Source organism: Parambassis ranga, chromosome 18 (genome assembly GCF_900634625.1).
Source record: "Parambassis ranga chromosome 18, fParRan2.1, whole genome shotgun sequence".
In the NCBI taxonomy this organism is placed as follows: Eukaryota; Metazoa; Chordata; class Actinopteri; family Ambassidae; genus Parambassis; species Parambassis ranga.
This window is the reverse complement of record NC_041038.1, coordinates 3,981,509-4,051,288: the sequence shown is the minus strand read 5'-3', so window position 1 is coordinate 4,051,288 and position 69,780 is coordinate 3,981,509. Positions and strand designations below refer to the sequence as shown.

At 41.5% G+C, this 69,780-nt stretch overlaps 7 protein-coding genes and 2 long non-coding RNA genes across 11 annotated transcripts in view; 1 reads left to right on the top strand and 8 right to left on the bottom strand.

Moving 5' to 3' along the window:
• LOC114450675 (protein S100-P-like) overlaps positions 1–2,352 on the bottom strand; it is a 2,402-nt gene extending 50 nt beyond the window's left edge. The window contains exons 1-3 of the mRNA XM_028428946.1: positions 2,189–2,352; positions 389–709; positions 1–198 (exon numbers count right to left, since the gene is read on the bottom strand). The exon at positions 1–198 is cut by the window's left edge and continues 50 nt beyond it. Coding sequence (XP_028284747.1) covers positions 64–198; positions 389–520 — 267 coding nt within the window. The 5' untranslated portion in view covers positions 521–709; positions 2,189–2,352 and the 3' untranslated portion in view covers positions 1–63. The remainder of the gene's footprint in view (positions 199–388; positions 710–2,188) is intronic.
• Positions 2,353–13,500: 11,148 nt separating this feature from the next.
• LOC114450942 (uncharacterized) lies at positions 13,501–26,995 on the bottom strand. Its single transcript, XR_003672147.1, has 3 exons — positions 26,978–26,995; positions 20,552–20,556; positions 13,501–13,563 (listed from the first exon to the last, which is right to left on the bottom strand). It is a non-coding gene; the product is annotated as an uncharacterized LOC114450942 (long non-coding RNA).
• LOC114450941 (protein S100-P-like) lies at positions 15,904–18,272 on the bottom strand. Its single transcript, XM_028429401.1, has 3 exons — positions 18,149–18,272; positions 16,349–16,669; positions 15,904–16,158 (listed from the first exon to the last, which is right to left on the bottom strand). The coding sequence occupies exons 2-3, from the start codon at positions 16,478–16,480 to the stop codon at positions 16,021–16,023; spliced, it is 270 nt and encodes an 89-aa protein (XP_028285202.1). The 5' UTR covers positions 16,481–16,669; positions 18,149–18,272; the 3' UTR covers positions 15,904–16,020.
• Positions 26,996–28,209: 1,214 nt separating the features above from the next.
• Positions 28,210–28,924, bottom strand: LOC114450938 (protein S100-P-like). The gene is made up of 2 exons (XM_028429399.1): positions 28,656–28,924; positions 28,210–28,465 (listed from the first exon to the last, which is right to left on the bottom strand). The coding sequence occupies exons 1-2, from the start codon at positions 28,791–28,793 to the stop codon at positions 28,328–28,330; spliced, it is 276 nt and encodes a 91-aa protein (XP_028285200.1). The 5' UTR covers positions 28,794–28,924; the 3' UTR covers positions 28,210–28,327.
• Positions 28,925–33,070: 4,146 nt separating this feature from the next.
• LOC114450940 (protein S100-P-like) lies at positions 33,071–33,707 on the bottom strand. Its single transcript, XM_028429400.1, has 2 exons — positions 33,481–33,707; positions 33,071–33,328 (listed from the first exon to the last, which is right to left on the bottom strand). Exons 1-2 carry the CDS (start codon positions 33,616–33,618, stop codon positions 33,191–33,193), a joined length of 276 nt encoding a protein of 91 aa, XP_028285201.1. The 5' UTR covers positions 33,619–33,707; the 3' UTR covers positions 33,071–33,190.
• Positions 33,708–39,898: 6,191 nt separating this feature from the next.
• Positions 39,899–49,296, bottom strand: LOC114450659 (basement membrane-specific heparan sulfate proteoglycan core protein-like). Its single transcript, XM_028428922.1, has 9 exons — positions 49,287–49,296; positions 49,065–49,150; positions 47,907–48,272; positions 45,728–46,096; positions 45,017–45,385; positions 42,146–42,499; positions 41,850–41,954; positions 40,237–40,337; positions 39,899–40,132 (listed from the first exon to the last, which is right to left on the bottom strand). Exons 2-9 carry the CDS (start codon positions 49,123–49,125, stop codon positions 40,067–40,069), a joined length of 1,791 nt encoding a protein of 596 aa, XP_028284723.1. The 5' UTR covers positions 49,126–49,150; positions 49,287–49,296; the 3' UTR covers positions 39,899–40,066.
• Positions 49,297–52,766: 3,470 nt separating this feature from the next.
• LOC114450661 (uncharacterized) lies at positions 52,767–54,418 on the bottom strand. Its single transcript, XR_003672112.1, has 3 exons — positions 54,288–54,418; positions 54,069–54,171; positions 52,767–53,247 (listed from the first exon to the last, which is right to left on the bottom strand). It is a non-coding gene; the product is annotated as an uncharacterized LOC114450661 (long non-coding RNA).
• A 2,619-nt stretch (positions 54,419–57,037) lies between these two features.
• Positions 57,038–68,509, top strand: LOC114450660 (equilibrative nucleoside transporter 2-like). 3 transcript variants are annotated; one of them, XM_028428925.1, is made up of 13 exons: positions 57,038–57,388; positions 60,944–61,000; positions 61,174–61,255; positions 62,160–62,305; positions 62,400–62,539; positions 62,621–62,755; positions 62,967–63,064; positions 63,312–63,381; positions 63,940–64,112; positions 64,207–64,309; positions 64,396–64,481; positions 65,618–65,817; positions 66,261–68,509. In XM_028428925.1, the coding sequence occupies exons 2-13, from the start codon at positions 60,969–60,971 to the stop codon at positions 66,376–66,378; spliced, it is 1,383 nt and encodes a 460-aa protein (XP_028284726.1). In that variant the 5' UTR covers positions 57,038–57,388; positions 60,944–60,968; the 3' UTR covers positions 66,379–68,509. The 3 variants fall into 3 exon arrangements, with proteins under 3 accessions (XP_028284726.1, XP_028284724.1, XP_028284725.1); XM_028428923.1 differs by having other exon boundaries at positions 63,940–64,124; XM_028428924.1 differs by having other exon boundaries at positions 57,039–57,388; positions 63,940–64,124; positions 66,256–68,509.
• A 696-nt stretch (positions 68,510–69,205) lies between these two features.
• The window catches only part of LOC114450694 (serine/threonine-protein phosphatase PP1-beta catalytic subunit), a 13,734-nt gene continuing 13,159 nt past the window's right edge, over positions 69,206–69,780 (bottom strand). The window contains exon 8 of the mRNA XM_028428982.1: positions 69,206–69,753. Coding sequence (XP_028284783.1) covers positions 69,649–69,753 — 105 coding nt within the window. The 3' untranslated portion in view covers positions 69,206–69,648. The remainder of the gene's footprint in view (positions 69,754–69,780) is intronic.

Below are 69,780 nucleotides of genomic sequence, written 5' to 3'. Positions count from 1 at the left end.
GAATTTTGATGTTTTATTTCTTGGTGCCGATGGAACCCACACCCGGAGACGGTCGTTCTCTGCTCAAATCGTAGAGAAATGGATGAAACAGGCCAGACAACCCACCAGCGTCATAAACTCATTGAAGTTCACCTCGGAGTCACCGTCCAGATCCAGTTTTTTCATGAGCTTGTCCACCTCACCTGGGTTCTTTGCTTCCTATAGAGACAGAAGAAAGTGCACATAATAAGTTTGAGTTCATGATGAGTTGAGACTTGATAAGGTTTTCTCAGAATTCATTAATACATGAAAAAGTCTTAGTGTCCAAAAATCAAATGCTATGAAAATATGTATGGTGTGGAAGATAAAGTTAAAAATGGAATGTGTAATATAAGCACAGTGTCAGTACCTGCAGCAGCAGCTCCTTCTCCAACAGAGTCTTGACTTCTCTTTTGGTCAGCGTGTCCTTCTTTCCTTCTTTGCCTGCGTAGTCATCAAAAGTCTGCAACAGGATGGCTATGGCATTCTCAAGCTGCGACATGGTTGCTGCTTTTGTTGAAAGTTGCTGCGACAAAGAAGAAAATGAACCAGCACGAGGTTGATGTGTTGGGTGGAGTGGATGAGGAAAGAGCTCTTTTTATACCTTGTGAACGACGGCTTCAGGACCAATGATGGGACAGACTCGGGTATTGTGGGTGTTGGTTTCTGATGTGTCTACACGCCCTCTCTGCTGCAACACAGAGTGTACACATTAAGTAAAAAGCTATATGCAGCTTAAGTTGTCATGTTATTGAGGTTAAGAGGAGGCCTTTCTTTTATCAGACCACAGAGGCAGCTGGTGTGGTGATTTGTGAACTTTGAGATGAGGAATGACTTTTTGTAGGGGGAGACACACAAACACATAAAAGTCACAGTGGTGTACTGTGGTCACTGTGTGTCTTTGCTTCTACACAGAGGTGGACATGAACCACAGGAGGAAAAGTCTGAAATGTCTCCGAGGGGTGGATTGATATCATGCTTGATATAGCCAGATTCGCGGTTTTCACACTCAGAAAAAAGGATATATCCAGATACTGCCCGAATCTAGCTGGATTGATTTTCCCAGTGTGAATGGGGTCTGAGAGCATGAGACAGAGGCTTACATGTTTCTGTTCTCCTCTGTATCAGGGTTCCTGTGAACAGCTGCTGTTTCAATCACCTTGTGTTTGTAGAATCACACATTCTACAACCTGTTGGGACACATCAAACCGGCAGTAGAGTCTTCATAAACCTGTTTGGTCACATCAATCAAGTCAAGTCAATTTTAATCAAAGTGCTTCACAGAAACCTTTCAACAGAAAGACACTTTGAGCAGGACCCGGCTCATAAGGAGAACCTTCCTGCTGATAGTCGGCCGGGTAAAAGAGGAGAAGAAGAGGTAGACAGAGAGGATGAAGGAGAGAGAGAGAAAGTCCATTTAGACACAATGATGTATAACTGAGGACCCTCACAGAGTCTGAGATCAGCTGATTGCATCAAATCTAAAGCAGTGTACAAGACTCTGCAAGCAGAACAAAGTGTGTTTCTGAGTGTGAGAAAGCAAGCATTCTGTTCCCTCATCATTTGTTATTATAATTTTCTGTTATTAGTCTTCCTCCTTCTGTGATCCTTCGTTCCTCCCTCTTGTCCTCAGTGTTGCTGTGCACCCTATTCTGAGCACTTATTTCTTTGTCCTCCCTTCCTCCTCAGGTTTGGTTTGTGTTTTTGATCTTTATTTCCCTAGTTTTTGGTACTTTGATTTTGCATTTTGACATGGCACTGTTTTCAGTAGCCCTCCTTATGTTCTCCTGTGTTTTGTAGTTTAGCTTTGAATAAAGCTCCTTTTTTGTTGCACATTGTTTTTGTCTGTGCCTGGGTCCTGTTAAAACCTACACCTCACATAACACTGTCATATGCTCGCTGGTTAACACATTAGCATGCAGGTTGGCAGGACTGGCATACATATACATTAAATATTGTTTCTTCCCCATGAGTAAAGCAGTGTCTCTGTGTAGACGTTCACACTATTTATTAGTTGTGTTTGTGTAGGCCATAAAGAAGAGTAAGCAGGCCTGGAAGTAAATGTCAAACATGTATTCACTCTTTGTCTCAGTGATATTTGCAGAATCAATGTTGTTTTCTTTTGTTAACAGCATATATTTACACCACCATGTTGGCACTGATCAGTTACCGTGGTCGTGGTGATGTGGTTAGCTCTGTTTGCCTCACAGCCTGCGTGGGTTTTCTTCGGGTGCTCCACCTTCCTTCTACATTCCAAAGACCTGCATGCTAGGTTAAGTGAGGACTCTGGCTGTTGGTGTGGGTGTGGCCGGCTGTTTTTTTGACTGGCAACCAGTCAGTGGTGCACCCCCGCCTCTCACGAAAAAAAAAAAAAATCGAAAAACTTTCCACAACTGGTTCATTCAGTACCCCTGCTTGTTTCACCACCCAGGGTTCCATTCCTCCCTCATCATTGATGCACCAGGTTCTTCAGGGAAACCAATACTGAGTCCATTAGGTGTACACTGAGCATAACAGTTGTTTTCTGCCTCACTTGGATCTCAACTGGGTGTGTGAGCGGTTCAGTTCAGTCCCACGTCATCCACACTGTTGCCTTGAATCAAAGGTTGCAGATCTGCTCCTTTAAAGATTTCCTCTCTTATTCGCCTTATTTACATTGAAAGAGCCTTAATGTCTCCCAAGGCCAGTGTGAGTCCAGCTGTGTTTTCCTCCAGCTTTACTCTTCACTTGTGTGCTCGATCTGTCAGTGGAGGCTGACAGATGGAGTCTTCCTGCTAGCTTTATCATATCCATAAATTCCCATGGGATGTATCGTCTCCTGACTCCTTCATCACAACAGGGGACTGGCCCTCATCTTCTTCTTTCTGTGTTCAGGCTGCTTGTGTGTGGCTTCTTAGCTGCATGGGGCTGTCTGTGTCTGTCCACCCACGAGCCTGTGGCTTCACCCCTGTAGCTCCTCCTACTTTATCTACTGACTCTCCTCGGGCTGGACCTAACATTACATAAGAAACGATCACGTGCTGGTGGCAGCATTCTTCTAGTACTTACATCCATCACTGATCTCCTTCCAATAGCAACCATCTCCTTTCTCACTGTCTCACCATCTCACTAAGCTCCACAGTGGTTCTGCTTTCACCACTCTGGAATCTGCTCACATGTGAGCAGAGCCGTCGCAACACGGTAAGCAAACCAGGCAATTGCCTAGGGCATGAGAGGGGCCCTAGGTAAGAGTCTATGACACAGCTGAGCCTCATCTTACTCCACCACTGTTTGTCTTTTTTCACATTGTATCATAACACTTTTAGAGACGCAGCGCCACACGTCACTACAGCCTCCTTCATACTGCAGCCTGAATGTTCACTGTGAGTCGCTCTGCGTACAAACGTCTGCTAAATGAGTTACAAACGTCAATATAATGACGTGATATGTAGCGGGTGCTATTTGCCTCAGGTCGGGAAAAAGGGGAGGGTAAGTCGACCCGCATATATAGGGCTCCTTGTACGGGGGAACAAAGGTGTTGGGGTTTGGTTCCGCCCGGTGGAGTAAGGCAGGTGCACACCTTGCTCCACACTGGCGTGCAGGGAGGCCATACAGGTATGCGGGTTGGCTGTAGCCTACCTTTTTGTTTTAAAGTATTTGACGGGTGGTTGATTGACTTTGTTTTATACATTACAGATGGATGTTCAGGCAAAGAAGTAGACGGTATTCACAAGTAGTTTGGTCACGCAGATGCCAGGTATTTTAAGGATTATTAATTATATTGCAGGTATTTTAAGCATGATTTAATAAAGTGTAAAGAGGTTTTAAAAGAAAGTATTTGTTTTGTTGCAGAGCGTCGGGTTGATGGGCATCGCTGCTCTTGCCATAGTATGCAAATTGTCGGTTTCTTTTCTTTGTCTAGTCCGCCCGGCAAGTGAGCCGGTGTGTGGCACAAAAGAACTGGGAGGTGCCTTTGGGGCGGACTAGTTTTTCTTTCTTTCTTTTTTTTTTTATTAATTTGTTTATTGTTATTTAGTTTTTTTGTTTTCCCCTTAATCCGTACCTACCCTACTTCCATACGACCTGCCAGGCGTGTGCAGTGAAACACGGTTGCAGTGTCTAAATACTCACGTGTGCAGTGAAACACAATTGCAGTGCCTTACTCACGTGTGTGGTGGAATCACAGTTGCAGTGTTCATAAAGTGTGGGGTGGACTTTTCTTTCATTCCGGGCGGCCGTTCTTTGGAAGTGGGGTAGTGGAGGTGGGCAAATTTATGTTGTTTGATTGCATTAATAAATTGATTTGATTAGACCCACCTTCTCATCATTTCTTCAGCTGGTCTCATAGCCACATAACATTTGGCGTTGTTGGCAGGATCAGCTTGATAGTGGTGGTACATTTTGGGGGAACAGATTTTTTTTTTGTGCGTTTGTGTGAAAGGCAAGAGCAGCGTTGGGCCAGGAGTAAGCGTCTGGGAGAGTCCCGAAGCTAGCGGCCTTTTCCCAAGTCGGCTGGATGATGGAGGAAACCTCTAGGGAAAGAATGGAGCAGCGCATGCAAGAACTGGAGCAGCAGCTGCAGAGACTTCAGGCGGCAGCATCTCCAGCTGGAACCTCCCACAGTGTCATGGACAATGCAGATTCGACTGAGACTCCTGCGAGGACTGAAGGGGGGAAGCAGGTGATCTATATCCAACAGAGTGAAAAAGTGCCAAAGTTCTCAGGTAACTTGGATCGAGCAGACTCTCCTACATTGGAGGAATGGATTGAACTGATCGAAGGCTATATACAAGTGAAATCCACTGAAAAAGAAAAAGTTGATTGCGTGTATAACCATCTAGAAGGGGCAGCACGTATTGAAGTTAAATATCTGCCAAAACAAGAAAGAGACACTGTAAATGGGATATTTAAAATTTTGAGGGAAGTATATGGATGTTCACATTCGGTTATTTCCCTTCAACGTAGGTTTTTTAATCGTAAACAACGGGAAGGAGAATCTTTGCTAGACTATTCTCATGCCCTAATGTCCTTAATGGATCAGATTGTAGAGGCAGACGAACAAGTTAAGCTAGGTTCTGAAAGGAATCTGCGGGATCAGTTTTGTGAGGGTGTTCGAGATCAGAGTCTGAGCTCAAGACTTAGGGATAAAGTACGTTTAAACCCCCAGTGGACTATCCGTGATGCCCGTAGGGAAGCTGTTCAGTGGACATCACAATGTGTTGGGCAGACCTTTAGACAAAAGGAGAGTGTCCCACCATTTTCCTCCAATGAAGTTTTGGCAAAAGTACCTAATGAACTGGTAGATCATAGTTCTTACTCTGAACTGAAAGCTCTCATTGAAGCTCAGCAGAGACAGTTAGATTTACTGATGAAAGCCCTGCAACCTCAGAGCCGGGAGTCTGGGGCTCAGCCTCCAGTTAAAGTCAAGAAAAACTTTGATGGTAAACCTAGATGTTTCCGCTGTGATCAGAGGGGCCACATAGCCCGCTACTGTACAGCCCCTTTACCTAAATCTACTGCACCTGAGCAGGCAGCAGTATGTCTGGAAAAAAAGGAGTCTGCAAGTGAAGAGAGCCACACACATCTAAGGGAAGAGCTCGATCTAGAGCCTGACCCAGTGGTTACAGCTGCTCTTATGGGCAGGTGTCCCGTTGTAGAAGTAGGGATGGGAGGGGTAGTGGTTCCATCATTATTGGATACAGGCTCTATGGTGACAACAATCACTGAGAGTTTTTTTAAGGAACATTTTGGCCATCTCACAGACTCCCAGCTGCGTGAGTGTGCATGGCTAGATCTGAGAGCGGGCAATGGTCTTAAATTGCCATATTTGGGTTATCTGGAGCTGGCTATCACTATTTTAGGTAAATGTGTTCCACGCAAAGGAGTTCTGGTTGTGAAGGATCCAGAAGACCCACATATGTTGCAGAGAAAGATGCAAACTCCTGGTGTATTGGGAATGAATGTGATAAAGGGGTTTTATTATGAGCTGTTTGTGCAGTATGGACCAGGCCTCTTTGATGATCCTAGCATAACAGAAGCCCCTGAATGGAGACGAGCACTCAGACATTGCCATGCAGAGGAGCTCTTAATCAACTCCCCAGAGCCGTTCAAAGTAAGGGTTAAAGGTAAGAGCTCAATTTGTGTAGTCGCAGGTACATTAACTATGGTCCCTGTAACATGTCCTAAGGTTCCCTCTATGCAGCATATGGAGGTGTTAATTGAACCATTAGGCCCTGAAGAAGGGGAGCTTCCAGAGGGGTTATTGATATCACCTGCTGTAGTAGTGTCTGAGGCAGGAGAGGCATATGTACCTGTCACCAATGTCGGTTACTCTGATGTAAATTTGACTCCACGTAGAGTGATAGCTGCAGTTACTGTGGCTCCGGTGGTGTTAGATCAGCCATCTCATGCGAAAGTTTGTAGGGATGCTAGCAGTAATGAATTTACAGCTGTTGTGTCCCCTTCAGGGGTTGAGGCGACCAGTGTGGGGGGATGGGATCTACCTTTTTTTGAGGGATTGGATGAGTTGGAGCAAGAACAAGCAGCTGCATTGCTTAGGAAATATCAGTCATTATTTGCAAGGGATGAAACTGATTTGGGCTGCACTGATTTACTCCAGCATGAGATTCCCCTGCTTGATGACATCCCAATTCGTCAGCCGTATCGTCGCATTCACCCATCTCAGTATGATCTGGTGAGAGCCCATATTAAGCAGCTGTTGGACAGTCACGTCATTAGAGAGAGTAGTAGCCCATATGCCTCTCCCATTGTAATTGTTCAAAAGAAAGATGGTGGGATCAGATTGTGTGTAGACTGTTGCCGTTTAAATGCCAAAACCCGGAAGGATGCTTTTCCTCTACCCAGGATGGAAGAATCATTGGATGGGCTCGTAGGAGCTAAGTGGTTTTCCACTCTAGATTTAGCAAGTGGCTATAATCAAGTGAAGGTGGCAGAGAAAGACAGGGCCAAGACAGCATTTTGCACTCCATTTGGGCTCTTTGAGTTTAATAGAATGCCATTTGGACTGTGTAATGCACCCAGCACGTTTCAGCGCCTCATGGAGCGTATGTTTGGGGATTATCGATATCAGTCTGTGTTACTTTACCTTGATGATGTGATTGTGTTCTCCTCCTCTATTCAGCAGCACTTGGAAAGGCTAGAGGAAGTCTTTTCTCGGCTGCAAAAGCAGGGGTTAAAAGCTAAGTTTTCAAAGTGTAGTTTTTTTCAAAAACAGGTGAAGTATTTGGGCCATGTTGTGTCTGCTGCTGGCATCGCAACCGATCCAGACAAGGTGTCGGTGGTAAGAGAGTGGCGAACACCCACAAACCTGGCTGAGCTTAGAGCCTTTTTGGGATTTGCAAGTTACTACAGACGCTTCATAGCGGGGTTTGCAAAAATCTTTGATCTCGGCACCAGTGCTGGCTTACGCAGATTTTCAGAGACCATTTGTGCTTGAGATTGATGCGAGCCATGCTGGCTTAGGGGCAGTGCTTTCGCAGGAACATGGAGGGAAACTTAGACCAGTCGCATATGCTAGCAGGGCACTCAAACCTACGGAAAAGAACATGCACAATTATAGCTCCATGAAATTGGAGTTTCTGGGGCTTAAATGGGCAGTGTCAGAAAAGTTTAGGGAGTACTTGCTAGGTAGCTCATGTACTGTGTATACTGATAATAATCCCCTGCGGCACCTGGACACAGCAAAACTGGGTGCAGTAGAGCAACGGTGGGCAGCTCAATTAGCTCCATTCAATCTGACTTTAAAATACCGTCCAGGGAATCGGAATAGAAATGCAGATGCTCTCTCTCGTCAGTATAAAGAAGTTAGTACAGTTGGGGAGGCTGAACAGGACATGATAAAAATGCAGGAAAATTTGTGTGTACAGTCTGACATCTCTGTTCTTCCAGGCTGTTCAAAAGAGAATCTAGTCATTCTGCAGGAACAGGATCCAGTAATTGGCCCTCTTCTGACCTGTTGGAGGAAAGGACAATCTCCTGACCTGAGGCAGAGGGAGAGATTTGGTCCAGAGACCAAGGAGCTTTCTCGTCAGTGGGGGCGCCTTTCAGAGGAGAATGGGGTACTGTACCGTAGGATTAATCCTCCTGATGGGGGTGGACAGGTTTATCAACTTGTGCTACCGCAGTGCTTACAGAAGGATGTTTTAACCCAGCTTCATGACAATCATGGGCATCAGGGGGTGGAGCGCACATTGCAGCTAGTGCGCTCCCGCTGTTATTGGCCAAATATGTATAAAGATGTGGAGAAGTGGTGTCGTAGGTGTGGGAGGTGTGTGTTGGCAAAGGCAGTCCAGCCTAAAGTTAAACCTTTTATGGGGAGTCTGCAAGCATCTCGCCCTCATGAGATCTTGGCAATTGACTTCACTGTTTTAGAGTCAGCTTCAGATGGGCGGGAAAATGTGCTTATTATGACAGATGTTTTTTCAAAATATACCCAGGCCATCCCTACTAAAGATCAGCGGGCTAGCACTGTGGCAAATGTTTTAGTGAAGAACTGGTTTAATCTGTTTGGACCTCCTGACCGCATTCACTCAGATCAGGGAAGAAATTTTGAGAGTAATCTGATGCGACAGTTATGTAAGCTCTATAAGGTGAGGAAGAGTCGCACGACCCCATATCATCCACAAGGAAATGGTCAGTGTGAGCGGTTTAATCGTACTTTACATGATTTGCTGCGCACACTGCCCCCAGATCAGAAGAGGTGTTGGCCCCAGCATCTCCCTCAGGTGACCTATGCTTACAATACCACTGTGCATCAATCGACAGGTAGGACCCCCTACTTCCTGATGTTTGGTCGTGAGCCCCGGTTGCCTTTAGATTTTTTGTTGGGTGCAGGGGCGGAGGAGAGCGAAGAGTACCAGTTAGAGGATTGGGTACAAAAACATCAAGAGTTATTGGAGGAGGCATATGAGCATGTAAGGCAGCGTTTAGTGGTGCAGAGACAGTGCCGAGATCAGAGGCAGGAGGGCCAGATAAGGGAGTCGCATTTGGCAGAGGGTGATCTGGTGTACGTTCGAAACCATCGGGTGAGGGGTAGGAATAAGATCCAGGATTATTGGGACTCCATCCCCTACAGGGTGGTACAGTGCCCCCCAGAGCGTGGTGTGGTGTATTCCATTGTGCCTGCAGCTCAGGAGGGCCCAGTGCAGCAAGTGCACAGGACCGAGTTGAGGGAAGTACCTGTGGATGGAGTGAGGTTGAACGCGGAGGAGGAGGTAGCGGAAGAGCAGACACAGGAAGGGAACAGTGAGGAAGATGGTAATTCCTTAGAGACTCCAGGATGGGAACTATGTGGTGGGGAGTCAGTGGTGCAATCTGATTCAGAGGCAGAGGTGTCTATGGGGGAAGAAGAGAATATGGGACAAAGATCCTCTGCAGTAGCCGAGGCTCCACGTAGGTCCACCCGAAGTAATGCTGGGAAGCACTCTAACCCTCATCATTTGCCAGTTTCTACGAGGCCTGGTGATGTATCAGTATAATTGTTTTGTCTGTTTGTAGTTTTGGGTTTTTGTTTTTGTACTGGTGCATCGTCGGGGCGCCGATGCGTTTGCTGGGGGTGATATGTAGCGGGTGCTATTTGCCTCAGGTCGGGAAAAAGGGGAGGGTAAGTCGACCCGCATATATAGGGCTCCTTGTACGGGGGAACAAAGGTGTTGGGGTTTGGTTCCGCCCGGTGGAGTAAGGCAGGTGCACACCTTGCTCCACACTGGCGTGCAGGGAGGCCATACAGGTATGCGGGTTGGCTGTAGCCTACCTTTTTGTTTTAAAGTATTTGACGGGTGGTTGATTGACTTTGTTTTATACATTACAGATGGATGTTCAGGCAAAGAAGTAGACGGTATTCACAAGTAGTTTGGTCACGCAGATGCCAGGTATTTTAAGGATTATTAATTATATTGCAGGTATTTTAAGCATGATTTAATAAAGTGTAAAGAGGTTTTAAAAGAAAGTATTTGTTTTGTTGCAGAGCGTCGGGTTGATGGGCATCGCTGCTCTTGCCATAGCATGCAAATTGTCGGTTTCTTTTCCTTGTCTAGTCCGCCCGGCAAGTGAGCCGGTGTGTGGCACAAAAGAACTGGGAGGTGCCTTTGGGGCGGACTAGTTTTTCTTTCTTTCTTTTTTTTTTTTATTAATTTGTTTATTGTTATTTCGTTTTTTTGTTTTCCCCTTAATCCGTACCTACCCTACTTCCATACGACCTGCCAGGCGTGTGCAGTGAAACACGGTTGCAGTGTCTAAATACTCACGTGTGCAGTGAAACACAATTGCAGTGCCTTACTCACGTGTGTGGTGGAATCACAGTTGCAGTGTTCATAAAGTGTGGGGTGGACTTTTCTTTCATTCCGGGCGGCCGTTCTTTGGAAGTGGGGTAGTGGAGGTGGGCAAATTTATGTTGTTTGATTGCATTAATAAATTGATTTGATTAGACCCACCTTCTCATCATTTCTTCAGCTGGTCTCATAGCCACATAACAGATATAAAACGTTAATGTATATAAAAACGTAAATGAAGCTGTAAAGTAGCTTGTTAGCTCATGCAGCAACAGTGTGTAGCTGCTATGCTAATGCTACTTTAGCTTGTTTTGTCTCGTTCGCAGGTTCAGCATTAAGCTAAGTGCTGCTGTTACAACTTACTGTTAGAGTTAATGACCTCTAAACCACAGCAGGAAAAACTAATGTATATATTTAGTAAATTTAGTGTTTATTAATGCTCAGGTGTAAATGACAAGCTAGTTAATTATTGTCATATAGTTGTGTTATTTTATGGCTTTTTTAAATTATGTTTTTCATCAGGTGCTGTGCTTAAACAGATGAAAGTATGTGCATTATGAATAATCTGGATTATTTACAGTGTTAATTATCAGGCTGATCATTATGGTCTTATACCACACGTGGTCATGTGGAGCCCTGTGAGGAAACTCCAGAGGACGTCCCAGCAGCAGTCCAACACCTGAGAGCCTCCACTCCTTCCTCTGCTCCTCCAGCACCTGACTTGGTAACAAAGGAAGGTTCCAAGGTGTCCAGTTCTCACTGATGATCCTGCACTATGGACAAACTTAATAATAACAATACTAGTCATCATATCTTGTGTTGTCAGTGGTGGTGGAAGTACTGATGTTTAGTACTTAAGTGAAAGTACAATTACCCAGCAAAATATATACTCAAGTAAAAGTAGATGTGCTACATCAATGATCCTACTTAACCAAAGTCTTAAGTACTTACTTTTAATTTCCAAGAGTTTAAATTGAGGCAACTGAACTCAAGGATTGTTTTTTTAACTTGGGGGATACATAAAAAATACATGAAAAATTACTACTAACTACTTAGTTACTTTCCACCACTGTGGACAGTCTTCAGAGAGTACATATTTCTATGATATATTTTGATTGTGTTGTACAGTTTTTTTATGTTTCCTTAAGATAATATTTCCATGTGTGTTCACACATTATTTAAATAAAAAGGTTTCTTATATAATCATCACTGTAAATGTCTTTGTGTTTGGGGCGGCATTTCTATAGAATCTTGTAGCCTGTAGGCCCCCTATAGTGTCAAGCAACGGCTCTGCATGTGAGGTCAGATAAAAGAAGTGTAGGAGTTTTAGGTGCAGTGGTCAAAGACAGCACATCTCTCTATTTAGTTTCAGTGATTAAATCACCTAGATGATTAATTCTTTTACATTTGAGCTTCAACCAAAGGTTGTTGGCAGTATATTGTGTGAAAGATCTTGATTCAGTGATTTATGTTTACAGTATTTACTAATAATCCATCTACCTGAGTCATGTGTAGAGTGTGTGCTGAAAGCCTCGGTCAGGTTTCTGCTTCAGATGAGGTTTTATTGGCTCTAACTAATTGACTACCACCTTCTGAGGTTCTTTAACTGTGAGGAGGTAATCGGCATTAAACATGATAACATGTCAAAATGCTTTTTTATCCTCCTCTGTCCTACTGAGAAAGATTATGGAAGGGCTTCACCTGAACTTCACTCACAGCAGTCCTGCAGTTATCAGTCCCAGCCAATCACTGGTCTCCCAGTTAGGGTTAGGGTAATGACCTTCCTTGTGTCAGCATAGTTAAGCTCTTTCTTGCAGGAGTGGGAGACCTAGTAAGCTAGTGTTGTTAAGGGATAAATCACTACAGCCTTTTTTTTCTGTTGGTCTAACCAGAGGTCATCTCATACAGTAAAAAGGATGTTATTTACTGTCACTTAAGTTCTGATGTCATCAGTATGTGCAGGATCTGGATCATAGTTGTCAGGAAAACAACACTGCACGTTAATAACTACCTTCAATGGCACTAACCATCTATAAAGAAAAAATTATATGTGGAGTTGTTGGAATTTGTTGTGCCTGGCGCGCCCCCTGGTGGCTGGCTGCAGAATTTTTTTTTAATTTGTGTTGTGATATCCAACACAGACACACAGTTAACAGATAAATTGTATGCATTCTGCTTTGATTTTAAGGTTTCATTGTCATTTCTGCTTTAATGTTACTGGGACACTGGGGATGCATTTCTTAATATAACAGGATTTTATACATATGCACACCCCTCCTTTTCTGCTCACTGAGGGACCAGCGCGCCTGATGGTGCCGCCTGCGGGAGCTGCTGTCAGGCCTATCCTGACACAGTTCTCCCAGACAGGGCTGACCTGGAACTGCTGCGTGCGGACAGAAGAAACTGTCAAATTCTCATCCCTCATCCCTGGTTTTTGTTGACTCCTGGATTCAGCCTATAGGGCCATTGTGTGAAAGCCACTCATGAACAGCAGTACAAAGAATAATGGCAAATTATTCCAAAATATTGAAAATATGACAAGTAATTCAACATAATCTGACCTGACTATGCACAATTGAAATATATGTTTGAGTTAATTGCAGTAATAAATGTGTGATGAGAGATGTAAACAAAAACATAAACATGTTAAAATATTTAAATAACACACTTTTTCTTCCCACCTGTGCCTCCAGACTCCAGAACCACATCCTCCTCCACTGTGGACGACTAATTCCAATAAGCCTCCATAATGCCATGAACGGGGAGAGAGGGGGAGAGGAGAGTCTGAGCTTAATGACCTTGCAAGCCGATTACAGGCCAGCCCCATTTCACAAAGAGCACTACGAGGCCTCACTCTCAACCTGTAAACCAGCCACGGCCACAAAGACAAGAGGGGTGAAGAATCAGGATGTGGTGCTAAAACTGTGGAGCCTCTACTCCACTGAAAAAGTGCTGAACAGAATGACTGCAGAAGGAGAGTTGATCTGCCACTAGAGGGCAGTGCAAGGCAGGAATTACACAACTGGACCAGCTGGGGAAAAAAGTGTACTACTGGATACTGGATGAAAAGCACACCTGCAAGACTGTTTGTGAAGAGGTGACGTAGTTTTTGTGCAGCTGCTCATGCTTCAATCTGTGCTACAAAGCCTGAGCATTTCATACAGAACACTATGTTTATAAGACTTTATATTCAACACTACACAGCCATGCATTAGTAGATACATCACTTTATTAAGTGGTCAGAAAAAAGATATTGACTGGATTTTATCTTTTATTTCTATTTGGATTGGCATTCATACAACACTGCTGTAAAAACAGTCACCATTCTCATAAACTCATTGAAGTCCACCTCTCCGTCTGCATTGTTATCCAGCTCGAAAAAGATTTTATTCACCTTTTCTGGTTTCAAACTTTCCTACAGAGACAGAAAAAAGAGAACTGGTTGTAGAGCGCGTCTTCATAAACCTGTTTGGTCCTGTGATTATTGTTTCCTGTTGTCACGCTGACAGCTGGCAGACAGTCACCTATTCATTGGAAGCCATGAAGCTGCTTGGATCGCTTCAACCTTCTGATCTGGCAGTGCTTTCCTTTTAGCGGTGTACACTTATGGTCACCTGCCAATTCAGCCCTGCTTGTACCTCAACACCTGCAAGACTGTTTGTGAAGAGGAGACGTAGTTTTTGTGTATCTGCTGCTGTTGCATCAGACACAAAGCCACCGCTCTGACCGCTCGCTCATGAGCTGCATCTGCTCAGCAAGCTAGCCACAAGTAACTACTTTAACTGCTTCATTACTTTTATGTTTTCATAATGTAATTATCAGCTTTGACTTTCAATATTACAGTTTTTTCTGAATGCTTAAACACTAACAATGATTCTTACAGCACAATTTCTAAAACTATTACAGTTTTTCTTAATTGTTTACACACATTTTCTGGAAGCATGCCTCATATTCTCAGAACTCTACACACAAATCCAAAATAACACACACAATGGGTAAAACGCCTCAATTCTCCTGCAAAATGAAACATTACATTCTAAAAAAATCGCCTAGCATGGCGAATCCAGCCATGAAAAGCATCAGCTGCCATATCTCCACATGCATCCTCCATAGCTTGGAGAAGAGGTATGCACATTTGTGGATTTCGGTCATACACTTTCCATCTCCAGGCAGAAAAAAAATCCTCAATAGGCTTGAGGAATGGAGAATATGGAGGCAGATACACAACTAAAAAGCATGCGTGGGCAGTGAACCAGTTACGAACCAGAGCAGCCCTGTGGAAACTTACGTTGTTCCAAATGACAACGTACCTGAGCTGCTCTGGGCCATCTACCTGATCTGGTGGAATGAGTGTGTTGTGTAGGGTGTCCAGCAATGTGATCAGATGGGCGGTGTTGTAGGGGCCAAGGGTAGCTACTGTACTACTGTACTCATTGAGTACTGTATTGATATGCAGTACTGCCATTTTCTAGTGAGAGTACATATACCAATCCATTGCTCCAAAACAGAAGAGCTCATCTGTTGCCCTTTTATGCTAAAGCTCTGATTGCTGATTGTAAAATTGTGTGATGGGTGTTTGCCCTTGTGATGAGTCAGTGTGCATATTTGAATGGCAGTGTGTTCCTTGTGAAAACAAGATATGTTCTGCATGAGAAGCAGAGACTTGTGTGTACTGTTTTGAAAAAAGTGTTTTTTAGAACTGCAATTTGAGTGTAAAGCAGGAACTGTGCTCGTAGTTTAGCAGAATTGGTTCAGGGGGTTGGTAAATGAGTTACATGTTGTGGTCATTGTGTCTCAAGTACCAGAATTTGTGTGTAAACAATTGAGAAAAACTGTAATTAACTATCCCAGCTATGATAAATCCATGACCTGACCTGAAGACAGGAAGAACCATGGAGCTGGATGAAGAGGCAGCATGATGCCCCAGTTGACTCTGCGATGCCTTAGGTGATCAATGGTGTATCTCTAAAGACCATCTGGAGCAAGCGGTCAGAGCGGTGGCTTTGTGTCTGATGTGCAACAGCAGCAGCCACACAAAAAAACAAGTAACTTTTTGGAGTGTTAAAAAGTCACGTCAAGGCTCTTGAAACTTGTCACTGTGTTGATATTGAGTCTGTCTATTGAGTTTTTTAATGCATATCAGTACAGATGCCTTATTTATTTCCCCACAACATCAAATGGCTGAAAATATAAACAAAAGCATTTTAATTTAGGATGCTAAAGACCCACACCAGCTTAACTGAACAAAGGAAAACAATCGTCTTACATATTCATGCTTCCATTAGAGGATGAGGGGAATGCTGCTCTATATCATCTCACCTTTGTAAAGAAATACATTTATATGCAACCTAGTTGGAATAAAATAAATAAACTCAAGTATAAGCAGCATTTTGAAAACAAAGGATCAGATAACATAACACAACCTACTCGGGTGGCAGCATGTGGAGAGCACACAGCCTCTTCACACTTACTTCCTGGTCTCCTCCTCGCCTGAGATTCTTTAACAGTTTTTGCTGCCATTTACTATGAAGAACCCTGGAAAAGTAATAAAACTAGCCATAAGATTTTTAAATCTGTGCTACAAAAAAGTGATTTTACATTCAACACTACACAGCCATGCATTGGTAGATACATCACTTTATTAAGTGGTTAAAAAAAAACATTACATTCTGAATTTTGATGTTTTATTTCTTGGTGCCGATGGAACCCACACCCGGAGACGGTCGTTCTCTGCTCACTTCTTAGAGAAATCGTGGATCATACAGGCGAGACGGGCCACCAGCACCATAAACTCACTGAAGTCCACCTCGGAGTCACTGTCCCGATCCAGGTTTTTTATGAACTTGTCCACCTCACCTGGGTTCTTTGCTTCCTATAGAGACAGAAGAAAGTGCACATAATAAGTTTGAGTTCATGATGAGTTGAGACTTGATAAGGTTTTCTCAGAATTCATTAATACATGAAAAAGTCTTAGTGTCCAAAAATCAAATGCTATGAAAATATATATGGTGTGGAAGATAAAGTTAAAAATGGAATGTGTAATATAAGCACAGTGTCAGTACCTGCAGCAGCAGCTCCTTCTCCAACAGAGTCTTGACTTCTCCTTTGTTCAGCATGTCCTTCTTTCCTTCTTTGCGTGCGTAGTCATTAAAAGTCTTCACCAGGATGATCATGGCATTCTGAAGCTGCGACATGGTTGCTGCTTTTGTTGAAAGTTGCTGCGACAAAGAAGAAAATGAACCAGCACGGGGTTGATGTGTTGGGTGGAGTGGATGAGGAAAGAGCTCTTTTTATACCTTGTGAACGACGGCTTCAGGACCAATGATGGGACAGACTCGGGTATTGTGGGTGTTGGTTTCTGATGTGTCTACACGCCCTCTCTGCTGCAACACAGAGTGTACACATTAAGTAAAAAGCTATATGCAGCTTAAGTTGTCATGTTATTGAGGTTAAGAGGAGGCCTTTCTTTTATCAGACCACAGAGGCAGCTGGTGTGGTGATTTGTGAACTTTGAGATGAGGGATGACTTTTTGTAGGGGGAGACACACAAACACATAAAAGTCACAGTGGTGTACTGTGGTCACTGTGTGTCTTTGCTTCTACACAGAGGTGGACATGAACCACAGGAGGAAAAGTCTGAAATGTCTCCGAGGGGTGGATTGATATCATGCTTGATATAGCCAGATTCGCGGTTTTCACACTCAGAAAAAAGGATATATCCAGATACTGCCCGAATCTAGCTGGATTGATTTTCCCAGTGTGAATGGGGTCTGAGAGCATGAGACAGAGGCTTACATGTTTCTGTTCTCCTCTGTATCAGGGTTCCTGTGAACAGCTGCTGTTTCAATCACCTTGTGTTTGTAGAATCACACATTCTACAACCTGTTGGGACACATCAAACCGGCAGTAGAGTCTTCATAAACCTGTTTGGTCACATCAATCAAGTCAAGTCAATTTTAATCAAAGTACTTCACAGAAACCTTTCAACAGAAAGACACTTTGAGCAGGACCCGGCTCATAAGGAGAACCTTCCTGCTGATAGTCGGCCGGGTAAAAGAGGAGAAGAAGAGGTAGACAGAGAGGATGAAGGAGAGAGAGAGAAAGTCCATTTAGACACAATGATGTATAACTGAGGACCCTCACAGAGTCTGAGATCAGCTGATTGCATCAAATCTAAAGCAGTGTACAAGACTCTGCAAGCAGAACAAAGTGTGTTTCTGAGTGTGAGAAAGCAAGCATTCTGTTCCCTCATCATTTGTTATTATAATTTTCTGTTATTAGTCTTCCTCCTTCTCTGATCCTTCGTTCCTCCCTCTTGTCCTCAGTGTTGCTGTGCACCCTATTCTGAGCACTTATTTCTTTGTCCTCCCTTCCTCCTCAGGTTTGGTTTGTGTTTTTGATCTTTATTTCCCTAGTTTTTGGTACTTTGATTTTGCATTTTGACATGGCACTGTTTTCAGTAGCCCTCCTTATGTTCTCCTGTGTTTTGTAGTTTAGCTTTGAATAAAGCTCCTTTTTTGTTGCATATTGTTTTTGTCTGTGCCTGGGTCCTGTTAAAACCTACACCTCACATAACACTGTCATATGCTCGCTGGTTAACACATTAGCATGCAGGTTGGCAGGACTGGCATACATATACATTAAATATTGTTTCTTCCCCATGAGTAAAGCAGTGTCTCTGTGTAGACGTTCACACTATTTATTAGTTGTGTTTGTGTAGGCCATAAAGAAGGGTAAGCAGGCCTGGAAGTAAATGTCAAACATGTATTCACTCTTTGTCTCAGTGATATTTGCAGAATCAATGTTGTTTTCTTTTGTTAACAGCATATATTTACACCACCATGTTGGCACTGATCAGTTACCGTGGTCGTGGTGATGTGGTTAGCTCTGTTTGCCTCACAGCCTGCGTGGGTTTTCTTCGGGTGCTCCACCTTCCTTCTACATTCCAAAGACCTGCATGCTAGGTTAAGTGAGGACTCTGGCTGTTGGTGTGGGTGTGGCCGGCTGTTTGTTTGACTGGCAACCAGTCAGTGGTGCACCCCCGCCTCTCACGAAAAAAAAAAAAAAAATCAAAAAACTTTCCACAACTGGTTCATTCAGTACCCCTGCTTGTTTCACCACCCAGGGTTCCATTCCTCCCTCATCATTGATGCACCAGGTTCTTCAGGGAAACCAATACTGAGTCCATTAGGTGTACACTGAGCATAACAGTTGTTTTCTGCCTCACTTGGATCTCAACTGGGTGTGTGAGCGGTTCAGTTCAGTCCCCAGTCATCCACACTGTTGCCTTGAATCACAGGTTGCAGATCTGCTCCTTTAAAGATTTCCTCTCTTATTCGCCTTATTTACATTGACAGAGCCTTAATGTCTCCCAAGGCCAGTGTGAGTCCAGCTGTGTTTTCCTCCAGGTTTACTCTTCACTTGTGTGCTCGATCTGTCAGTGGAGGCTGACAGATGGAGTCTTCCTGCTAGCTTTATCATATCCATAAATTCCCATGGGATGTATCGTCTCCTGACTCCTTCATCACAACAGGGGACTGGCCCTCATCTTCTTCTTTCTGTGTTCAGGCTGCTTGTGTGTGGCTTCTTAGCTGCATGGGGCTGTCTGTGTCTGTCCACCCACGAGCCTGTGGCTTCACCCCTGTAGCTCCTCCTACTTTATCTACTGACTCTCCTCGGGCAGGACCTAACATTACATAAGAAACGATCACGTGCTGGTGGCAGCATTCTTCTAGTACTTACATCCATCACTGATCTCCTTCCAGTAGCAACCATCTCCTTTCTCACTGTCTCACCATCTCACTAAGCTCCACAGTGGTTCTGCTTTCACCACTCTGGAATCTGCTCACATGTGAGCAGAGCCGTCGCAACACGGTAAGCAAACCAGGCAATTGCCTAGGGCATGAGAGGGGCCCTAGGCAAGAGTCTATGACACAGCTGAGCCTCATCTTACTCCACCACTGTTTGTCTTTTTTCACATTGTATCAAAACACTTTTAGAGACGCAGCGCCACACGTCACTACAGCCTCCTTCATACTGCAGCCTGAATGTTCACTGTGAGTCGCTCTGCGTACAAACGTCTGCTAAATGAGTTACAAACGTCAAAATAATGACGTGATATAAAACGTAAATGTATATAAAAACGTAAATGAAGCTGTAAAGTAGCTTGTTAGCTCATGCAGCAACAGTGTGTAGCTGCTATGCTAATGCTACTTTAGCTTGTTTTGTCTCGTTCGCAGGTTCAGCATTAAGCTAAGTGCTGCTGTTACAACTTACTGTTAGAGTTAATGACCTCTAAACCACAGCAGGAAAAACTAATGTATATATTTAGTCTATTTAGTGTTTATTAATGCTCAGGTGTTTCTCTGTAAATGACAAGCTAGTTAATTATTGTCATATAGTTGTGTCATTTTATGGCTTTTTTAAATTATGTTTTTCATCAGGTGCTGTGCTTAACCCTCATGTGTTGTTCGGGACATTTTTGTCCTCTGAGAGAAATTTTTCTGTTTATTTTGGCCATAACTTTGTCAGTATGTGGACAAATTGAATCATTTTTCCTCAATAAGCTTAATTTTACATAAATTTTGTTAATATGATTTTAAAATTTTTTACACTGTGGGCAAATTTTACCCCCTAATGTGTTGTTCGGGGACAAAAACGTCCCCTAACTTTAACGGTTTTAAAAATATATTAGATAAATATTTTTTTGAATTTTTTTTTGCATAGACCTTTTAATTAACTTCAGTTCTAATCAACAGTAGTGAAAAAATCATTTTCCCCCAGGATTTTAACCCTTTAATCACTGCTGAAAATTAAAAAAAAAAAACACAAAATGGCTAATTTTTAATAGAAAAGGTGAATGTGGACTGGATTCTTTTTAACCTTTATTACAGTCTTGGTCATGTCAAACATCAGTAAAAAAAATTGACTTTATTGCATTATTAGTTTTTGCACAGCACTGGATTTTCTTTTTTTCTCCCATTTTGTCCCATAGACTTACATTATAAACACACTTTTTTTGACTGCACAGCCATGGCACTAAATAATCATGCATTCTTGATTGTTGGTGGTTTACCCTGTTGGTAGGAGGTAACATTTGTGATTTTTACAGTTAACAACTTAATTACAATATTAATAGGGATTTCCCGATCCGATCACATGATCGGAAATCGGGCCCGATTACGTGATTTCAGACTCGATCGGAATCGGACATTACCTCCCGATCAGGACTCGGATATATACTTTTTAGGGCTCTCAAAGTTAACGCCTTCTGTGCAGGGTGGCTCTGTGTCTTGTAGTGCAGGGGTATGACAGCTGCTTTTGGTGCGACAGGTCCTGGTTCGAGACCTCGATGTGCTGCGTGTGTGAAATCTCCCAGTGTGGCGGCACACGCACACACAGGCCTGTCGCTAAACAATAAATCAATTAATTGCACGATAACTTTAAATGGGCTCGATAAGTTTTTCGGCCGCGATAAATTACATTTGCACGCTCGTTTGTTTTCCTCTCTCTCTCTCTCTCTCCCTCTCGCTGCCAAAGAGGCTGGATGACAAAAGGCGTCACTCGGTGCGTCGTAGCGTATAAAGTGTGCAAAGTCCGGCCGTCAGATTTAATATGGCCCGCGGCTTCTGTCTTGAAATGTGTCAAACCAACAGGTAGTTCTTATTTTTTAACTCATTGTGTGAAGTTTACGGGATGTTCTGAGCAGACCACGGTCAGCTCGCTGTCTGCGTCGCCACGGTGCGTCACAGCGCTGCAGGGCTTGGACGCTGGTTACAGCAACACAGAGAGCTGTGAAGCTGCACAACACTGGTTCAACACTTCTACACAATTCACCACAAGACTAAACATGCTTATGAATAACGTGCCATCAGAGAGAGTGAAGTTCTCTGCCTTCTCACTGGCGGCACTCGCGGCAGCGCCACCCAGTCTAGTCCTCTTGCCCAGTCCTCTGGTGCCATCTCTGCTATTTTATGTGTTTCTGTCTACATGGTGGCGTTTTTAAAATTCGCTGATGCGCATACACACACGCAAACGCGTGCGCACACAAACACATGTGCGCACAGGTGAGCCCACTCCCAGCAGCAGGTAGAGTGCGTGTTGTTTTGCTCTCTGTTGCTCATGACGTGCTGGTTGGTTTGACTTAACTCCATAGACTATGCTCAGATAAGCCATGATAATAGGCCTACCACTACTCATAATAATAATATTAATATCATTAATAATAACAATAATAATAATAATAGTGTTGATAATTGGGGGCCTTTCCAATGTTAAATGTTCTTTAGAAATTAAAGTTTATTGATCTTTGAAAGGGTGTACTTGCATTATATGTCATTATCATTATGTTAGTTGAACATTGATTTGACAATATCGCTTATCGCAATAATTTCTCTTGGCAATTAATCGCCCAGCAAAATCTGTTATCGTGACAGGCCTACACACACACAGGTTTTGCCGCAATGAGTGCCTTTATAGAAAGTATCGGATCGGGACTCGGTATCGGCAGATACTCAAAATCAAATGACTCAGACTCGGACTCGAGGGCAAAAAAACCTGATCGGGACATCCCTAAATATTAATCCTTTACCTGCAGGCCTGTGCTATTGTGGTGTAGTTTCTGGCTTGTATATGGAGTTATAGGGAGTATTTTAGCACATAATTGTGTGTCTACACACTGTGTGTGTATGTTAGAGAGGAAGAGAGCCATTTGCACACTGTCAGGGAAGGAAAGTCAGGAAAATAAAGTTACTAAGTAAGTGAAGTGTACCTAATTCAGACGTACAACGGCGATGCATAAGCATGTAAAATGAAAACATCCAGGAGTTCTGGCGTCTGAAGTTGTGGATGGGTAAAATAGCTGTTTTTTTTTTTTAGCTTTCGGAAAACACGTCCTCCAGTAGAGTGACTTTACTTTTAGGTTAGTGTCTCAGTTGAGATCACTGAATTATTCTAAGTGAAGTCTAAGTGCCCCTTTTCCATGGTGTGTTGCGCTCCACACGACCATACGTACATGTGCATGTTACTAAATAGACACCATAGATAGATAACTTGATAACATAATAAATAATCATTGACTAACCAAATCTAATCTACAGTTTAGTCCCCTACTAAAATTAGTATTAAAAGTAGTTTAGTAAAGTAAAGTAAAGTAAATTTGTTGCAGCCCTAAAAGTAAGTGCCGGGCCCTTTGATGCTGAGAGGTTCAGACTAAACAAAACAAAAACACTAGTGGACTTGCATGCATCCTCCTGGTCATTTAATGGTGACAAGAGCAGCAAGCAGCATGAAGAGAGGATTCACCTGTGCATGAGTGAAGGATTCACTTGTGAACGAATGAAGGATTCGCTTGTGAACAAGTGACGGATCTACTTGTGCAGCCTTCACAGCTTCACAGCCTGGCCCTTCATAGAGCCAGGCTGCACAATCATTTCCAGAGATTGTGCACAAATGAATCCTCTCTTCATGTTGCTTTCTTCTCTTCTCACCATCAAATGACCACAAGGTCACATGTAAGACCACTTGCCTTTTTGTTGTGTTTAGTCTGCACTTGTAGACATCAAAGGGCCACACATGCATAGCAACACTTTCTTTGTTTTTGTTTACTATGAAGACTCTGTGGTTGTGTGTACTCACAGACAACAAGATCAGTGTGCAAATGGCTCTCTTCCTCTCTAACATACACACACAGTGTGTAGACACACAATTATGTGCTAAAATACTCCCTATAACTCCATATACAAGCCAGAAACTACACTACATGAGCACAGGCCTGCAGGTAAAGGGTTAATATGGTAATTAAGTTGTTAACTGTAAAAATCACAAATGTTACCTCCTACCAACAGGGTAAACCACCAACAATCAAGAATGCATGATTATTTAGTGCCATGGCTGTGCAGTCAAAAAAAGTGTGTTTATAATGTAAGTCTATGGGACAAAATGGGAGAAAAAAAGAAAATCCAGTGCTGTGCAAAAACTAATAATGCAATAAAGTCAATTTATTTACTGATGTTTGACATGACCAAGACTGTAATAAAGGTTCAAAAGAATCCAGTCCACATTCACCTTTTCTATTAAAAATCAGCCATTTTGTGTGTTTTTTTTTTTCAATCTTCAGCACCACCCCTTATAAAATTGGTGATTAAAGGGTTAAAATCCTGGGGGAAAATGATTTTTTCACCACTGTTGATTAGAACTGAAGTTAATTAAAAGGTCTATGCAAAAAAATTTCAAAAAAATATTTATCTAATATATTTTTAAAACCGTTAAAGTTAGGGGACGTTTTTGTCCCCGAACAACACATTAGGGTAGTGTTTGCGAACAATGCATGAGGGTTAAACACCTGCCTGTGTCTCCTCGTGAAGATGCCACAACCTCCACAGATGAAGGTCTGTGCAATATGAAATATCTGGATTATTTACAGTGTTAATTATCAGGCTGATCATTATGGTCTTATACCACACAGGTCATGTGGAGCCCTGTGCGGAAACTCCAGAGGACGTCCCAGCAGCAGTCCAACACCTGAGAGCCTCCACTCCTTCCTCTGCTCCTCCAGCACCTGACTTGGTAACAAAGGAAGGTTCCAAGGTGTCCAGTTCTCACTGATGATCCTGCACTGTGGACAAACTTCATAATAATAACAATACTAGTCATCATATCTTGTGTTGTCAGTGGTGGAGGAAGTACTGATGTTTAGTACTTAAGTGAAAGTACAATTACCCAGCAAAATATATACTCAAGTAAAAGTAGATGTGCTACATCAATGATCCTACTTAACCAAAGTCTTAAGTACTTACTTTTAATTTCCAAGAGTTTAAATTGAGGCAACTGAACTCAAGGATTGTTTTTTTTAACTTGGGGGATACATAAAAAATACATGAAAAATTACTTAAGTACAGTAACAAAGTACAACTACTTAGTTACTTTCCACCACTGTGGACAGTCTTCAGAGAGTACATATTTCTATGATATATTTTGATTGTGTTGTACAGTTTTTTTTATGTTTCCTTAAGATAATATTTTCATGTGTGTTCACACATTATTTAAATAAAAAGGTTTCTTATATAATCATCACTGTAAATGTCTTTGTGTTTGGGGCGGCATTTCTTTAGAATCTTGTAGCCCGTAGGCCCCCTATAGTGTCAAGCAACGGCTCTGCATGTGAGGTCAGATAAAAGGAGTTTTAGGTGCAGTGATCAAAGACAGCACATCTCTCTATTTAGTTTCAGTGATTAAATCACCTAGATGATTAATTCTTTTACATTTGAGCTTCAACCAAAGGTTGTTGGCAGTATATTGTGTGAAAGATCTTGATTCAGTGATTTATGTTTACAGTATTTACTAATAATCCATCTACCTGAGTCATGTGTAGAGTGTGTGCTGAAAGCCTCGGTCAGGTTTCTGCTTCAGATGAGGTTTTATTGGCTCTAACTAATTGACTACCACCTTCTGAGGTTCTTTAACTGTGAGGAGGTAATCGGCATTAAACATGATAACATGTCAAAATGCTTTTTTATCCTCCTCTGTCCTACTGAGAAAGATGATGGAAGGGCTTCACCTGAACATCACTTACAGCAGTCCTGCAGTTATCAGTCCCAGCCAATCACTGGTCTCCCAGTTAGGGTTAGGGTAATGACCTTCCTTGTGTCAGCATAGTTAAGCTCTTTCTTGCAGGAGTGGGAGACCTAGTAAGCTTGTGTTGTTAAGGGATAAATCACTACAGCCTTTTTTTCTGTTGGTCTAACCAGAGGTCATCTCATACAGTAAAAAGGATGTTATTTACTGTCACTTAAGTTCTGATGTCATCAGTATGTGCAGGATCTGGATCATAGTTGTCAGGAAAACAACACTGCACGTTAATTGAACTACCTTCAATGGCACTAACCATCTATAAAGAAAAAATTATATGTGGAGTTGTTGGAATTTGTTGTGCCTGGCGCGCCCCCTGGTGGCTGGCTGCAGAATTTTTTTTTAATTTGTGTTGTGATATCCAACACAGACACACAGTTAACAGATAAATTGTATGCATTCTGCTTTGATTTTAAGGTTTCATTGTCATTTCTGCTTTAATGTTACTGGGACACTGGGGATGCATTTCTTAATATAACAGGATTTTATACATATGCACACCCCTCCTTTTCTGCTCACTGAGGGACCAGCGCGCCTGATGGTGCCGCCTGCGGGAGCTGCTGTCAGGCCTATCCTGACACAGTTCTCCCAGACAGGGCTGACCTGGAACTGCTGCGTGCGGACAGAAGAAACTGTCAAATTCTCATCCCTCATCCCTGGTTTTTGTTGACTCCTGGATTCAGCCTATAGGGCCATTGTGTGAAAGCCACTCATGAACAGCAGTACAAAGAATAATGGCAAATTATTCCAAAATATTGAAAATATGACAAGTAATTCAACATAATCTGACCTGACTATGCACAATTGAAATATATGTTTGAGTTAATATTGCAGTAATAAATGTGTGATGAGAGATGTAAACAAAAACATAAACATGTTAAAATATTTAAATAACACACTTTTTCTTCCCACCTGTGCCTCCAGACTCCAGAACCACATCCTCCTCCACTGTGGACAACTAATTCCAATAAGCCTCCATAATGCCATGAACGGGGAGAGAGGGGGAGAGGAGAGTCTGAGCTTAATGACCTTGCCGATTACAGGCCAGCCCCGTTTCACAAAGAGCACTACGAGGCCTCACTCAGCCTGTAAACCAGCCACAGCCACAAAGACAAGAGGGGTGAAGAATCAGGATGTGGCGCTAAAACTGTGGAGCCTCTACTCCACTGAACAAGTGATGAACAGAACTGCAGAAGGAAAGTTGATCTGCCACTAGAGGGCAGTGCAAGGCAGAGCTGGATGAAGAGGCCGCATGATGCCTCTGATCTGAGGATCAACAAAACTTTCTTTACCTTAAGTTGCCACATGTTGTCAATTTTTTTGTTGACATTTAACAGGAAAAATATTGTAATAAAACCAGCCTCAGTTTAACTGTACATTTAATATTAAGAGAGGTTTCATCATGCTAAGAGGATTTTTAAATCTGAGCATAGTGTCACTGCGTACCTGCAACAGAGTGGGCAGCTCCTTCTCAAACAGAGCCTTAAGTTCTTTTTTGGTCAGTGTGTCCTTCTTTCCTTCTATGGCTGCGTGTTTTTCAAAAGTATTGATCAGGGTGTCCAACCTTCCTGCTGATAGTCTTTTGCAGAGAGCGGTGAAGACTGCGTCTAAGATGACCAGGACTCCTCTGTCCTCTCTGCAAAGCAGCGCAGAGTCCACAGGGAAGCTGCCACCAGCATCAAGGACCGCACCCACCCCCAACAAGGTCCTTTCAATCCTCATCCCCTCAGGCCTGGAGTGTCTAGGAGTGTGAAGTGCAGAACCACCAGAATCAGGAACTCGTTCTTCCCCTTTGCCATCAAACTCCTCAACAGCTGACAGGAGTCTGGAACAGTGGACTGTACCCCACACATACTGACTACATGCAGTAACTGCAATATTTTTATCGATTTATTACTCTATGCACCGTAGTATCCAATCCAATAACTGCACATGTATCATGCTATCTACCTCCTGACAGTTTTGCACAATGATTCATTCGCTGCTCAATTTGCACAACAGCGCACATGCACATTTATATGTATATAGCTCCACTGACTTCCATAAGTTATACTTTTATGTACTTATTTGCATTTTTTTTGCTCTTCAAATTGCTCTTTTGTAAATTATTCTATTTTGTCTTTCTTAAACCTTTATGGCATTCAGTGTGAGCAGCAAAGTAAGAATTTCATCGTACAGGGAAACCAGTTTCCTTACTGTGCATATGACAATAAACACTTTGAATCTTAGATCTGCCACCAGAGGGCAGTGCAGGGCAGTAATTAGGAGGTGGAAAAAAAAGTGCACTACTTGATGGGCTGATAGAGAGATGAACTGACCTAAAGACAGGAAGAACCACAGAGCATGATGCCTCTGATCTGAGGATCAACAAAACTCTCTTAAAAGTACAAATCCCTCAGTTGACCCTGTGATGCCTGGCACCTTAGCAACATTTAAATCACAAGTCATGTGATCAATGGTGTATCTCTAAAGACCATCTGGGGCAAGCAGTCAGAGCAGTGGCTTTGTGTCTAATGCAACAGCAGCATCCGCACAAAAAAACAGTCACATCAAGGCTCTTCATGTGACATCTAATAAAAAGGCTCTGTGCTGTCACAGAGAAAAGACTCTCTGAATGCTGTTGGTCTAGTTAGACAGTCAGTCTGGTGGTTGTTCAAAGATAATTATGCATAAACTGGTGACACCCTTTCTGCTTTTTAATGCTTGTCATTGTGTTGATAGTGTCTATTGAGAGGGTTTTTTTTTAAATGCATGTCAGTACAGCCTTCTTTATTTCCCCACAACATAGAAAATAACTGAAGATAAAAATAATAACATTTTCATCTGCAATGCTAAAGAAAGTGGCTACATCAGCTTAAGCTTAGGATGAGGGGAATGCTACTATATATCATCTCACCTATGTAAAGAAATAAATTCTTATACAGCCTAGTTACTTAGTGGTATTGGATTGTGGAAACATAAACTCAAGTATAAGCAGCATTTTGAAAACAGAGGAGCAGATAACATAACACAACTTACTGGCGTGGCAGCATGTGGAGAGCACACTTCACACTTACTTCCGGGGCTCCTCCCCTACACAGGTGAGCACCACCACCCACTTCCTGTCTCACCTACCACCTGAGATTCTCTAATAGTTTTTTCAGCAGGAAAGCAGGAAAAGTAATAAAACTAGCTTTTAATAACACGAGCCTTAATTTAACTGTACATTTAATATTAAGAGAGGTTTCATCATGCTAAGAGGATTTTTAAATCTGTGCTACAAAAAAGTGATTTTAAATTCAACACTACACAGTCATGCATTGGTAGGTAAAATACTTTATTAAGTAGTCATTAAAAAAACATAACATTGACTAGATTTTATGTTTGTTTCTTGATGCCGATGGGATCCACACCCGGGTGCGGTCGTTCTCTGCTCACTTCTTACAACGGTCGTGGGCGGCGCAGGTCATAGCAGCCACCAGCACCACAAACTCACTGAAGTCCACTTCGGAATCACCGTTGAAATCCAGACTTTTCATGAGCTTGTCCACCTCACCTGGGTTCTTTGCTGCCTATACAGACAGAAGAAAGAGCACATAATAAGTTTGAGTTCATGATGAGTTGAGACTTGTTGAGGTTTTCTCAAAATCCATGAATACATGAAAAAGTCTTAGTGTCCAAAAATCGAATGCTATGAAAATATGTATGGTGTGGAAGATAAAGTTAAAAATGGAATGTGTAATATAAGCACAGTGTCAGTACCTGCAGCAGACCCGGCAGCTCCTTCTCCAACAGAGTCTTGACTTCTCCTTTGGTCAGCGTGTCCTTCTTTCCTTCTGTGGCTGCGTATTTATCAAAAGTCTTCATCATGATGGCCATGGCTGTCTCAAGCTGCGACATGGTTGCTGCTTTCGTTGAAAGTTGGTGCGACAAAGAAGAGAATGGAAGACCAGCACGGATTTGATGTGTTGGGTGGAGTGGATGAGGAAAGAGCTCTTTTTATACCTTGTGAACGACGGCTTCAGGACCAATGATGGGACAGACTTTAAGTTTTCCAGGTATCGTGGGTGTTGGTTTCTGATGTGTCTACACACCCTCTGTCCTGCAACACAAAGAGTACGTATTATGTAAAAAGCCATATGCAGCTTAAGTTGTCACTTTATTGACTTAAGAGGAGGCCCTTTCTTTTATCAGACCACAGAGGCAGCTGGTGTGGTGATTTGTGTACTTACAGAGGCTTACATGTTTTTTGTTCTCCTGTATCAGGTTTGCTCTAATCAGCTGCTGATTCAATAGCCCTGTGTATGTAGAATCACACATTCTACAACCTGTTGGGACACACCAAACAATTCAATTTTATTCATATAGCACTTTTTTACAATCAGAATTGTCTCAATATGCTTCACAGAGACCCAGAGCCTAAACACCCTTAAGAGCAACAGTGGAGGGAAAAACTCTCTTTAACAGAAAGACACTTTGAGCAGGACCCGGCTCATAAGGAGAATCGACTACCTGCTGATAGTCGGCCGGGTAAAGGAACAAGAAAGAAGGAAGAAGAGGTAGACAGAGAGGATGAAGTTGAGAGAGAGAAAGTCAATTTAGACACGATGATGTATAACTGAGGACCCTCACAGAGTCTGAGATCAGCTGATGTGCATCAAATCTAAAGCAGTGTATGAGACTCTGCAAGCAGAACAAAGTGTGTTTCTGAGTGTGAGAAAGCAGCTGTCGTGCTCACCGGTTAACACATTAGCATGCAGGTTGGCAGGACTGGCATACATATACAGTAAATATTGTTTCTTCCCTATGAGTAAAGGAGTGTCTCTTTGATCAGGCTAAAACATACTTACCAGAGTCAGTGGGTCAAAAAGCACTTATTGGACACCCATCAGGCTGAAGTACATCTGTCACTGCTACCTATCATGTCCAAATGACATATTAAACAGCTTGTAATTATATAGTGTGTTTCTGGAAGTAAATGTCAAACATGTATTCACTCTTTGTCTCAGTGATATTTGCAGAATCAATGTTGTTTTCTTTTGTTCACATTCGTTTACATTACAATGCATTTACACCACCATGTTTGGCACTGATCAGTTACCATGGTGATGTGGTTAGCCCTGTTTGCCTCACAGCCTGCGTGGGTTTTCTCCAGGTGCTCCACCTTCATTCCAAAGACCTGCATGTTAGGTTAATCGAGGACTCTGACTGTAGGTGTGGGTGTGACTGTCTGTTTGTTTGACTGGCAACCAGTCAGTGGTGCACCCCGCCTCTCAAAATAAATCCACATAAAAAAGTCCTGTGAAAACCACAACACAGAGTATAATAGCAGCTAGCTAACGTCTGTGCTAACCTCAATATTATGAACACACACTGAGTTCTCTGCTTCCTTCTGTGACTATTGTTTACTGTTATGCTGACAGCTGGCAGAGAATCATCAATTCATCAGAAGTGATGAAGCTGCTTGGATCGCTTCAACTCTCTGATCTGGCAGAGAACAGTCTCCCCTCAGTAATGCTAACAGTAATTTCCTATTGTAGTTTCAGCCAGGGGGCGGAGTTTGCATGTTCTCACTGTGCCTATGTGGGTTTTGTCCAGGTGCTCCGACTTCCTCTGACATTCTAAAGAATTGTTAGGTTAATTGGTGACTCTAAATTGTCCATAGGTGTGAGTGTGCATGGTTGTTTGTCTACATGTTTGGGGACAACAGTGGCGCAGTGGTATAGCAGGGTTGTCTAGTAACCGGAAGGTTGGTGGTTCGTTGATCCTGTGGCGCACCTTGCTAGTCATTGTATGACACAGCCGTAAAGACTTTCCCTCTGGGATTAATACAGTATCTAAAATAAAAAAAAAAAAAAAAAAAAAAATGTTGCCCTGTAATGGACTGGTGACCTGTCCAGGATGTACCCCGCCTCTCACCCGTAGTTTGTGCCAGTGAACACATCACGGTGTTCACATGGTATTTAAAGACTGAAAGTTAAATCTGAAAGTGTTTGAAGTAAACACCAAAGATGATGAAGACCTCCACCGTCACAGGCGCTCTTTCCACTTCCTGTCTTTGACCTATTATGCTGCGACCCCACAACACCACACTTTCCACTCAAGTGTCCTCATTGTGTAACCTGCTTTTGAACTTAAGTGAAATATCAAAGTCTTAGAAGTCTTAAAGATCTCTTTCAGAAGGCTGAAGCAAGGCAAATGGACTTGTAGAATCTTAAAGGTCTCATTTAACAAATTCAAGACATTCACAAACAAATCTCAGACCAAAAAAATGAATGGAACAAGGTTTATAGAAAAGTAAATTAATACATTAATTTAAGCAATAAAAAATCTGAGAAGCCAGGGTCAGCAGGCTCTCGTTCTCCTCACATTGTCACAGGATGACAAAGAGAATCTAGTGGTGGCAAGTAGAAGAAACAACAAAGAGAGCACAGGCCTGCTCACACTGTAAGTTATCTGTGGTAGCAGGTTGACATTATATAGCTATAGTAAAGTATATTCTTACTAATGTTAAAATACGTTTATGAATAATTATTTGATTACAAAGGAAAATCAGAAATCCAGTACAATGATTGGGGTTGGTATTGTCCCGACCAAAGCTGAGACCAAACGAATGCCCTTGCTGGGGAGCCTCTACTCCACTGAACAAGTGCTGAACAGAATGACAGCAGAAGGAGAGTTGATCTGCCACCAGAGGGCAGTGCAAGGCAGGAATGATAAAGCCATGACCTGACCTGAAGACAGGAAGAACCACAGAGCTGGATGAAGAGGCAGCATGAGGACTCATGTTGACTCTGTGATGCCTGGCACGCAACCTACCTAGAGGGGGCACTACCTAGCTGCACTGAAGAAACTCCTCAGTATTCTCAACGACACGTCTCACCCTCTGCATGACACACTGCTGCCCTACAGGAACACATTAAGTGGTAGACTGAGACTACAGAGGAGCAGCACAGAATGCTACAGGAAACTGTATAACTCCTCCCCTTTCTGTAGGGAGAAGAGCTAGATGATCGTGCCATCATGTCATGTACCAATGCCATTCCCTCCACTGGTCTCTATTTGTATTTATTCAGCACCTTATATCTCTAAATTACAGCCATGCAACATACATTGTGCTCAGTCATACTGCTTACTGTGTAAAAAAATCTTTCTGGATTAATACAGTTTTATCTTATCTTATCTGAACATTTAAATCATAAGTAATGTGATTAATGCGGTATCTGTAAAGACCATGAGCTGTTTTGTGGTCACTGTCAGCACCTACACTCATCAGTAAGAGCACTGCTTGTATCTCAACGCCTGCAAGACTGTTTGTGAAGAGGCGACATACTTTTTGTGCGGCTGCTGCTGTTGCATCAGACGCAAAGCCACCGCTCTGACCGCTCGCTCCAGATAATGTAGAAGCCTCTTCCACTGCAAGGCAAGAACATTTCCAAGCATCAGAAACACAACAATAATTTAACACTGGGCTTTTGATCATCATTTCTCTTTTTGAGCTTAAACAGTCACATCAAGGCTCTTCATGTGACGTTTAATAAAAATGTCTTGTGCTGTCACAGAGAAAAGACTCTCTGAATGCTGTTGGTCTGGTTAGACAGGCTGTCTGGTGGTTGTTCAAAGATAATTAGGCATACGCTGGTGACACCCTTTCTGCTTCTTAATGCTTTAATGCTACTGTGTTGATAGTGAGTCTGTCTATTGAGAGTTTTTTTTTTTAAATGCATGTCAGGACAGATGACTTCTTTATTTCCCCACAACATCAAATGACTGAAGATATAAATAATGGCATTTTAATTGTGGGCTGCAGTGGCTTAGTGGTAGAGCGGGTTGGCAATTTTACACCCAGCCCCTCCCAAGTTGTTGTTGATGTTGTTGTGTGTGCTTGGGCAAGACACCTTACCCACATTGCTTTTAACACATAAATGAATAAATCGTTGGAGTTGGAGAGGCCGTAGGTACACATTGGCAGCCATGTCTCTGTCAGTCTCCACCTGGGGAGCTGTGGCTTCATCTGTAATTTACCACCACCACTGAATGTGGTGTGAATGATCAATGCCTTTCAATATAAAGTGCTTTGAGTGAGAGGATTTACAAATCTGTGCTACAAAACCTGAGCATTTCATACAAAAAACTACATGTTTATAAGTGATTTTACATTCAACACTACACAGCCATGCATTGGTAGATACATCACTTTATTAAGTGGTCAGACAAAAAAAACATTACATTCTAAATTTTAATGTTTTATTTCTTGGTGCAGATGGAACCCACACCAGGATGCGGTCGTTCTTTGCTCACTTCTTAGGACGGTCGTGGGCGGCGCAGGTCATAGCAGCCACCAGCACTACAAACTCAGTGAAGTCCACCTCGGCATCACCGTTGAAATCCAGATCTTTTATGATCTTGTCCATCTCAGCTGGGTTCTTTGCTGCCTATAGAAACAGAAAAAAGAGCACACAATACTGGTGAAAAATGCTGGCTAATGTTTAGCATCACAACCATTTGGTTTGAGTTCATGATGCTATGAAAATATGCGTGGTGTGGAAGTAAGTAAGTAAAAATGTGACGTGTAATGGGTCAGTACCTTGAACAGAGCGGGCAGCTCCTTCTCCAACAGAGTCTTGACTTCTCCTTTGGTCAGCGTGTCCTTCTTTCCTTCTTTGCCTGCGTAGGTATCAAAAGTCTTCATCATGATGGCCATGGCTGTCTCAAGCTGTGACATGGTTGCTGCTTTCGTTGAAAGTTGCTGCGACAAAGAAGAGAATGGAAGACCAGCACGGGGTTGATGTGTTGGGTGGAGTGGAAGAGGAAAGAGCTCTTTTTATACCTTGTGAACGATGGCTTCAGGACCAATGATGGGACAGACTTATTGTGGGTGTTGGTTTGTGATGTGTCTACACGCCCTCACTGCTGCAACGCCCAGTATACACATTATGTAAAAAGCCAGTTGTCATGTTATTGACTTCAGAGTGGGCCCTTTTATTTATCAGACTACAAAGGCAGCTGTGTGGTGATTTAATTTCTCTCTCTCTATCTCTCTCTCTCTCTCTCTCTCTCAGGAAGGTTCTCCCTTATGAGCTGGGTCTTGCTCAAGGGTTCTTTCTGTTAAAGGGAGTTCCTGTGAACAGCTGCTGTTTTAATGACCCTGTGTATGTAGAATCTCACCTTCTACAACCTGTTGGGACACATCAGACCGGTTGTAATGGGTGTGGTCATAAAACATGTTTGGTCACATCAAACAAGTTAAGTCCATTTTATTTATGTAATGATATTTTTAACAATCAGTATTGTCTCAAAGTGGCAAAAAAACTCCCTTTAACAGAGAGAAACCTTGAGCAGGACCTGGCTCATTAGGAGAACCTTCCTGCTGATAGTCGGCCGAGTAAAGGAGGAGGAGAAGAGGTAGACAGAGAGGATGAAGGAGAGAGAGAGAGAAAGTCCTTCTCAACAACATGAACACTTGATCCACGTGGTCAGAGTTCAGCTGATGTGCATCAAATCTAAAGCAGTGTACAAGACTCTGCAAGCAGAACAAAGTGTGTTTCTGAGTGTGAGAAAGCAGCTGTCATGTGCTCGCCGGTTAACACATTAGCATGCAGGTTGGCAGGACTGGCATACATATACAGTAAATATTGTTTCTACCGCCCCGAGTAAAGGAGTGTCTCTTTGCTCAGACTAAAACATACTTAGTCAGTTGGTCAAAAGTAACTTATTGGACACCCATCAGGTTGAAGTACATCAGTCACTGCTACCTCATCATTATTTGCTGTGATAACTTAACTATGTTCTTATCCACATCATGTAGCTTTGATTACAGAATATGCTAACACTTTAGCATTCAGCAAGGCAGAACATTTAGAATGATCCAAATGGCATATTAAACAGCTTGTATTTATATAGTGTGTTTCTACCTACTCAAAGCACTACACTACACTAACACTACATATTAACCCTTTCACATACACACAAAAACGGTGCCACCACCAGAGGAATGTTATAGGCATAAGTGTCTTGCCTAAGGACACATTGCCCTCAGACAGGGCAGGAAATCAACCCACCAACCTGATGATCTGTGGAGAACTACTACCACAGGTGTCCATTAAAGGCTAAATGGATGAAACAGGACACACTTCCTGTCTCTTTAGCTGCAGCCAGTTGGAAGAATGAAAGGTTTGTGTAGGCCATAAAGAGAGGTAAGCAGGCCTGGAAGTAAAGGTGTATTCACTCTTTGTCACATATATACATTCACATTATATATTTACACCATCATTGGCACTGATCAGTCCCGTGGTGATGTGGTTAGTCCTGTTTGCCTCACAGCCTGCGTGAGTTTTCTCCAGGTGCTCCACCTTCCTTCTACATTCCAAAGACCTGCATGTTAGGTTAAGTGAGGACTCTGGCTGTTGGTGTGGGTGTGACCGGCTGTTTGTTTGACTGGAAACCAGTCAGTGGTGCACCCCCGCCTCTCACATTAAGTCCACATATAAAGTCCTGTTAAAACCACAACACAGAGTACATAGCAGAAGGGATCATATCTCTCCTGTTCTAGCTTCTCTTCACTGGCTCCCAGCGGGGTCAAGATATACTTCATTCTTCTAACCTACAAGGCTCTACATGGACTAGCTCAATTTTATCTGCAGGACCTGATAGTACCGTATGTTCCTCATAGGACACTCAGATCTCTGACTGCAGGTTTACTTGTAGTTCCTAGGATTCATAAAAGTAAAATGAGAGGACGAGCCTTTAGCAATCAGGCACCGCTACTATGGAACCAGTACCAATCTGGGTCAGATAGGCAGAAACCACCTCCACCTTTAAGACTAGACTTAAAACCTTTCTGTTTAGTAAGGCGTATAGTTGGCCTTAAACATGGTAGGTAGGGCTGATAGGTATAGATACAGGCACTTGTCGACATGGCCTCAGCCACAGGTATCATAGGTAGGGCATAGGGCCCATAAAGAATAACTTTTAGCAGAGCTATGCTGCTATAGACCTATGCTGTCGGCGGGCACAAACATGATCCACTGAGCAGTTTCCCTCTCACCCTCTGACCTCTTCTCTATTCTCATTAGTCTTTCATAGTGGTAATTCATCTCATAAACTGTGTTTGCTGTCTTCTTTGTAGTTTTGTGCCTCTCTCTCTCTCTCTCTCTCTCTCTCTCTCTCTCTCTCCTTGCAGGTATCCAGACCTGCATGCTGACCTGCAGTCCGGCAGGTTCATCCTCTCTGTCCTGTCTCCTTCTTCTTCTCCTCCTCTACCCTGCCAACTGGCAGCAGGAAGGTTCTCCCGTATGAGCCTGGGTCCTGTTTAAGTTTTCTTTCTGTTAAAGGGAGTTTTTCTGCCACTGTTGCTCTTAAGAGGGTTCAGGCTGCGGGTCTCTGTGAAGCGCTTTGAGACAATTTCTGATTGTAAATTGAACTGAATTGAATTAAATTGAAAAGCAGTGAGCTAACCTCTGTGTTAACCTCCTCAATATTATGAACACACACTGAGTTCTCTGCTTCCTTCTGTGACTATTGTTTGCTGTTGCCACATGGACAGCTGGCAGAGAATCCTCAATTCATCAGAAGTGCTGCTTGGATTGCTTTAACCTTCTGATCTGGCAGAGAACAGTACCTCCCTATGCTAACAGCATTTGGTAGTTTCAGCCAGGGGCGGAGTTTGCACCTTCTTCCTGTGCCTGCGTGGGTTTTCTGCAGGTGCTCCTGCTTAAGTAAAATATCAAAATCTTTAAACACCAAACGAATGCCCTTTCTGAGAGGCCTCTACTCCACTGAACAAGTGCTGAACAGAACGACTGCAGAAGGAGAGTTGATCTGCCACCAGAGGGCAGTGCAAGGCAGACATAACACAGCTGTCCCAGCTATGATAAAGCCATGACCTGAACCACAGAGCTGGATGAAGAGGCAGCATGATGCCTCTGATCTGAGGATCAACAAAACTCTCTTTAACAGTACAAATCCCTCAGTTGACTCTGTGATGCCTGGCACCTTAGCAACATTTAAATCATAAGTCATGTGATCAATGTGGTATCTGTAAAGACCATGAGCTGTTTTGTGGTCACTGTCAGCACCTACACTCCTCAGTTAGAGCCCAGCTTGTATCTCAATGCCTTCAAGACTGTTTGTGAAGAGGCGACGTACTTTTTGTGCAGCTGCTGCTGTTGCATCAGACACAAAGCCACCGCTCTGACCACTCGCTCCAGATGATGCAAAGGCCTCTTCCGCTGCAAGGCAAAGGCAGTCTGGTGATTGTTCAAAGATAATCAGGCATAAACTGTTGACATCCTGTCTGCTTTTTAATCCTTGTCCCTGTGTTGATAGTGAGTCTGTGTCTATTGAGAGTTTTTAAATGCATATCAGTACAGATGCCTTCTTTATTTCCCCACAACATCAAATGACTGAAGATATAAATAATAGCATTTTAATCTGAAAAAAAATGGCTAAGCTAGCTCAAACATCTGGTAGACTTTTTCAAGCACTTTTTTAAGCAGTCAAAAAAAAAACATTACATTCTGAATTTTTATGTTTTATTTTTGGCGTTCTCTGCTCACTTCTTGCAGGAGTCCCTCCATTCCATCCTATAGAGACAGAAAAAAGAGCACATACTAAGTTTGAGTTCATGAGTTTGAGTTGAGACTTGTTGAGGTTTTCTCAAAATCTATTAATCCATTAATATCCATTAATCTATTAATAAATACAAAGGACCAAAAATCAAATGAAAATATCTGTGGTGTGGAAGTTAAAGTTAAAAAAATGTGATGTGTAGCGGGTCGGATCCCTTCATCTGAGCACAGTGTCATTACCTTCAGTGCGCAGCTCCTTCTCCAAGAGAGTATTGACTTCTGCTTTGGTCAGTGTGTCCTTCTTTCCTTCTGTGGCTGCGTATTCATCAAAAACATTCATCAGGATCCAAGTGGCACTGTCAAACTGCTTCGGTTAAAAGTTGCTGCGACAAAGAAGAGAATGGAAGACCAGCAAAGGGTTGATGTTTTGGGTGTGAGTGGATGAGTGGATGAGGAAAGAGCTCTTTTTATACCTTGTGAACGATGGCTTTAGGACCAATGGTGGGGACAGACTCAGGTATTGTGGGTGTGTGTCACCTAAACACAAACACACTCAGCTCGGTCCATGTGAGGAGGCAGCGCAGTTATTTTTGCATATTTAATAATAATTGATGATTTAAGAGTGAAACAGGAAAGCAGATTTCAAATAATGGAGAAGGAGTTCTGGAGCAGATGTCACATGATGACACATCCAGCCCGGGAGAGAGATTGAGAAGAGTCAGTAGATAAAGTAGGAGGAGCTACAGGGGTGAAGCCACAGGCTCGTGGGTGGACAGACACAGACAGCCCCATGCAGCTAAGAAGCCACACACAAGCAGCCTGAACACAGAAAGAAGAAGATGAGGGCCAGTCAATGTCCCCTTTTGTGATGAAGGAGTCGGATGAAGATATGTCCCATGGGAATTTATGGATATGATAAAGCTAGCAAGAAGACTCCATCTGTCAGCCTCCACTGACAGATGGAGAGTAACAGTGGAGAGTAACACTGGAGAAAATCACAGCTGGACTCACACTGGCCTTGGAAGACATTAAGGCTCTTTCAATGCAAATAAGGTGAATAAGAGAGGAAATCTTTAAAGGAGCAGATCTGCAACCTGTGATTAAAGGCAACAGTGTGGATGATGTGGGACTGAACTGAACCGCTCACACAACCAGTTGAGATCCAAGTGAGGCAGAAAACAACTGTTATGCTCAGTGTACAAGCAGGGATACTGAATGAACCAGTTGTGCCTCTACATTGCACTCTCAACTTTGACCTACAACAACAGCACCAAGACTACAACAAGTGCTGGAAGGAATAAATGAACAAAACACAGTATTGTGTCAGTACACAGGACATTTACATCGGAGCTCAAGGAGTCGCTGTATGACAACAACAATAAACACAAACAAACAAAAGAAACAACAATTTATGTTGACAATGCGATTATCAGTGTGAGGTTTGTAGCATTACAGCTAAAGCACCTTTACTATGCCATGTATATGTAAAACCATGAATATAGAAGACAAAGAGGGAAATCCTTTAACATGATAATCATAATGTATTAAATGGAGCTGTTGACTGACACAAGCTGCAAACACACATAACTTTAACTATGAAAACACCAACGAAAAAAAAAGTTCAAGACAAAAATACTAACTGTTTCTTTAGTAGCAGCCAGTTGGAAGGATGAAAGGTTTGAGTAGGTTAGAAGTAAACGGGTATTCACTCTATTTGCAGAATCAATGTTGTTTTCTTTGTTAACATGATATATTTTACACCACCAATGTGGTGCTATGTGAGTTTTCTCCAGGTGCTCCACCTTCCTCCTACATTCCAAAGACCTGCATGTTAGGTTTAATTGAGGACTGAAGTGGCTGTTGGTGTGGCTGGCAACCAGTCAGTGGTGCATCCCCGCCTCTCAAAATAAATCCACATATTAAGTCCTGTTAAAACCACAACACAGAGTACATAGCAGCTAGCTAACCTCTGTGTTAACCTCCTCAATATCATTAAGATACACTGTGAGTTCACAGCTGGCAGAGAATCATCATTTCATCAAAAGTGATGAAGCTGCTTGGATCGCTTCAACCTCCTGATGTGGCAGAGAACAGTACCTCCCTTCAGTAATGCTAACAGTAATGGTAGTCTGAAAAACAGAACAGATATACTAAATGGTATTTAAAGACTGAAAGTAAAATCTGAAAGTGTTTGGAGGAAACATCTTAGATTGCATCTTTGTGTACCCCGTCTGGTGTGACACAGCAAGACCTCCACCGTCACAGGCGCTCTTTCCACTTCCTGTCTTTGACCTATTATGCTGTGACCCCACAACACCACACTTTCCACTCATTTTGTCCTCATTGTGTAACCTGCTTTTGAACTTAATTGAAATATCAAAGTCTTCAAAGTCTTAAAGTCTCTTTTAGAAGGCTGAAGCAAGGCAAATGGACTTGTAGAATCTTAAAGGTCTCATTTAATGAATTCCTGACATTCACAAAAATTTAGATCATAAAAATGACTGAAACATATATAGAAAATAAATATTTACACTCATATAAAATCATTCATATAATACAGATAAGGTCATCTATGTATATTATACACAATACTGGAGCAGATCCTCATCCACTTTGTTGTGTCTCCACGCGCTCGAAGTAATCGAAGGATTCGTACACAGCAACCTGACACTGCAAGAGACACATAGCAGGTTGTGGTGTTATAAGGTACACAGTATAAACTGAGAAGATAAGAAGATATATGCATTATAAACAGATACAAGAATCACACACACCCACTGAGAGGAACCTCTGGAGGAGCTGGTGCTGTGTTTGTCCATCTCTGACATCTCAGAGTCAGTGTGGGGAACCTCGTGGATCACCCTGGCTGCTTGTGCTGAACCAATGGGACACATACACAAACACAAACATTCACATAGAGTCACATCGTTAGTTGTTGTAAAAGGGGACATCACAACTGTTTTTACTGTGGCAGGAAGCCTTAACAATATTGTCCTCTCACACCCTGAACACAGTGTACCACAGAGTTCTATCCTGGGACACACACGTTTCACACTTTTTTTTATAACTGCTCTGTAGGCAGGTAACTACCCGGTTATTACTGGACTGGTCTGTCACTAATAAATTAAGCAGACTATCATGGTATGCTGCACAGGGTTCTGAAAACAAGACACACTTGTTTGTCTTGTAGATCATTTTTAACACAATTTATAGTCGCTGTCTGTCAGCTTGTCCAGACGGAGGGTCATACAAAGATAAGAGGAAAAATTGCCAAATATATATATAAATATGTATATATTGTTAGCTGAGATAGGCTCCAGCCCTCCGTGACCCTACACTGCAGGACAAATAATATATATATATATATATATATATATATATATATATATATATATATATATATATATATATATATATATATATATATATATATATATATATATATAATATATAATATATATATATTATATGGTCCGAATTTTGTAGTCTTAAGTGTTGTCTTAAGTGTTGCTTTTCTCCTAAGACTATAATTGGGGTGTACTCATTTTTGCAACATGGGCTTGAATGAACTTGTTAGGAAAATCACTTTTTTTGTGTGAAAATCTTGTTTGCAATCAATGGCCCACGGAGTATTTTGTAGTACAGTATCTCATAGAAAATGTTGATTCTGAAAGGAAACTAAAGGTTTTCTGATAAATGTTATTGCTAAGCACTGTATATATATAATATATTTCAATAATTTTTTTTATATCTTTATTGTCATATTAAAGGCTTTTTTTCTTATATTAATAGTTTTTGTCTTATAGATCATCTCGCTGTTTGTCACCTTGTCCTAATTGAGGTACCCGTTGCATATGTCATATAATGTTTACAGCTTTTGTCAGTCAAAAGCTCCATTTATCATCATGTTAAAGGATTAGCATTTAGCGTCAGATCAAATGTATTATTTGAGAGTGAATAGTTGCCGAATAGTATTCTGTAACTGTTGCTAAGGAAACATGTGTATTTTGATTTTGTTTTTTATTTATCTTATTTTTATGGTTTTAGATTTGCTTGTACATACTATACGATTTAGCCGTAATGCTTTTACACACTGATGATTGCATTGTTAATTTTTTTTTATTTTAATGTGATCATATTTATATGAGGAGCAAATCACAATATTTTATCTCTGTTCAAAGTCCAACAATATTTTCACCAACAATATAACTTATTATTACACTATGTTATTATTAGAAATTATTTCAATTTTAATAAAAAGAGGTGACTTTCAGAGCACTGATATGAAATCATTTAGGATCACTAAGGTTCCAGTTACTCAGTGTAAACCTTTTTAAATTGCTTTCTTCCTATTAAAACGCTGACTGTCTGATAACTGTCTTTTTACCTTCTTTCCTTCGCAGACAGCAGAAACAGACGAGAGTGATGAAGAACAGTGGAACCAGTACAGCCACAGGCACAGCGATCGAGAGTGACAGGTGAAGGCCAGAATCTGTGACAAAAATGAAAACTGTTGTTTAATAATATTAATAATTTGTGAACTGTTGAAAAAGCCTTTCTAAGTACATGCATTTTTGAAATCTCTTAAAACAGCATTATATATGGTATGTAAAGTTGTTTTTTTTCCAATCTAACATTCTCAAACAATCAAACCATCAAGTCATGTCTATTTTTGTTACTCACTGTTTTTGTCATCAGTTTTGTTCTCATTGGACAGAACTGTGATGATTGTACCATTTCCGTCAGCTTCATCTAAAACTGGTATGTCCACAGACACCTTGCAGATGTATCGCCCTGAATCCTCTCTCATGATATTGACAAAGGTCAGAGTTGAACAGTTGTTTTCCTTCTTTGTCATCGGTGCCTGAGGCTGATTTGATGTGTCAATAGTTTCATTTTTAATTTCTGTTTGATTTTTCAGCCACTTTACTTGCCCTCTTTGGAGCTTTCCTGTCCAGCAGCAGGTGATGTCCACTGTCTTCCCCTCCGTGACAGAAACGTCACCGCTCATTGTTATGTTCAATGATGATGACACACCTACAAAGACAGAGAGACATATAAAACAGCAGCTCATCACACACTGACTGAACACACTGCATTATTTCAGGGTGTTAAAATGATTGGTTTTTGTCTGTTAAGCTAGATTGAAGGATCTTTTATTACTTTCATGGAATTAAATATATGTTATTTGTTTGATTACACAACTTGAACCATGCTGTGCATCTGTTGCATCTATTAATACATCATATAAATATTACTGTATATTTAAGCTCCTACTTACTCCACGATGACAGTGCACAGAGAGAGGCGAGAAGAAGTCCGTTCAGCAGAAGCTTCATCTTTCCGCACTGATTCACCACTGATACTCATTTCATCTCTTACAGCTCCCCCAAGCCCCACCCACCACACTCTCACAGCAGAAACGTACGAGCCATCATCATCATCTTCAGGGTATTTTTTTACTGAGAAGTGTGAAAAACCACAGCCTCTGCTCCTTCCTCCTTCACATAAGAGGCGGCTGTAGAAACTACAGCGAGACGTTCTCTTTTCTCACGATGGGCTTTCAAGGAAAAAGTTCACATACTATCACAAAATACATGTTAGGAGTGACACTGAGTATTTTGTTAATCAACTAATTTATGTTGGTAGCAGTATATAATTACTAGAATTGACCACATTGCAGTGCACCCTGCAGTGCTACCACTAGGAGTCCCTATTGTCTAAGCTGATATGTACACAAAGAGGTTAACATAGATCTGTCCATCATTATCGAATGATGTCAAGCTTTTAATAAAAACATTAGAAATGAACTTTAACTATCAACAGAATGCAATGAGCTATGATGTCCATGAACTGTCAGAGGCCACTATTTGACTGCACCTATAGCATGATGTTTGGACTGTGGCAGGAAGCCATCACATTATCGTCATCACACCTTGTTTCACAAACACACCACTGAGCTAACCTATAAAGGTTTAGAACCACAGGGCTCTATCTGGCTGCTATGTAGGCAGGTAAACTAGTTAGCAACCACATACAATCATATACTAGTGTTTACTATAGGTTCTGAAAACATGTCCCAGTTTGAAGACCAAGGGCCACTTTTGGCCGGTCATTGTATTACAAAGACATACAGCTGTGGGCCCATGTTACAATATCTCTAGATGAGTTGTTTGGCACTTTGTCCTGGTTCACACTGAGAAGGAAAGGCACACATTCGGAGCAACCAGTGTGTGCATTCAGTACAGCAATAACCAAAACAACCAGGGCTCCATTTTGATGACCAGGCCTTTAGTACTCAGTGGAGGATGGGATGGTGCAAGCTCAGGGATCAAGAGTAGGCCCATAAACAAGCCTTATCTGGCTGGTTATCCCGTCCACCCTCCTCTCTAATGTGTGCTCCCTGGACAATAAATAGTTCAGTATATATGGCGTATTTTAAAAAGAAGATTCAGAAGAAGTCAGGTGTTAAAAGGCAATTTTTTTGTTTGCTTTTTTTTTTTAGGGATGACCCACATCCATCCATGAAAGAGATTGTCCTTTGTTAGGAACTACTTTCAGCTGTGGATTAATGCACATCCAGTGTTTTCATGAGATTTTTCTGTCAGATTTTGACAAGTAAGTAAACTACAGCATGTGTACATATGATAATAAAGGAAACTGACACAACACTAGCAGGGTCTATCCATGTACATAATACTTAAGTCACCTCTGACAGATTATGTTTTTCTTCATACCTTCTTGCCTTTGTCCAAGTTGAGTGTTTCCTGTTTCAGGCTATTGTGTAATGCAGATAGGAAGGAAGCCAAATTGTGGTATTTTACGAGTCTGCAGAGGACACTGCACTTTAACATGTGTTATATACAAATAAACTACAAAAACACACATGCATATTTGTTTTTAATGATATTAAAGGAACGATGTGTACCACTGTGAAATATAAAAAGATCAACTAGACTGCATTATGTGCAGCTATGTGTAAGGTATTCCACTAAGTAGACTGGTGAGTCACTGTGGACTAGAAGAAGAAAAAATCATCCCCTAACAAAACACAAACTAAAAAATTTAACAGTACAGTTGATAGATTAAGAAGTATCCTCATTTGAGACTATAGCTTTGCTTTCTCCTGCTGCTTCTGTCATGTCTTCTTCTTCTTCTCCTCCTTGGTTCTGTTGTTGTTGTTCTTCTTCTCCTCCTCCTCCTCCTCCTGCTTCTTCTTGGTCTCTCTTTCTTCTTTGAGCCAAAGTGGGATTATTAGGGGCACCTGAAACATGACATTATTCAGTCAGTCTGTATACTTGTCTTAATTGAGTTAGGTGAAGATAAAATAGTAGCCTACCTAGTTTGTTCTGCCGAGCTTTAGTCCCTAAGTAGTTGAGCCAGAAAGAAGCCACCACAAGGACGATGAAGGGCAGGCACCTCAGGACATAAATCAACACGTCTTCCTGCCAGGAATCTAGAACTTATCAGTCATAATTTCATAAGATACGTTACACAGTCTTAATACTGAACATCAGCAAATACACTTGGTAGGTTGGATGGGTAAATACTAACCACTAGCTGATGTATCATCAGTGCTGTCTGCTGTATTCTCATTGGACAGAACTGTGATGATTGTTCCATTTCCTTCAGCCACAGTTAAAACTGGTAGCTCAACAATCACCCTGCAGATGTATCGTCCTGAATCTTCTCTCATGATTTTTGCAAAGGTCAGAGTTGAACAGTCTATTTCCTTCTTTGTCATCAGTCCCAGAGTCTGATCTGTTGCACCAATAATTTCATTTTTCATTTCCATTTTATTTTTCAGCCACTTTACTCGCACTTTTTCAAACTCTCCTGTCCAGCAGCAGGTGATGTCCACTGCCTCGCCCTCCATGACAGAAACATCATGGCTCACACTTGTTATGATCAGTGATGATGCACCTAGAAAGACAGAGAGATGTATAGAACAGCAGCTCATCACACCCTAGCTGACGTAAGGATGTTCTGGACGGCTCTTTGCAGCTGCTGTCCTTTGATTCCAAGGAGCTTCACATTAGCATAACACTCATTTAGATAGATAGATAAACCATCCAGTTACAGTGTCGCCTGTTTAAAACTGCAGACACAAGGACAATGAAGGGCAGGCACCTCAGGACATAAATCAACATGTCTTCCTGCCAGGAAACTGGAACTTATCAGTCATACTTTCATATGATACGTTACACAGTTTTAATACTGAACATCAGCAAACACACTTGGTATGTGGGATGGTTAAATACTAACCACTAGCTGATGTATCATCAGTGCTGTCTGCTGTCTTCTCTTTGGACAGAACTGTGATGATTGTTCCATTTCCGTCAGCCACAGCTAAAACCGGTATCTCCACAGACACCCTGCAGATGTATCGTCCTGAATCCTCTGTCGTGATATTGACGAAGGTCAGAGTTGAACAGTCATTTTCCTTCTTTGTCATCAGTCCCAGAGTCTGATTTGATGTGCCAATAATTTCATCTTTAATTTCTGTTTGATTTTTCAGCCACTTTACTCGCACTTTTTCAAACTCTCCTGTCCAGCAGCAGGTGATGTCCACGGTCTCCCCCTCCATGACAGGAACGTTACTGCTCACACTTGTTATGATCAATGATGATGCACCTACAAAGACAGAGAGACAGCAGGTCATTACACACTGACTGTACACACTGAATTATTTCAGGAAGTTATAGTAATTGTTTTTTTTATGCCCTGGAGACCCAGCCAGGGGGAATCAGTCCCTGACTTTTGTCCAAGTGACTCACTACACCACGGATCCCCTCTCCTAAGCTAAGACGACCATGATGCTTTCTCAGCTGACTTCAGGATGTTCTGGATGGCTCATTGGACGACTGTCCTTTGATTGCAAAGAGCTTCACATTAGCATAACACTAATTTAGATAGATAAACCTTCCAGTTACTGTGTCGCCTGTTTAAAACTGCAGACAAGATTCATTTAGAGACGTTTCATGAAGATTAGTCCAGTGTTCATTCTCTTCTTTAGTTGTGTTTGATCTTCACTTCCTGAATGCCCCTCTTTGTTCACCAGCTATAGTCACTGAGTTTGCTGCCTCAGACGTAAGCAAGTCGCCGCTCATAAGACCAACATAATTTGTTTCATTAAACCAAAACAATGAGCTAAAAGAGGTTAAAATAGCCATTCATAGAGATCCATTTGGTGATGATTCATGTAGTCTTCATTTATTGTTATAAAAACATTATTAATACAATAAGAAAGAAGCTTGTGTTCATCTTTGACTGAGTCTTGTATTAACACATCATTTTGTGAACAAGTCTATAGTTCTTTTTTTCTAACGTTACATAAAAAAGGTTTGCCGTCCACTGTTACATTAAATCAATGAGTAAACAGACATTTTAATTCACCAAATAACAGGAAGTAAAACTCAAACTTCTATTCAAGAAAAAGTGATGTACAAAATATTTGTTTTTAACTTACTGTAAGACGAGCGGGCACAGAGAGACGTGAGCAACAGGCTGCTCAGTAGAAACTGCATCGTCTCACACCAATTCACCACACTGACCCTTTAAAGTAAGTCCTCCACATCTAACCCACACACAGAGTAAGAAGCTTATATCCTCCTATACAAATTCAGTCTAATTTGTCAGTTGTTAGATCAGATGTGCAGTGGCCCACGCCTCTGTGATATATCTGTGTGTCACTTCAGACCATCCCTCACAGGGGGTGCAATAACACAGGAAGGACACATGTGAGTGACAAACTTTGAATTTCAGATTAGATCGATAAAGTTTGTTAGCTAGTTCTGAAATGTTAGGAAATTGTTAGGAAATGTGTTAGCTGCAATGTCAGATGCTATCTACAGTATTTCAGTGATGTAGTATGATTTAGCATGTGATGATGTATTGTGTTAACTCTTTCCTACAAGTGTCAGCGCTACTTGTCAAACTAAGTGTGCCCTCAATTAGACAAGAGAAGAAGAAGCAGCTGAAAAAGAAAAATCATCCAACAGCCAAATATGAGAATAAACACATTTATTTATTCAATGATTTTTACAAATAGTAAAATAAGAAATGTAATAGTAGTATTAAAAGTATTGTGATCTGATATGTTGCTCCTGCTATGTACTGATCCTTCTTCTTCTCTCTCTTCTTTGAGCCAAAGTGGGATTGTTGCGGGGAGCACCTGAAACATGACATTATTTAGTCAGGTTGTATCCTTTTCATAGGAAGGTTAAGTGAAAGTTAAATAGTACCTGGTTAGTTCTGCCGAGCTTTAGTCCAAAAGTAGGTGAAGCAGAAGAAACCCGCCACAAGGACAATGAAGGGCAGGCACCTCAGGACATAAATCACCACATCTGGAATTTATCAGTCATACTTTCATATGATACGTTACACAGTTTTAATACTGAACATCAGCAAACAAACTTGGTATGTGGGATGGTTAAATACTAACCACTAGCTGATGTATCATCAGTGCTGTCTGCTGTCTTCTCTTTGGACAGAACTGTGATGATTGTACCATTTCCTTCAGCCCCATCTAAAACTGGTATCTCCACAGACACCTTGCAGATGTATCGCCCTGAATCCTCTCTTGTGATATTGACAAAGGTCAGAGTTGAACAGTTGTTTTCCTTCTTTGTCATCAGTCCCTGAGGCTGATTTGATGTGTCAATAGTTTCATTTTTAATTTCTGTTTGATTTTTCAGCCACTTTATTCGCCCTCTTTGGAGCTTTCCTGTCCAGCAGCAGGTGATGTCCACTGTCTTTCCCTCCGTGACAGAAACGTCACCGCTCATTGTTATGATCAATGATGACACACCTACATATAAAACAGCAGCTCATCACACACTGACTGTACACACTGCATTATTTCAGGATGTAATAGTGATTGTTTTTTTGTCCTGGAGACCCAGCCGGGAGGATCAGTCCCTGACTTGTGTCCAAGTGGCTCACTACACCACGGATCCCCTCTCCTAATCTACGACCACCATTAAGCTTTCTCAGCTGGCTTCAGGATGTTTTAGTGATTGATAGAGATCCATTTTTACATGTTAGGTGCTGACTCATGTATTCCTTATTTATTGTTATAACAACATCATCAATACAATAAGAAAGAAGCTTGTGTTTATCTTTGACTGAGTCTTGTATTAATTAACACATCCATTAAAGGTAGGGTAGGAGATTTTAAAAACTCACGCCCCTTCCTCTCAGCCAAGCCACGCCTCCCAACCAGTCTGTGACTTCGGCCATCATGCACGTACCTCTCTGGTGCACGCAGAGCAGGAAGAGAGTGACAACCAGCCAATACTCCGCACTGGGGCGCCTCGTAGGATTGGCTGATGTTTTTAGCATTTTATAACTTCCACAAATGATTAATATTCTTCGTTTTAAAGCGAAACTGCCAAACTAATTGGTTGCTATCGAATTGTAAAGAGAAGTTTAACAACAAGTGCATCAGAATGAAATCTCCTACCCTACCTTTAAATCAATGAGTAAACAGACATTTTAATTTCACCCAATAACAGGAAGTGAAACTCAAAATACTTTCTTTCCACAAGTGATAAAACAATGTGAAAAAGTGATGTACAAAATGGTTGTTATTTTAACTTACTGTAAGACGAGCGGGCACAGAGAGACGTGAGCAGCAGGCTGCGCAGTAGAAACTGCATCATCTCACACCAATTCACTGCACTGACCCTTTAAAGTAAATGCACACACAGATCAAGAAGCTTATATCCTCCCATACACATTCAGTCAGGAAGCACTGACGTAATAAAAAAATAAGTTTCAGTTCAGTTGTTAGACCGGATGAAAAATGTGCAGTGGCCCACACCTCTGTGATCTCTGTGTGTCACTTCAGACCATCCCTCACTGGGGGTGCAATAACACAGGAAGAGCATCTTTACCAGTGTGTAGGATCATAATGCTAGATGTTATCTAATTTAGTGACGTATATATGAAATACTTGATATTTTTGTGTCTGTGTAAAGTCACTGCATAAGTTAAAATGGTGCTTGTGTTAAACTTTTACTAGAAATTGCAGCACTGCTTGGCAAGTTAAGTGTGCCCTTAATTAGAGTTTAAAAAAAGGTTAAAATTAATCAAACATCCAAATATGACAAAGTGTTTATTTTTATTTACAAACAGAATAAAAAATGAAACAGTACCATCGGAGATTATAACATATTATTTGACATCTTTTTCATGCTGTTTACTGCTTTTGCCTTTTTCTTCTCCTTCTTGGTTTTGTTGTTGTTGTTCTTCTTCTTCTTCTCCTCCTCCTCCTCCTCCTCCTTCTTGGTCTCTCTTTCTTCTTTGAGCCAAAGTGGGATTATTAGGGGCACCTGAAACATGACATTATTCAGTCAGTCTGTATGCTTGTCTTAATTGAGTTGAAGTGAAGGTAGTTGAAGTGAAGGTAAAATAGTAGCCTACCTAGTTTGTTGCGCCGAGCTTTAGTCCCTAAGTAGTTGAGCCAAAAGAAGGCCGCCACAAGGACGATGAAGGGCAGGCACCTCAGGACATAAATCAACATGTTTTCCTGCCAGGAATCTAGAACTTATCAGTCATAATTTCATATGATGTTACACGGTTTTAATACTGAACATTAGCAGACAGACTTGGTATGTGGGATGGTTAAATACTAACCAGTAGCTGATGTATCATCAGTGCTGTCTGCTGTCTTCTCATTGGACAGAACTGTGATGATTGTTCCATTTCCTTCAGCCACAGTTAAAACTGGTATCTCCACAGACACCCTGCAGATGTATCGTCCTGAATCCTCTGTCGTGATATTGACAAAGGTCAGAGTTGAACAGTTATTTTCCTTCTTTGTCATCAGTCCCAGAGACCGAATTATTGTGCCAACAACATCTCTCTTAATTTCAGTTTGATTTCTCAGCCAGTTCACTCGCCCTATTACAACCTCCCCTGTCCAGCAGCAGGTGATGTCCACTGTCTCCCCCTCCATGACAGAAACATCTTTAGGAATCTGGGTCACAATAAATGCATGTGAGGAAACACCTACAATGACAGAGATGCATTATGTGTGGTGTCAGACACAGGATTGTGTGTTCTGTGTGTGTCTATAGCTTAACACAATCACATAAATGTGATCTACTGTAGATTACATTAAAAGATAAATATAATCTACACATGGTTTTCATAATATAAGGAGTTCTAGGTACTATGAACATACTGTACAGATGGATATGTGCCTTAATTATGCAACCAGTGTGTAGGTAGAAACTATGTAACTTTTACTCTTCAACTTCTCAGGTTAACAATGTAATGACATGGCCCATAGCCTGGCGGCTCTGCAGACTTGGCTGGGAGGTATAACACTAAACTAAATAAACTAATTGGGTAGATATAGCTTCCAGTTACAGTGTTGCCTGTTAGTTGTGGTTTGATCTTCACTTCCTGAATGCAGCTCTTTGTTTACCAGCTAGTAACTGAGTGTGCTGCCTTTGATGTAAGCAATGTGCTGCAGATAAGACCTATTTTGTTTCTTTAAACCAAATCAATGAGCAAAAAGAGGCTAAAAGTATACCATTCTATTCTAACTTCTATTCAAGAAAAAGTGATGTACAAAATGGTTGTTTTTTTACTTACTGTGAGACGAGCGGGCACAGAGAGACGTGAGCAGCAGGCTGCTCAGTAGAAACTCCATCGTCTCACACCAATTCACCGCACTGACCCTTTAAAGTAAATGCACACACAGAGCAAGAAGCTTATATCCTCCCATACACATTTAGTCTAATTTGTCAGGAAGCACTGACGTAATAAAAAAAAACTTTCAGTTATGATTCTGTGTTTGTTTGATCTGTTTTCTGTTAAATCCTCGGTTTGTCAGATGGCTATTGATAAAGTGTATTTCATAGTCTGTTTTCGTTTCATTCCTGACCTTCCTCATGTGTTCCCAGTGGTGTCCTGTGTTTCAAGTTTTATTGTGAAAATCCATGTTTCCCCTTGTGTTTCTTTGAGTGTTACTTCCTTGTGTTTCCCGCCCTAATGTGTCTCACCTATGTCTTGTTGTCCTCACATTCAGTTCAACTGAATGTGAGTTTTAATACGAATGAACTAAAATCAGTCATCCTTAGTGTCTGCATTTGGGTCCTGACAACCTCTATCATAACCATTGACAGTAAAAACTATGGACAGAGCTTCCGTGACGTCACCCGTTTGTTTCTGAAGAGCCGTTTTGAGGCTCGGTGGGAGGTTCCGGGACGTGATGACCGCCGCCATGTTGACAGCGTCACGTCCGCCAAAACTCTCAAATATGGACAAAGAGGGGGAGCACGAGCAGGGTTTAGGGGGGCGGGCGATCGTGGGAGCAGGAAACTCACGCTGTGATGCGGCAACTGTCTGTCACTCAAGCGGCAACGCCCATAATTATGCATAATTTTAAGTCCGAATACAATTGAAACGAGTGGGTTGTAAAAAAATTCACCCCCCGTACAATTGACACTAGAAGAGAACCTATCATCTGAGACCAGAGTGGTTTTTTGTACCAGGCCGTAAACATGTTAATTTCTGCTGTGAAGTCGGCCATTTTAACATGGGAGTCTATGGGAAATTACTCGCTTTTGGAGCCAACCCCCAGCTGTTGCAGCGTGAATTACAAGTTTTGACACTTCCGCATGGGCTTCAACTTTGAGCCCCGAAGGTTGCCGCTTGATCATAACATGTGATCTCTGTGTGTCACTTCAGACCATCGCTCACTAGGGGCGCAATAACACAGGAAGGACACCTGTGAGCGACAAACTTTGAATTTAAGATTAGATCGATAAAGCTCAATAAAATATGTTAGCTGCAATGTCAGATGCTATCTATTTCAGTGATGTATTTAGTATGTGATGATGTATTGTGTTAACTCTTTCCTACAAGTGTCAGCACTACTTGACAAACTAAGTGTGGCCTCAATTAGACAAGAGAAGAAGAAGAAACAGCTAAAAAAGAAAAATCATCCAACAGCCAAATATGAGAATAAATGCATTTATTTATTCATTCATTTTTACAAATAGTAAAATAAGAAGTGTAATAGTAGTATTAAGAAGTATTGTGATCTAATATCTTCCTCCTGCTATGTACTAATCCTTCTTCTTCTCTCTCTTCTTTGAGCCAATGTGGGATTATTAGGGGCACCTGAAACATGACGTTATTCAGTCAGTCTGTATACTTGTCTTAATTGAGTTAGGTGAAGATAAAATAGTAGCCTACCTGGTTTGTTCTGCCAAGCTTTAGTCCCTATGTAATTGAGCCAGACGAAAGCTGCCACAAGGACGATGAAGGGCAGGCACCTCAGGACATAAATCACCATGTCTTCCTGCCAGGACTCTGGAACATATTAGTCATAATTTCATATGATGTTACACAGTTTTAATACTAAACATCAGCAAACAGAGTGGTTAAATACTAACCACTAGCTGATGTATCATCAGTGCTGTCTGCTGTCTTCTCATTGGACAGAACTGTGATGATTGTTCCATTTCCTTCAGCCCCATCTAAAACTGGTATCTCCACAATCACCCTGCAGTTGTATCGTCCTGAATCCTCTCTTGTGATATTGACAAAAGTCAGAGTTGAACAGTCATTTTCCTTCTTTGTCACCAGTCCCAGAGTCTGATCCGTTGCACCAATAATTTCATCTTTAATTTCTGTTTGATTTTTCAGCCACTTTACTCGCACTTTTTCAAACTCTCCTGTCCAGCAGCAGGTGATGTCCACTGTCTCGCCCTCCATGACAGAAACATCATTGCTCACACTTGTTATGATCAGTGATGATGATGCACCTACAAAGACAGAGAGACGTATATAAAACAGCAGCTCATCACACACTGACTGTACACACTGCATTATTTCAGGATGCTATAGTGATTGTCTTTTGTCTGTTAAGAATGAAGGATTTCTATTAGGAGTCTGGTTCACAACAAATGCATGTGATGAAAACACCTATAATGACAGAGATGCATTATACTCTGGATCAAACAATTGTATGTTCAGCGTGTATCTGCTAACCAGCAGACCATTTCTCCTGTTAAGGAATAAAAAATAAAATATAAAACCTGAATAAAACTGGATTGAATTAAATCTTAGGATGCAACAACATTACCAGTTTGTCTTGATGACATCATCAAGTCATCAAGACAAACTCACTGATACATATATCATTGTTACAGTTCTTAAAACATGATGCATGTTTATATTGTTATTATTAGGCAGGATTTATTTAGAGATGTTTCTCTTCAGGTCATGAAGATCAGTCCGGCGTTCATTCTCTTCTTACTTGTGGTTTGCTTTTTACTTCCTGAATGCCCCTTGTTGTTCACAAGCTACTTAAGTTAAGTTTGCTGCCTTAGATAGAAGTAAGCTGGCGCTTATAAGAACAATTCATAAAACCAAAACAATCAGCTGAAATAGGCCAAAAGTAATCATTCCCAGAGAGGTTATTCCAGAGTTCCATGTAAAATGGATCTCTGGAATAACATGGATATATATATATATATAAGTCAGTTACTAATATAAATAAATTCCACAGAAAGCTTAAATTACATTTCCAAAGATGATAACATAAGGACCAAAGGTGATGTACAAAATCATTGTTTTTACTTACTGTGAGACGAGCAGGCACAGAGAGAAGTGAGCAGCAGGCTGCTCAGTAGAAACTCCATCATCTCACATCAATTCACCACACTGACACTTGACCCTTTATAGCCCTTTAAACACACAAACACTGAACGTGGGGCTTATATTCTCATGAAACAGTGCTTACAAATTGACTTCAATTTGTCAGGAAGCACATATAAAAACAAAGTTTTAATATAAGGGTTACCTCTGTGATCCCTTTGACCCAAATACAGACACAAAGGCAGACCAAAATCCAAACAAAGGGTGAGTTTTAATTAAAAAGCCAAAGTCCAAAAACTCAAAATACAACAAGTAATCCAAACAGACAAACAAAGCAAACCAAGGTGAGGAGAATCCAAAAAGGGGAACTGGAAAACAGGAACACATGGACACAGGAACACACAGGACATGTAAACTGTACATATGAAGGCCCAGGCAGTGCCTCAAACGACCACTAGAGGCCTGCTCACCCATCTACCTCCATGTTAAACACGTCCACAGGCCAGGTGACAACACAGAAGGTCAATCTACATTTGAAGTCTGCTGCCTTTAATTATATGTAAAAACATAATAGGGATAGAAATCTGCAACCTTCACTGCACCTCTTTTGTAGGACAAATAAGTTGTTCTCATAGAAGGAACATACATACATAGAAACTTAGTAGTTCAGCTGCTGGGTACTTTCACCATGTATCACATCCTACATCTGTCTTATGTCTGCTGAGCGGAAGTGGCCCCACGCTCTGCTGTGGACTCTCTGTGATCAGAGACGACAGCCGGAACACCCTCAACCACAAAGCACTTCATACTCAGAACTGACTTGGCACTGTAAAAGGATCGGCCCCTCGTATGTAGTGTGTGCATAGATGAACACATAGATGCTACAACTGTGGTAAAAATGATCAATATTGCCTTCAAACATACAAAAAAATCCATTCTAAATAATCATCAGGGACAAAGGCGGCTCAACGGTGATTGGCTGGCCTTGTGTGTTAAGTTATTTCCACGAGGGCTTATTATAGATAGCCAACATTCAGACTCACACGCTTCCACCCACATCTTTCCTCTGCCCACCTTCATTGTCTCACACAAGTTCTCTCATGATAAAAAAAAGAGCACATTTGTATGTTGAAATTCTCATCCATACATCAGCACTTAGAAACATGAGGGTTAACATTTGCAGATTAATTTTGGAAGAATGCACATTAAATAGATAAGTGATCACTGCACTTATATCTATGAAGACACAACAGTGCCATCTCCTGTCCGGCAGATATGGGATGTAGTTACTGTCACATACAATACATTGTGTGTGCTTTTATGACTACAAATACCTCAAAAATATATTTTTCAAATACACTAAATCAAACCTTTATGTTCAATATTCAATAGTTACTTAAGGATTAGGAAGCCAGATTTTACTGCCATCTAGTGACTTCAGTTTTTAACTTGATGAACGCCCAAGTGTCCAAAACGTCAAATGTCACAACAAAACATGTGTGTGTGTGTGTGTGTGTGTGTGTGTGTGTGTGTGTGTGTGTGTGGTGGCTGCGGTTATAATCACCTGTTATTTCCATGGAAATGACATAAGCAGTGCACCACAACAGTTCAGAAAACAGCTTTACTGGAACCAAAGCAACTGTAATTACAGAACAGCTTACAGAAAGCTGCCCGATTAGTTTAGAATTATCTGCAACAATACAGGTTTTATTGCTGCCAGCTGTAGGTCTGTGTGTGTGTGTGTGGGGGGGGGCTCAGTCAACAGGATAGAGTGTGTCCTTTTACAGCACACACACACAAATTCAATCAAAATTCACAGATTCACTGTTTTGCTCATCCAGTTCACAGATTACACCAGCAGAGGGCGTACAACAACAACAACAGTAATTCAATCAATGCAGCAAACCAGTAAACAGCCATTGAGGCCAACTCATTGTTGACTCAATGATTACCCACTGCTGGGTACCACAAACACACTTGAAATTGTTTTGTGTAACTTTTCATGTCATTGAAGTGTTCATTTCTTTCTTTGTGTGTGTCTTTTCACAGTGTGTGCAATTTTTCATTTAAGAGGGCAGCTGGATTAGTTCCTTAAAGATGTTTCACTGTTCTTCCAAGCAGCTTCATCAGGTCTGTTGGGTGGGGAATACTAGGTTATACCCTAAACGTAAACCTTACATAGACAAAAATAATTACTACACAGCACTAAGTAAACCATAGGAAATAAAAGAACACATTTGATCAGTTTCCTGGAGGAGCGGGTTCTTCCTGTTTACATAGAAATGGCAGTGATGCAACCTCTAAGAAAATTGCTATATAACATTGAGTTAATGACCAGTATCACGTGATAACATCAAATGTTTTGTGATAATGAGATTTTTTTTTAAAATGTCACAACAACATATTTTTTAATAATGTATATTCATGTTACGACATACGACCTTAATACGTTATTACAATAAACCTTCTTCAACATACCAGTTTATGAGATAGCAATTAATTATCACGTTATACATTTCACGTCATATCGTAATAAAAATATCTAATAATAATAATAAAGTATCTTATTATGTTATAATGTACTAATGAACCCCCTTTTTTCAATTAATAAATTTTAAATATTATTTTGGAGGTGTTAGCTACAAGCTAGCACGGTTAATCTGTAGATATCTGACAATTCGGCTAATTGTAGCTAGCTCGCTAACAGTCTGTGTAGCAAGTGTTTAGCTAAACTGCAGCTATATTATGTATTTAAAAGAGTGATAATGCAGACTGCACAATAATAAAAACTGTGCAATATGCTCAGAAGAAAATCTTAAAAAAAAAAGTGAAGAGGCAGGTGCATTTGCTTAAAGCTCCGGCTGGTTTGTAGTCTTCTGTCTTTGCAAACTACAATTACACGTGGTGCATACGCAACAGCATTCACTCACAGTAAACATGTGCTCCATGTTAAATTGTTCTTGTCTCAGTACACACTTCAGCGGGTTGCGCCATCACTGTAAACTCAGTGTTGTATGCAGTTACTGCCAAGCCTGTTTGACACAGGCACACAGATCTGTAGCCACACCGGAAGTGAATTTAAGGGGTCGCTGTTAGCTGCTCTGACGACGCTGGGCTGGCTTAATATGTGCTGGATAAACTATCGTATCGTTGTACATTCCCACCACGTGTATAAAGGACGGGTATGTACAGCCGGTAATTTGTGTTTCACCGAACCGTTTTTTGAACAGTTTGGAAAGCAGGAGTGCGTTTTCATACGGTGGAAACATTATGAAGATACAGTGAGAGGACGAACATTTTCCCAAGGTGAGTCTCTTTATCTCTGTGTGTGGGACATTTGTACAACACGTTAGCTAGCTGTGTGTTAACATCACCGGCAGCGCCGGAATAGAATTTGAAATAAAACGTCCGGGTATTTCCTGCTGTTTTTTTTTAGCGCGCCTAAAAACATGTCAGACGGCATGAGTGCAAGTTAAATACAAAGGATTACGTCCACCGGAACAAATATCGTATTAGTTGAGAATATTAGTTCATTTTCTGGACTTTTACGTTTACTCTGTCCTGTTACGTACTGACGTATGTTTAGTGAGGATATTGAAGAACTTCATTCAAACACGCTACACTGTGCACGCAGGTTACTACGACTAAAGCATGTGCTTTTGCTTATTCTACATGGTGTCTGATTCCTGATGGTAACACGTACACAATCGCTGTCATCACAACACATATGACTGTGAGGCAGTGAAGGCTCAGTCAATAGGTGTTTACATGTTTATGGTTTTGGCAGAAATGAGACGGTTCAGCCTCTGTCTGTCTGTCTTGTCTTTGGAGACATGAGCACATGTTCTGACCCAGTCTTCACAAACAACAGAAAATATCCTGTAATTTAATGCTGAATTTGGCTGTCAGATCTAGATTTAGCAAAAGAAACCAAAAAAAGTGTGGTGCTAATAAAAGACCCATTGCTCTACTTTTTATCCATCCACGCTTCCAGTCTTATCACATATTCAACATGTGTGAGTCAGATTTGCCATTTAGACTTGAACACAGTGTCATGGTGTAACACAAGACAAGCAGCATGAGTCACAAAATTCCAGGTGCACAAAAGAGAGCCGTTAGCAGGAAAGCCTTGCACCTTTTGGCTGCACAGGAATCCTGTTGTCCAGGATGTGGATGTACATGTTTATGACTCAGGTTCATTATAAAAGGACTAACACTTCATCTGTCAAATGGGGCCATGGACGTGGCATGATGCACTTTATTGATGATTTTGGTGCAGACTGAAGCAGCTCGATGAGCGCCTACAATCGGATAAAAACATCAAAACTCGTTAAACCAAATTTCATCACTTGGGGGGGATGGTAATCTTTTAATCTCCTGAGGGTCAGGAGCTCCAATATCCACCATTGGCTCAGTCACCTGGTATCAGTCTGACTAATATGTAGTCTGCTCGTCAGTGACCACACTGAAGGCTGATTTAGTCTTTGAATTATTGGTGCTATGTGTTTAATAGGTTTCCAGCAGAGTGCTTATTACATTTGTGCATCTTTACCCACATTCAGGTTGTTAAGTGTTGCTAGGAAAACGACAACATATTTATAGCTCTGGGTTTTCGCTGCAATTATCTGATTTCCTGCTAAAAAAGGTTCTGCAAAGAAGTGATAAGTTCAGATGTAAAGTCCCTGCTATTATTATTTGACCCCATGCTTGTCCTCAAGATAGTGTTTCTCTGTGTAAACCTGATCTGCTGTATTTGAAGCGGGCTGACATCTGAGTAGTGTTGGTTGTCCCACCTTTCAGGTTGATTTTGGACTAAACCTTTTTTTCTCACACTTGGGTATTTGACGGCGTGCGAGGCGCATTCAGTCGTAACAAAGAAGCCACTTATCCTGTCTGAGCTGTATATTTTGTAGCTGAAAGAAAGGGGCGGATAGTGATAAAGACAGAGGAGAGGAGTGGAATGTCAAGTTCTGCCTTTAGTTATATTTCTGTATTTTGTGGATGTTTGTTACTCATTATAAGGAGTCTTTACATTTCTCTGCTAAGAAGAAGAGTTGTGACCTTAAATTCTAAACTTTGTGTAAGGTCAGTTTACACTCCAGATATTATCCTACAGATACCTTTACTACCTTTGCGGTGCAGACACAGATCTAAGGTCTGAGGCGTTCAACTCTAGAGCTAGATTTCAATGACTTTGCAGCTGACTCATTTATTAAACTAATTAGACCCAGCTGTCTGTAATGGATTAATCCTGGATTGGTCCTGTTGTAGCACTACTCTTGATACTAAAAGTAACTCTGGCAGTTGTCCAATGAATAAGAATTTGATCACATTAGAGCTTATTGACCGACTAATGGAAGCTGCAGCCCTAAATTTGTAACATCGCAGCTACAAGAACACACATCTTTGGATTTGCTTCTGTTTGATGTCTGGTCTATTTGTCTATTTGTGGTCACAGAAATCAGACTATAATGTGGCTCTGAAGTGCTGGACATATTTTTAGTAGCTTTTCTGAGTAAGACCAGACCAGCTGACAGTCCTGGTGACAACAGTGTACTTGCGAACAGTTGTCTGTCTGCCTGTCATATCAGTGTGTAGTCAGTGGAGACACATAGAAACACAAACTCTTTGCGTCCACAAAGAATAGGGTGGTATCAGTTTTTTTGTGTGTACCTTGCCAGCAGAGTTGGGTAGATTCAGAGGAACAAAGCTGCAAAGTTGGGGAACTTTGAAGCAGCAGGCACTGAGCCGTGTCCAGTCCCACCCATCTTTCATTTTAACTTTAACACAAATGAAAACACTTTCGTGACCTTTATGTCCAACTCATTTCCTTGTTCATGATTTACTGGCACATTCTAATTAGTTCTGCTCAGCTGCCTAAAACAGGCTGTCTGGTTAGAGTGTAATGACTTTCACCATGCAGGCGTTGTTAACCCAACCGTCTCAACAGGGAGAAAACAAGCTTATTCATCACAGGAACTGTGATTTGTTGCAAATGTAGGATACAGATCCCTGTGTGAAAGACGTTGACTCCACTTTAGAGTGTGTGCATGTGCCATTTTAGCACACTGTGACGCAGCTGTGTTTGTTTTCTGGTTGCTGTCAGTGTCACACCTGCTTCTGTTTTGGGGAGGAGCAAGAGGTGTTGAATAGCAAAATCAGAGAAGCAAAAGGGGCCGAAGAAGAAGTGTATACTAAGAAAAACATGTCTAGGCCACATCTGCCTTCTTAAAATAGGATAAATGTCTAAAAGTCTAGCTCTAGTATCTGTCTAGTCTGATCATTCAACAAGTCCAAGCTAGCCGAGCAGCCGCTCGCTGCCTGTGGTAATGTTGTGAGAGGGGGGAAAAGCTTTTTCCAGCTCAGTACCTTTTCTGTTCTTTTGTGTGTGTGTGTTGCTGGTTTACTCTGAGAGTGTACTCTAGGGTTTGTATGGACAGGGTGTGAACTCAAAATTCTTTGACTTTGACTGAGGGTGACTTTGTACACATTCAAAGTGGACGGACTGTTTCCTAGCCTCAGGCTGCAAGTTTCAGAGCAAAAACCTCAATGGAAAAGTTCAGGACAAAGGCCACTCCTTGCAGCTTATTCAGACTACACTACAGGCTGTTGTGTAATTTCGAGGCAAACATGGCAAAAGGCATAGTGAAAAGTATCAGGACACATATCCAGCCACTGTACTGTGGGGTCTCTGGAGGCGGTCTTGTCTATGCGGCCCCTCGCGGCTTCCTGCCAGATTGTACACAGATTCCTGCATTACTAAGTAGTGAAACCTTGACAGAGGAGTCTTTAGGAAACCAACGGCATACTGTAATCTTTGGGGATGTTGCTGACCCCTTGTCTTTCCTGTTGTCCATGCAGTTTCAACAGAACCCCCTACATCAGGATGAAGGGACGACCAGGCGCACCACATGACGGGTGAGTCAAGATCAAATGGAAACACAAACCTTTTCACCATTTAGTCTCAACCATAGTTTCTGGGTGGCTTCTATAAATGTTTGTTCCTGACTGATGTGCACATAAATCTTTTTCATTTCCTCAATGTGGGGCCTTATAGCTCAGATACATGTTCTTTTACTTCCTCTCTATAGAGGCTGCTTGGTGGGGATCATCTTCTTTATTCTGGGCCTGGGAACGCTGCTGCCATGGAATTTCTTCATGACCGCTTCATTGGTAAAAACATCACATGGGACATGAAATGAAACTGCACAATCCCACTGAGCTCACACAAAATACAGAACAGTATACATTACCTGTTGTATATGGCCAGTTGTGGTCCTGGTTAAATAAATAGGTTTTTATGAGGTCATATGATCAATAAGAGCATTGGATTAGTCCAATTTACATTTTTTTAGTAAATGGTTGAAGTGATGTGTGTTATCGAGGGTGTTAAAATGTCATGACCTGTGGAGAGTCCGAAATCCACAATCAGATGACTTTGAGTTGACCACATAAGTTAGTCCACGTGGACGCAAGTTCACATGAGTCTTTTCACATACATGTTACCTGCTGCTTCTCACAGTTCCCGCTGAATATACTGACACTTCACAGTCAGCTGTTATCAGCTGCTTCCTGATGGAGGATGGAGCTGTGGAAGTCCCACAACAAGCCAGCCAGAAATCCAGTGAATGTCACAGTTTTCTTTGAAATAATTTTGCCCTGTGCTGTTTTGTTCTAAAGTACCTTCACTGGTACTTTCACTTGTATCTGTCTTTATTTTTTTCGGCATATGTAAAAGTAGAAACCAGAGGATTGTTCTATAAGCCGACATCTTAAAACTGCATTAACTGAATATTTCTGGCTACTTGAGCCCTCCAGAACAAACCCAACAATCCACTGACAAATTAATAACCTTAATAAGTCACTGATAAAGCGGCTAAATGTTCCATTATGTTTAGTATTGCTCGCCTACAAAAGAGGATTAGTGCTCTGTGAGGATTTCTCACTTTATTTCTTTTTCAGAAAGTCAGATTTTTACCTCGGATATCAAAAAACAGTATTCAGAAGGTTTTACAGCAACTCTAATCCTAGCAACTCCAAGTATGGAATGGTAACCTCCTTTTACCTGGGTGTGTAGTACTTCCAGGGTCGCCTAAACACAACAGAAATGATCAACGGCACAGTGGTGGTCCGCAAGGAGTACTACTTCAACAACTGGATGACCCTGCTGTCCCAGCTGCCCCTGCTGCTCTTCACCCTGCTTAATTCCGTCCTCTACCAGAGGTCGGTGATGCTGTTGGACCCAAAGCTCTTTGACATTTGTTTGCTGAGAATACAAGTTTTAAAGCATGTCTGTGTGTGGTTGTGTTTTTTGTAGGATATCTGAGGCGGTGCGTATTGCAGGTAGTCTCGTTTTTATCCTGCTGCTCTTCATCCTCACAGCAGTGCTGGTTAAAGTGCCCATGGAGGAAGACCAGTTCTTCTCCATTACCATGGCAACTATCTGGTTCATCAACTGTAAGTCAGTTTGTGCATAAGAGGAAGACGAAATTGTGCTAAGAGTACATGATTACAGCAGGAGACTTCCTCTTCCTGCAGCCTTCGGAGCCGTGCTGCAGGGCAGTCTGTTCGGCCTGGTGGGACTGCTGCCTCAGAGGTACAGCGCCATCTTCATGAGTGGCCAAGGCCTCGCCGGGACCTTCGCTGCTGTTGCCATGCTGCTAGCCATCGCCAGTGAGCCACCCACACACACAAAAATGCCACCGGGTGCCTATTCCTCAGTTGCCTAGTAACGGAGGACTATGAAAATGAATGTAGTCAAATTAGCATAACACGAGATAACACTCACTCTTTTCTGTTTTAAAGGAACACAGCTTGTGTTGTTTCCCAATCTTTCTTGCTCCCACAATGCTTTGTGGCTAACTTGTGTGTGTTTGTCATGCAGGTGACGCAGACTCTGAATCAGCAGCTTTAGGATACTTCATCACACCATGTGTGGGAACGCTTGTCACACTCTTCAGCTACCTGCTGCTGCCACGCCTGGTCAGTCAACGTCTGTCTCCACATGAATGCATTACCCAAAATTCATTGTGACAGTGTGACTATAAACATGCAGGAGAAATCAATTGAATTTAAATTAGATGCGGATTAAATCACATTTGTCCCAGTTTGATGGCAAATGTAATTCTTTGTAATCCAATTCAGTTACGTATACAGAGGTTTTAGTCCAGCTTTGTTTTTTTTTAATTTATTTTTAAGCTGTTTTATTTCCTCTGCTGTCTCTCTGCAGAAGTTTGCTCAGTATTACCTGAACAAAAGCAGCATGTATGAGGCAGGCACCACAGACGAGCTGCTGAAAGGTGAGGCATCAGACTCCTCTTCACACACTTTGAATTGAAGCTGTCTGTGAAAGATGACCCACTCTTTACACCATTACACAACATTAGCAGAATTAGTCAAACATTTGTCTGTTTGCTTTTCCACTGACTTCACCATTGTGTCCTTCACAGTCTGACTGAATCAAATCAATTCAGTGGAACATTGTCACATTAAGTCAGTTGACCCTCTGTTTATCCAATTAGAGATTGTGCCCTGACAAAGACAGAGCCTGTTACTCACACAGTCTGCTGTCTGTGAACGCTAAAAAGCTCACAGAGCTCCACTGAAACATTTCCTACAGTAACATGTTGAGTTTTAATTTTACTCAAAGCTTTCAAGGTAGCAGGCTGATATGGGTTGTTCTAGGTGTTCTTTTAACCCCAGACTAACTTATAATGTTAAAGTCAGCACTCTGTGGGGTCAGACAGTCTGTTGCAGGACTCTTATTGTGGCTAAAGAACTCTGCCCATTGTACCCAAGTGGAAGGCACATTTATTACCATAAATGCCCAGTAAAAGTGATGCATCAATCGACTGCAGAGAGAAGCACCGTGGAGAACGGCAAGCTCAATGGTCATGCTAATGGAACAGTGACCAGAAGTGAGGCTAAGAACAGCAGCAAGGATGACGAGGAGGACCTCAAGCCAGACGGCACAACGGAGGCCTTCCTGCCACTGGAGGAGGCGAGACCAGCCAAGGCCTCGGTCATTGAGGTCTTTAAAAGGGTGCTACGACATCACAGTCAGACAATATGGTGTATACGCTGTGGCCAACTTGTGTCAAAGCTGTCTGTTGTCTTTGTTTTAGATCAGGACGATGGCATTCTGCGTGACGTTTGTGTTCACAGTCACACTGTCCGTGTTCCCAGCTGTCACTGTAGATGTCAAAACATCATTCCCTGGGAAATGGGGTAAGACTAAGCCTCAGTTCAACATCTGTGGTGTGCTCTGTGTATCCTCATGTAGCCTTATGTGTCTTGCTTGGTTTTTTTTTCAGATCGCTTCTTTATTTCAGTTTGCTGCTTTTTGATTTTTAACATCCACGACTGGTTCGGTCGGACCATCACCACATGGATACAATGGGTGAGTATCCAGTGCTAAAACATCACGGTGCATTTGTCATTTGACAAATGGGGTTGGTGGAGAAAAACGCTCATTATTAATGTAAAGGAAACAATGCAAGTGGACCTGATTACATCCCGACCAACTAACCATTCAGTGTGCACAGTTATTTGTCATGCACCATGTTTCTAAGCATCCACTTATCCATTTACTGTGGACCATAACTACTTAGTTTGCCACGCTCAAAAACTAATTTCTTTCAGGATGCTTTTAAAATACTGCAGTAAATGCTTTTTTATTTATTATTTACACTAAAAGTTAGTTAGCTGACTGGTTCATAATGTTGAAGTCAGAACTCTACGGGGTCAGACAATCTATTGTAGAACCTCTGTGGGACCCGGGGTCACTGTGATGACAACATATTGATTCATTTGTATGCTCAAAGTGACTACTGGGTGCAATCGAGTCAAACATGGCTTCCTCATTTTGGTGAAGTGTACAGATTTTTTTTTTATTTGTTACAGAAATCTTTAGTGCGGTTTATTTTAAGGATAAAGCAGCTTTGAAATGTGTCATGAGTTTAAGCTTAAATCTGCTCATATACATGATTCATTTAAGAACCATCTGAAAGTTGAAAAGCTGCCTAACAGGATTAAGTCATAACACACACAACTGTACACTGCTTATCCTTATTGTTCACAGGAACCCTAATCGACAGAGAACATTACAAACAAATACCGGTGATGATGGTGGGAACATGACTGTAATTTCTGACTGGAAATGACCTCCCTTGGTCTCCTCTGGAACAATAAGAATAAACATTAAGCAGTGGCCGTAGGGCATGAAGTGAGGATTTGGCCTGCTGTCTTGTAGCTGTTACTCTGGCAGAAGCAGATAAGACATTTGTTTGCTGTGCTTACACTGACAGATGGTTCTGTCTCTCCCACACATCTCAGAATTCTCAGCTTACAATGCCTACACATGAATATCTTCCCTGTGGCACACATCTACACAGCCAGGGATTCTTCTGCGATTACACAGAATAATATACTACTACCGCCAACATTCCTCTGTAAGCTCCGTGTAAGGTGTCTAAAAGATGGTTGGAAACACACACTAGTACTTTCTAACCCCGCTCTCTCCTGTCTTCCCTGCAGCCTCGTAAAGAATCTCGACTGTTCCCGATGCTGGTTGTCTCCAGAGTTGTCTTCATCCCTCTGCTGATGTTCTGCAACGTCCAGAATCGCTTCTACCTTCCTGTTCTCTTCACCCATGACGCTGCTTTCGCCACCATCATGGCTTTCTTCTCTCTGTCTAGTGGCTACTTCGTGTGCCTCTCCATGTCCTATGCTCCACAGTGAGTACAAACAGGTTTACCACAACAGTGGGCTTCTTACACTAAACTTACATCTCAATTGTAGGCAGTAAGAGGCTTAATCGGACATACATATTTAAGTATTTGCGCGCAATTACACTGTATTATCTCACACTCACTGCTAGGAGTGAATGTCCCGCTGTTCCAGAAAAAACAACATAATGACCTCAGCTGAGTGAGAACACCCTAATGCGAGGGCCAAATATGCAGTTTGAACCTGGTCTACCATGCTGCTTCAGATCGCATTAAGTCCCCAGATTACCATGAGCAGCAGATTACTGTGGTGTTTGACAGTGTACAAACTGACACTAGTAGTTAACAAACTTGGCTGTTGACACAGAGATGGAGCTGCATTTACTTATTGTGTGAACAGAAACACAATCCATATTTATGTATGTTAATCAGACCTTTTGTCTTGAGGTTAGTGGAGTCGAAGGATGCAGAGACCGCAGGAGCCCTGATGACCTTCTTCTTGGCCTTGGGTCTGTCCATCGGCGCCGCCCTGTCCTTCCCACTCCGAAACATGGTCTGATCACACACTGACAGATTTTGCAGAAACACTGAAGGGGTGGAAATATGGTAACAAGTTCATCGTTGGTCTGCCCCTCCTGTACATCACTACTATGTTTCATTCCTCACTCTGTCGGGTGTTGTGACCACCTGAACCAACAGTTAATGAAGTGACTGACAAAATTCCTTCAAAGAGTAGGATAGGGTGAAATCCTGCATGTTAATGTGAAAGACTGCTGCTGACCTGAGGATACAGGGAACATTTCTAGAAAGGTCTGTACAGTTTTTGTGTTTAGGTCTATTTGTGTACAGGGCATTATTTTCTGCCAATCACATAGATAAAGGGAAACCATAGACAGACTGACTAACTTTTATTTTTTATGGCCAAGAAGACTTGGATGTACACGATTGTGCCACAACTTTGTTTGATTTAAAAAAATAAATAAAAAAAAATCTTTATTCTGTCAACAGTTGAATGAATAGAAAGAGTTTATTAGTTTAGTTACTAGTTTACTCTAGTATAACTTTAGGTACTTTTTGATGTGTACTTTTTACTTTGTATTTTCTATTGAAATTTTAGAGGCAGAAGAAGACACTCCTTGAACTATTGTACTGTTACTTACTTAGAGTAGGCTAATGACATGGGAGGGTTACTGAACAAGCCAACAGGGCAAAGTCTCAGAGGTCAGGGGGGCCTCTCTTTGAAGTGAGGAGCTGAACCATGACAAGACTGAGAAGACATGAAAAACAACCACAAATTACACAACTTGTCATGGAAAACAATCAACCAACAACTGAGACACAAAGTGACAAATTGATCGGACACAAAAAACACAATCTTGACAAAACAAACAAACAAAAACAGTGACATGTAAAACATGCAATGACTGAGCACCCCAACAGCTGACTCAAAACACTGTAAAAATGACTGGCGGCAACCACGAAGACACTGAATCAACCACAACATGAGACTCAAAGCATTCGCAAACTGACATACAACACCCACAGCATGAGTCGACATAAACCACAAACTGAAGTTAACAAGCCCCAAAGAGACTGAATCGACCCACAGAGACGCAGAACTCTGACAAAGTGACTCACATGTCACAAAGGGATCAAATCACCCACAACCATACTAAAAACAGCCACAACGTGACAACAGACAGGCATGAAATTGTCCTGTGCTGTTTATAGTTGTGTCTCCTTCAGTGTGGTTGTCTTGCTCTTACACAGTTGTGGTGATGGACACCCGTCAGCTGCTGTCTCATCTTCCACTCCTGCTCTCTACGGCTTTTCTACCTCCCATCTTCCTCTACAAACCTTTGCCAGCATAAAGGCTACTGCTGCCATCTACTGATCAAAAGACAGATTGTTAGTATTATCTATTATTTTTGTAGCTTAGACAAAAAAGACTGGTAGAATAGGACTGGAATACACAATTAACAGGAAGTTTGCAGCACTGGGCTGTGTTCTTCTGTAGAGCATACTCACAACATGAAGTTATAGGAGTGATACTGTTGTTACAGGCATCCATGAATACACAATCTAATTAGATGTAAGTTTCAAAAAGCTGCAGATTTTGTTACTGTTGTGTAGACATTGTATTGTTTTTGGATTTTGTAAACATTGTAGACCAATGTGCCATGCTGCATTACTATCTTTGATTGTAGTGCTCTGTTTTAACTCCATAAGCTTCAGTCAGTTTATGTAGATTTAGAAACTTTTTTTAGTGTTATATAAACACAGACAATGTGTGTTGTGATGATGACTGCTTCAAAATGATCCAAGGGCTGAGACCTGTTTTACTTTTTGTTTTTTTTTTTACTTTTTAAGTGTGATTGATTTATGCTGCATTTATATTAAGTGAGGAATGGACCAGTGGCGTTGTCACGGTGACTGTGGACCACCTGTGATTCTGAATTCAAATGTCATCATTGCCAAGTAGAGTCTAAACTGTCTGCCTTCTTGTGGTGACACGTCCGTGGCAACAACATGCCATCCTGCTGTGTTTTCTGCATGCAGGTCTGTAGCGCTCCGTGCAACTAGGATCATTCAATGACATGAGTTACAGCAAAAAGGGAATTCATGGCTATGCATGTTCACAATGCACATGTAAACATCTGACTGTCAATAAATGGATGATTCCTGTGTGTGTGATCAGTGACTTCAGCTGCATTTGTCCTGTTATTTTACTTAGCTTGATTTATGACAAGGTCGGATTAGTGTAGTTGTCAAAATCTGGCATGAAATCAAGTCTTTTTCAAAATAAAAGTATGCGATACCTACTGTGGAGATGTGTAACCGGAATAGTTAGATTTATCTATCATAAAGACTACATCTAACAAAACTTGTGCATTCAGTGTATCTAGATTTGAATGTATTAAAAATCTTTTAATAATTACCCTTTTAAATATGTGGCTCATTGTGACATCCTCACCAATCATAAGTATACTGACTGATACACCAGACTAATTAGTGAGCCCATATTTCAAAATAAGAGCTTTATTTTAGTGAGGACAGTTTAAAAACCTAATAGTTTAATATTAGCCTTTCATAACTAATCTAGTAGGCTTGATGTCACTTACATTGCAACACAAAATTATAACCTGTAAAGTTAACACAAGCTATCGCACAGGATTTATCTTTCTGACAAAGATGGTAGTCGGAAAGGGGCACACAGATTGTTCTTTAAAAAAATTAGGTTTTAATTTAAACAAGTGGACAGCGGTTGACAGGACAATTATTGTTGGCTAACTGGTTAGCTTGATTACTTAAATCTGGGTTAGTCAACGTCAATGGAAGACCTTTAATGTGTCACATGTCAGTGATCTCTTAGGAAGAAGCACACAGACCATCTGGATGGATTTATTCCCTGTATTATTTATTGAAAACCCAGCAGTCGTCATTAATACCTGTTGTGTCTGTACAGGCAGGGGAGTATGTATATGGGAGATGTGGTAAACTAAACTAGCTGTCATTCTGTTGTCAAGAAAATAGGCAAAGGACAAAAAAGACAAAAAAAAAAACACTCGATATGCTACAGAATGACACCCTTCGTATTGTTTTCTCATTTTAACACTTTGTTTTTTAAAAATGTTATACAGATGCAGAGAAAAAAAGCGCTGAGGAAGAAAAAGAAGAAGAGTGTGACAGCAGTTCAGGAGAAGAAAAAATTAAATGAAAGACTGGTTTGGGTGCGTCTTTTAAAATCCGTTTCCTCTTCTGTCAAAGTGTTGCGTTTGCTTATTTTGTGTTGTGAAAAGCCAACAGGAGACGATCAGTGACATCATCTCTCTCTCTTCCTCATCGTTTCTTTGGAGGTTGGGCTGTGCGGGGAGGAGTGACGGGCCGACCAGAGTTCATCCCTCCATACTGGTACTTGGCTTTCTTCTCAGATGGCTTCAGGATCTGGAACACAAACATTAGTATATCAGA

Excerpts from the sequence above, each read along its gene's own strand:
- LOC114450659 (XM_028428922.1), bottom strand. The coding sequence starts at position 49,125 with ATGATGCAGTTTCTACTGCGCAGCCTGCTGCTCACGTCTCTCTGTGCC. Across the intron at positions 48,273-49,064 it reads CTGTGCCCGCTCGTCTTACA|GTGTGTCATCATTGATCATA; the intron begins GTAAGTTAAAAT and ends TTTTATATGTAG. Across the intron at positions 42,500-45,016 it reads TGATGATACATCAGCTAGTG|GTGTGTCATCATCATTGAAC; the intron begins GTTAGTATTTAC and ends CTGTCTTTGTAG.
- LOC114450941 (XM_028429401.1), bottom strand. The coding sequence starts at position 16,480 with ATGTCGCAGCTTCAGAATGCCATGATCATCCTGGTGAAGACTTTTAAT. Across the intron at positions 16,159-16,348 it reads AGAAGGAGCTGCTGCTGCAG|GAAGCAAAGAACCCAGGTGA; the intron begins GTACTGACACTG and ends CTGTCTCTATAG.
- LOC114450660 (XM_028428923.1), top strand. The coding sequence starts at position 60,969 with ATGAAGGGACGACCAGGCGCACCACATGACGG. Across the intron at positions 63,065-63,311 it reads ACCTGCTGCTGCCACGCCTG|AAGTTTGCTCAGTATTACCT; the intron begins GTCAGTCAACGT and ends GTCTCTCTGCAG. Across the intron at positions 63,382-63,939 it reads CACAGACGAGCTGCTGAAAG|AGAGAAGCACCGTGGAGAAC; the intron begins GTGAGGCATCAG and ends AATCGACTGCAG.
- LOC114450938 (XM_028429399.1), bottom strand. The coding sequence starts at position 28,793 with ATGTCGCAGCTTGAGACAGCCATGGCCATCATGATGAAGACTTTTGAT. Across the intron at positions 28,466-28,655 it reads AGCTGCCGGGTCTGCTGCAG|GCAGCAAAGAACCCAGGTGA; the intron begins GTACTGACACTG and ends CTGTCTGTATAG.
- LOC114450940 (XM_028429400.1), bottom strand. The coding sequence starts at position 33,618 with ATGTCACAGCTTGAGACAGCCATGGCCATCATGATGAAGACTTTTGAT. Across the intron at positions 33,329-33,480 it reads AGCTGCCCGCTCTGTTCAAG|GCAGCAAAGAACCCAGCTGA; the intron begins GTACTGACCCAT and ends CTGTTTCTATAG.